The 72,089-nt window shown below is 46.0% G+C and overlaps 2 protein-coding genes across 2 annotated transcripts; both read right to left on the bottom strand.

The window, feature by feature from the left end:
- Positions 1 to 1,153: 1,153 nt before the first annotated feature.
- On the bottom strand, positions 1,154 to 13,563 carry LOC141258010 (retinol-binding protein 2-like). Its single transcript, XM_073673002.1, has 4 exons — positions 13,394 to 13,563; positions 6,436 to 6,614; positions 6,245 to 6,346; positions 1,154 to 1,327 (listed from the first exon to the last, which is right to left on the bottom strand). Exons 1-4 carry the CDS (start codon positions 13,464 to 13,466, stop codon positions 1,274 to 1,276), a joined length of 408 nt encoding a protein of 135 aa, XP_073529103.1. The 5' UTR covers positions 13,467 to 13,563; the 3' UTR covers positions 1,154 to 1,273.
- A 14,522-nt stretch (positions 13,564 to 28,085) lies between these two features.
- On the bottom strand, positions 28,086 to 68,885 carry RBP1 (retinol binding protein 1). The gene is made up of 4 exons (XM_073673001.1): positions 68,698 to 68,885; positions 58,988 to 59,166; positions 40,684 to 40,785; positions 28,086 to 28,314 (listed from the first exon to the last, which is right to left on the bottom strand). Exons 1-4 carry the CDS (start codon positions 68,768 to 68,770, stop codon positions 28,258 to 28,260), a joined length of 411 nt encoding a protein of 136 aa, XP_073529102.1. The 5' UTR covers positions 68,771 to 68,885; the 3' UTR covers positions 28,086 to 28,257.
- Positions 68,886 to 72,089: the final 3,204 nt, after the last annotated feature.

Here is a 72,089-nt window from a genome sequence, read left to right as displayed (position 1 = left end):
TGCCTACAGGCACTCTCTACACCCAGTAGGAACCACCGGAACCCCTGGAGAACTACAGATCCCAGGTCCACTTAATGCTGATTATAGTATCAGGGCTAGGAATCACAGAGGTCCCAGCGTCCAGGGAGAGTGATCTCCAAAGAGAAGGCCCTACCACCAGGTCAGCAGGTGCAGAGAGAGACAGTAACCAAGCTAGGCCCAGCTCCAGGCAGGCCAGAAGCTGAGAGAGTAAAGCGACGGATCAGGAGGCCCTATACCCGCTCACTGGGGAGAGTCCAGAAGTGCGCCCTTCACCTGGAGTACCCTGGACTGTGCCTGCAGCATCACCAGTAAAGGTACTGAAGCTTACCCCTGTGTGAGTGTCCATCCTTCCTCTGGGACCGTCCTACCGTCTCTCCCCTGCACCACCATCCAGTGCATACCCCATGCTGCCCTGAGGCCCGCTCCACCTGTGGGGAGCCATTCCATCCCAAGCTGCCCTACCATCGGCCTCAGAGGGCTGTTGCAGCGCTGGTGATCCTCACCAGACACCACAGGTGGCGTCACGAAAAACCCCATATAAAAGTATTCCCCCATTTCACTGACCGCCCTGGGTCACGGACCGGGCCAGCCACCGTGATATCCCCCGGCAACCACAGGCCCGGCTGCCGAGTACCCCACGGCCCTGGGAGCGCGTCACATGCAAAAACGCTGAAAAAACGCTTCTCCCTGGCAGAAAAAACGCATGTAAATCTGCATGCGTTTTTTTCTGCCAGAGAGAGGCAAAAACGCTCTGCATCAAATCTGCTACGTGGGCACATAGAGGGATTCTGCCTCGGAAACCGCCTGAAAAAAATATGTTGTGTGCACATACTTTGATACTGCAGGGTGGCCCGTGACCTAGGCAATGACAATGCAATTGTATTAAAAATCACTTTGTTCTTGAAAACTGAGTGTTTTGTTAAGGTATATTGCAAAGTTGTTTGTTTTTATCAGCATTTTGCCATTTTAACTATTTAAGAACTTATCACAACCTCTTTAAGGAATACTGGAAGATTTCAGATCTGAAGCCAGCAGAATTGTAAATGCCGCTCTGGAGTATAATACTGGCTGTTCTATGGTGAGGATGCACTTTTATGTCTAGGAATGATTGATTACGCATATACAATAAATGTTAGACTTTCTTACAAATGTCTTTATTTTTTTATTATTAAAATGTACATGGCATGTATCACAGACATATCTACACTACAAAAAAGAACACTGGCAGTGTGCAGACAATCCGGAGCGCTGCTTAGTTCTTCTTTTTGAAAACCTGATGGCAAACTTGATCCTCACATGTCAGTTCCTGAAATATAAAGGTACAGTACAGTGAGTAACCCTGGGGTTCACATAGATCTTCAGCACATGCTGGCAGCAATCAAGTTGATTTTTCAGTATTATCCACCCCCTCACTCCACCATCCGGCTGTATGTGGGGATACACATGGTGGGGCTGTCCCACCAGAGGATCCATCAGTGGTGCCAATCAGCATATAATTCAACACAGCCTCATAGATCCGGCAGATGAGCCCATTTGACCTGACTTTTGAATCAACCACTTGCAGTTTGTAATCAATTAATTCTCTAATATCCTATTAGTCATTATTGATAATATGTGTAAATGAGTGCATGGCGTATGTAGGGGTAGGACCCTTTATGTACTCTAGTCCAACAGTAGGCTGGGACCACTATTCACGTCCACATATCAAAGGTGCTGGTAGGGTAGATTGCCAAGCACAGTAGTCCGCAGTCTCCATCAGTCCCATAGATATGAATGGAACAGCAGTGTGCACGATTACTGCCGCACCATTCCACCAGGGGGCTCCAGAGCCTTGTTCCCAGAATCGCTGGGGGTCCCGGGTTTCCAAACATCGGCAATGAAACACCGCCTATCCTGTGGCTAGATAATACGTTGTTGCTATAATTTATTTTCTTGGAACCAAATCAGTTTCTTCCGCTCATCATGCCATCTGCGGTTAGAGGGGGCTGGGTTTTTATAAAGCTGGCAAATTTGCATCACCCGGCCTTTCCTAATGATGATAGTGAACAAGCCATAACCCATAACAGGCTGACTAAGGTCTGAAACCTTGGTCAAAATGATCTGAATACACAAATCTCCAAGGGTGCCCAAACTTTTGCATCGGCCCATTTTCCGTTTTGTAATTTTTTACAATGTAAAAGTTGACAATTTTTTTTTTTTGTCTAAAATACAAAGGAAACGAGTCATCTTTAACTTTAGGCCTTTCAGAGATCATTTCATCTTCTTTCATCTTCAACTTTATTAACTGTTCACAATAACAGTAATTTAGACCAGGGGTGCACAAACTTTTACATGTCACTGTATATCGTTCACAAAGGATTGCATATACTGGATGCAATTGTAGCAAAAAATTAGGGTCTCATTCACTCACAGGGAGCAGAGATCCTGAAAATGAGTTTGCTTCTAAGGGCTACTAGATTATAGTTATCTATTCATAAATTCATATGGTCAATAGAAAAAATAGAAAAAACAGCACTCACCATTTAATGAAAAATAGTGTCCTTTATAGATTGTCCCGCCACATGAAATAAAAGACACTATTTTTAATTAAATGGTGAGTTCTGATTTTTCTATTGACCATATGAATCTATTATATAATATTTTTATGCATAAGTATAAAAAACAACTTTGCATAGTAGTGGCACTAAAACTTTAAGCCCTTTCTGACGTGAGGCATAATACTACGTACCTGTGACCTGGGCCTTAATGACCAGGTACGTATTATTACGCCTCACCGATCGCGCCCACACAAAAGCTGTGCGGGTGTGATCGCCCCTGGATGTCAGCTGATTCTAACAGCTGACACCTGGTACTATATGCCAGGACCAGTGCCCGAACCATTAACATTAACGCCTGAAATGCTGCAATCGAAGTCGATCGCAGCATTGCGGGAGCAGGCAGAGGTAAGCGGCCTTGGATCTTACCTTGGATCGGAGACCCCGCGCTGTGTGCACGGGGTTCCGATCGTTGCCATGGTGACCCGATGTCGTCATTCGGGTCACCAGGTATAAGGAAGTTGGATAGATCATGCGCAGTGCACGATCTATCTAACTTGTGTCTGCAGGGCTGAAAGCCTGCATAGCACAATGATGCTGCTGCATCTGTATGCTATGCAAGCGATCAGCCTGAAAAAAATGAAAGTCACATAGTGGGACAAAGTGTTAAAGTGTCAGAAAGTGAAAAAAAAATTTAAAAATATTTTAAAAAATGTAAAAATAATCCCCAAAAAATAAAAATATACTGTACCCATAAATAAATATTATTATGAAAAAAAAACAATCACGACGTCCGGAACGACCTGACCTATAAAACTGTCCCACTAGTTAACCCCTTTAATGAACATGGTAAAAAAATAAAAAAAAAAAAAGCAAAAAATGATGCTTTATCATCATACCGCCAAACAAAAAATGGAATAAAACGCGATCAAAAAGACAAATGTAAATAAAAATACTACCTCTGAAAACATCTTGTCTCGCAAAAAAACAAGCCACCATACAGCTTTAACAGCCGAAAAATAAAAAAGTTATAGCTCTCAGGATAAAATGATGCAAAAAAATAATTTTTTTCTTTAAAATAGTTTTTATTGTGTTAAAGCGCCTTTTGTGAAAAAATGATAAATGTTCATTGTTTTCTTCCACATTCCAAAAATTCCTGTGAAGCATCTGAAGGGTTAATAAATTGAATACGGTTTTGAGCACCTTGAGGGGTGCAGTTTTTAGAATGGTGTCACTTTTGGGTATTTTCTGTCATAAAGACCCCTCAAAGTCACTTCAAATATGACGTGGTCCCTAAAAAAAAATGGTTTTGTAAATTTTGTTCGAAAAATGAGAAATCGCTGGTAAACTTTTAACCCTTATAGCTCCCTATCAAAAAAAAATTTGGTTCCAAAATTGTGCTGATGTAAAGTAGACATGTGGGAAATGTTATTTATTAACTATTTTGTGTGACATATCTCTCTGATTTAAGGGCATGAAAATTCAAAGTTTGAAAATTGCAACATTTTCAAACTTTTCGCCAAATTTCCGATTTTTTCACAAAGTAACGCAAGTGATATCAAAGAAATGTTACTACTTTCATGAAGTACAATATGTCACGAAAAAACTGTCTCAGAATCAGGGGGATCCGTTGAAGCTTTCCAGAGTAATTACCTCATAATGTGACAGTGGTCAGAATTGTAAAAATTGGCCCGGTCATTAACGTGCAAACCACCTTCGGGGGAAAAGGGGTTAAAGCCTCAATGCAATTATTTTGAGTAAAAACAAATTTTTGCATTTGGATTCTATTAAAAATTTTGCCCCATTTGGACTTTCCGGGTCTTTGATTTCTCTGCACATTGCTGTCTGTAGAATGAGAACTGAGAATCTGTCTCTGCTTGTTTGCAGTAGAGCTTTTAATTGTGATCTGTTTTTTTTCTGGAGCTCCTCGCAGCTGATTTATGACCACATCAAAGTTCAACTCAACTTCCTTGTGTTTTGTGGTCATAAATCAGCTGAAAGGAGCTCAGAAAAAGACAGATAAGTCCGTGCGCACACCTTGTGTTTTTGCAGCATTTTTGCCTCATTTTTTTCTGCGTAGATTTGTCACAAATCTGATGGGTTTCCTGATGCCAGCAGAGTGAATGAGAATCCTGAAGTCTCATGCACACATAGCTTATTTGTGACTTGCAGATTTGGTGCAGATTTAATTCTGCAGCAAGTCAATTCTTTCAGCGTTTTTGCTGCAGATTTAACTCATACTAATGAGTGGGGGAAAATCTGCACCAGAACGCATGTAATTGACGCTGCATTTCTCCTGCCAAGAGATGCAGAAGTTTCTGCACCAAAGACTTAACGTGTGCACGTACCCTAAGGCCATATTCAGTATTTGGCCAGTATTTTACATCAGTATTTGTAAGCCTAAATCAAGAGTGGGACAATCAGAGGAAAAGTATAACAGAGACACGTCACCACTTCTGTATTTTTCACCCACTCCTGGTTTTGGTTTACAACTACGGATATAAATTACTGACCAAATACTGAACGTGTGAACGTGACCTAAGGGCTCTTTAACTTGTCAGTGTGTCCGGTACGTGTGGTAACAGTTTCCACACGTACTGGAGACACTGACACACGTAGGCCCATTCAAATCTATGGGTCTGCTCACATGTCAGGGTGTTTCCACGGAGAGTGTGTCCGTGTGCTCCACACGCTGACATGTCCGTTTTTTACCCTCTTCGCGGTCTGCAATATGTCTCATGCTGAACACACACGGATGACATCTGTGTGTCATCAATGTGACACGTACCGGCACCTGGGAATCAGTGTACAGTTAGCACTGTTCTCAAGCGCCGGGTGCTGAACGCTGCCCTCATCATTGTTCCCTGCTGGAGCTGCGATCAGCACGAGCAAGGGACAATGAGTAGTGGTCTGCTCCCGCAGTGTCAAACTATAAAAATAAGAATAAAATAGTAAAATCCATACACTCACTTGTCTTAAGTGTCCCCCCGCTGTAATCCATGCGACCACTGATGTCGAGGAGTCGGGGAGAATGAGTCACTCCAGCCAGCAGGCCCTGCACTGAGGGGAGCTCACTGAGTGACAGGACACTGCTCTTGAGCTCAGCGCAGCTACGGAGCGGCTCATTCTACCCAGCTCCTCGGCGTCAGCGGTCACATGGATTACAGCGGGGGACACTTAGAACAGGTGAGTATATGGATTTTATTATTTTATTCGTATTTTTAGAGTTGGACACTGCGGGAGCAGACACTACTACTCCCAACATTGTCCCTTGCTCGTGCTGATCACAGCGCAAGCAAGGGAGAATGAGGAGGGCAGCATTCAGCACCCGGCGCTTGGGGACAGCGCTAACTGTACCGCTGATTCCCAAGTACCGGTACATGTGATCGTGATGCGGCAAACGTATGCCACACAGGTACACACAGACTCGGATATCTCTGGGACTGTTTTTTTCCGGTACCGGAAATATTCGGACGTATGGAACCGGTCTAAGAGTTATAAACTCCCTGTCAAAGCAAGTTTTACTGACAGATTCTCAGTTAACTCATTCTGCAGCTAGTAATGCGCAGAGAAATAAGCAGCCTGGTGAAGAATGACTGATAAAATCTAATTACATGAATTCTTTTGGCCCAAAATACATACATTTAATTAAAAAACAATGTCCCTGAAAATGTCCTTTAATTACTTACCAAGAAGATTTTGCCTCCCTCGATCCATTGCTTCCAGCCGCGGTTATTCTTCTCTCCCTTCTGGACACATACAAGTTTATCCCCATCCCAAGACACCAATGTCTGTAACAAGAAAATAACAATCATCAGTTTCACAAATGTGAACAGTGAAAAATATCATTTCTGTCCATAGACAGTCGGCATGAACGGACCTGCACCACGCGATTGTCCAGGGTTTTAGTCTTCTCCTCAAATTCTTCCCCGACTGTGAAGTCGACCTCGTAATTCCTGAATGTGCTGAGGGTCTTTGTCTGAAACTTATTTCCATTCTGAATTATTTCTTTAGTCTGGGTCAAATGAGCAGCAATCTTCCGGGTGGCAAAGTCAATATCTGCAGAATGAAGGGAACATTCAATCAATCGCCATAGTGCTACCATCCAAGTTTTAAGTATGTGTAATACTCTATACATGTTAAGATGAGCATGACTTGAGCAATAGTCTGACTTACATACACAGATCTTATTCCTATCATTGGAAAAATATTATTATTATTATTATTATTGCAAAATAATGTGGTTTCCCTAGTGATCACAATCATTCAATACCAGTGATTGGGCTGATCAGACGATGGTCCGATATAATCCTAGACTGCTTTCACCAGTTTAAAATAAGTGTGCATTTTATGAAAATACCAGCAGAGGGCGTCACAGAATGGTGATTGGTAGACAAAAGTCCCAAGTACTACAAGACACTGGCTCTCTTACCTAAATGTGTCTTAAAGAGAACTGGTCTTCTGGATCAGCCATCATAACGTAAAGGTATTTGCACAAAGGAGCTGTGCTGCTTATTTATTAGGTACGTTCACTGCAGAAATCCACAGCTTGGTTATTCTTTAATCACAATTAGAAGTTTTGGTGCAATAAGCTGTTTGTGCATCGGGGCAGGCCTGTGGGGTAGGACTGTGGGTAGGTTCTTCATCTCTGCCAGCTGCCCCTGATGTAAGTATTTTCATACTGTTTAAAATTCTGCGCCGATGTCATCCTAACTGCGGGCGGTGCTTGTGCAGCTCAATCTGGTTGTAGGCTTCATGAAAATTGTGCCTGTGTCGGCGCATGTGTGGCGCCCCTGAGGGTTCAGTCGCCACAGAGGTACTGCACCTCACCCAGAGGTGTGGTGTCTCCTTCTCTCAGGTAAGGAGGGAGTGCTGCCTGGAACCCCAACACCCGCATTCAACACTACGCTGCTCCAGGCCGGCTGGAAGGGCAAGATGCATGTGCACAGTGCTGAGCCCTGTCCCTGGCTGGAGTGGGGGGAACCCAAATGTAGGGGGAACCAGTAGTGGGTGTGGGTGGAGGAAGCATTTTAGGGGAGCACCATGGTAGTAGGTATAAAAAGGGAAGCCATATTAGGTGGCAGGAGAGATCAGTCAGATCAGTGAGTGAAGTCAGTCAGGGAGCAGAGTCTCTTTAGGAGCTCTGCTCCACAAGTAGGGCCCAGTCCTAGAGGCCCAGGAGGGGAGCAGAGGAGTAGGCTCTGTTCTATTAAAGGAATCCCAGGGAGTACGGCGAGTGCAGGACGGCACCCGTACACCTCGAATCTGTCAGAAGACAGAGGAATAGTAGGCCACAAGAAGGGGACCGGCCCCTGGACCAGCCGTGTTACTCCAGGTCTCGGCTGGAAAAAACGGAGGCTTCTGGCTTACATAGTCCAGTTGCCAAAGCCTCATTCTAATCTCCGTGAGGGTCAAGCAGGTCCAGGAATTCCAGTGAGACAGGAGGGACTTCAGAGCACCCGAGCGGGACTGAGAGTGGGGAAGCGCAGGGCAGGAGGGAGAAGACCCAGCGTGAAGACGGTCTAGAGAGGAACACAAGAAAGTGGGGTTCCTTCAGGTGCTCCTAAATTGCCTGAGGAAGAGCTGAACCCCCAGTCTGGTGAACGCAGCACAACGTGGGAGGCTGTAAGCTGGACAGTGCAACCTGATGAAATTAACAACTGTGAGTAAAGACTCGGATGACTGCACCGCACTGCCTCCGTCCATTATTTTAGCTGCGCCATCTTCCCCCTGCACTACAACGCCCAGCGCAACCAACAACCCCTACACTGCCATACCATCCCTGCTGCAGTAACATCAGCTTCAGAGGGCCGCTCCGCAGCGGTGGCTCCCTTTGGCCGCATTCCACAGGTGGCGTCACAAACTGCTCCCCTGCCTCACACCTTCCTGCTAGCTTGGGGGCAATATGACCTGAAGTGTGAGAGATTGAATCAGCAGCATTGTCACACAACTGGCCAGAACTATGTCTCCTCTAATGCAGCAAGCAGAGGCAGCAAACAGAGGACATTAGGGGTACTGAATCTGCATCGGAGGACATTAGGGGTACGGAAGCTGCATCGGAGGACATTAGGGGTACGGAAGCTGCATCGGAGGACATTAGGGGTACTGAAGCTGCATCAGAGGACATTAGGGGGACTGAAGCTGCATCGGAGGACATTAGGGGTACTGAAGCTGCATCGGTGGACATTAGGGGTACTGAAGCTGCATCGGTGGACATTAGGGGTACAAAAGCTGCATCGGTGGACCTTAGGGGTACTGAAGCTGCATTGGAAGACATTAGGGGGACTGAAGCTGCATCGGAGGACATTAGGGGTTCTGAAGCTGCATCGGAGGACATTAGGGGTTCTGAAGCTGCATCGGAGGACATTAGGGGTACTGAAGCTGCATCGGAGGACATGAGGGGTACTGAAGCTGCATCGGAGGACATGAGGGGTACTGAAGCTGCATCGGAGGACATTAGGAGTACTGAAGCTGCATCGGAGGACATGAGGGGTACTGAAGCTGCATCGGAGGACATGAGGGGTACTGAAGCTGCATCGGAGGACATGAGGGGTACTGAAGCTGCATCGGTGGACATTAGGGGTACTGAAGCTGCATCGGAGGACATGAGGGGTACTGAAGCAGCATCGGAGGACATTAGGAGTACTGAAGCTGCATTGGAGGACATTAGGGGTACTGAAGCTGCATCGGTGGATATTAGGGGTACTGAAGCTGCATCGGAGGACATTAGGAGTACTGAAGCTGCATCGGAGGACATGAGGGGTACAGAAGCTGCATCAGTGGACCTTAGGGGTAATGAAGCTGCATCGGAGGACATTAGGGGGACTGAAGCAGCATCAGAGGACATTAGGGATTCTGAAGCTGCATCGGAAGACATTAGGAGTACTGAAGCTGCATCGGAGGACATTAGGGGTACTGAAGCTGCATTTCTGGACATTAGGGGTACTGAAGCTGCATCGGAAGACATTAGGGGGACTGAAGCTGCATTGGAAGACATTAGGGGTACTGAAGCTGCATCGGAAGACATTAGGGGGACTGAAGCTGCATTGGAAGACATTAGGGGGACTGAAGCTGCATCGGAGGACATTAGGGGTTCTGAAGCTGCATCGGAGGACATTAGGGGTTCTGAAGCTGCATCGGAGGACATTAGGGGTACTGAAGCTGCATCGGAGGACATGAGGGGTACTGAAGCTGCATCGGAGGACATGAGGGGTACTGAAGCTGCATCGGTGGACATTAGGGGTACTGAAGCTGCACCGGAGGACATTAGGGGTACTGAAGCTGCATTTCTGGATATTAGGGGTACTGAAGCTGCATCGGAGGACACTAGGGGTACAAAAGCTGCATCGGTGGACCTTAGGGGTACAAAAGCTGCATCGGTGGACCTTAGGGGTACTGAAGCTGCATCGGTGGACATTAGGGGTACAAAAGCTGCATCGGTGGACATTAGGGGTACAAAAGCTGCATCGGTGGACCTTAGGGGTACTGAAGCTGCATCGGAGGACATTAGGGGGACTGAAGCTGCATCGGAGGACATTAGGGGTTCTGAAGCTGCATCGGAGGACATTAGGAGTACTGAAGCTGCATCGGAGGACATGAGGGGTACTGAAGCTGCATCGGAGGACATGAGGGGTACTGAAGCTGCATCGGTGGACATTAGGGGTACTGAAGCTGCATCGGAGGACATTAGGGGTACTGAAGCTGCATCGGAGGACATTAGGAGTACTGAAGCTGCATTGGAGGACATTAGGGGTACTGAAGCTGCATCGGTGGATATTAGGGGTACTGAAGCTGCATCGGAGGACATTAGGAGTACTGAAGCTGCATCGGAGGACATGAGGGGTACAGAAGCTGCATCAGTGGACCTTAGGGGTAATGAAGCTGCATCGGAGGACATTAGGGGGACTGAAGCAGCATCAGAGGACATTAGGGATTCTGAAGCTGCATCGGAAGACATTAGGAGTACTGAAGCTGCATCGGAGGACATTAGGGGTACTGAAGCTGCATCGGTGGACATTAGGGGTACTGAAGCTGCATCGGAAGACATTAGGGGGACTGAAGCTGCATTGGAAGACATTAGGGGTACTGAAGCTGCATCGGAAGACATTAGGGGACTGAAGCTGCATTGGAAGACATTAGGGGGACTGAAGCTGCATCGGAGGACATTAGGGGTTCTGAAGCTGCATCGGAGGACATTAGGGGTTCTGAAGCTGCATCGGAGGACATTAGGGGTACTGAAGCTGCATCGGAGGACATGAGGGGTACTGAAGCTGCATCGGAGGACATGAGGGGTACTGAAGCTGCATCGGTGGACATTAGGGGTACTGAAGCTGCACCGGAGGACATTAGGGGTACTGAAGCTGCATTTCTGGACATTAGGGGTACTGAAGCTGCATTTCTGGATATTAGGGGTACTGAAGCTGCATCGAAGGACACTAGGGGTACAAAAGCTGCATCGGTGGACCTTAGGGGTACAAAAGCTGCATCGGTGGACCTTAGGGGTACAAAAGCTGCATCGGTGGACCTTAGGGGTACAAAAGCTGCATCGGTGGACCTTAGGGGTACAAAAGCTGCATCGGAGGACATTAGGGGGACTGAAGCTGGCCAAATCTAGCAATCTGCCCAGCAGCACTTGTTGCCTGTGAAAGCACAGATTCCTTGCCCAAGTCACCAACCACCACTGACAGACTGCAGAAGTGGCTGGTGAACTTTAAAATTAAAAATCTCCCCATTATTTAGAACGGAGAGGGTTTTTAATTTGAGATAAATTACTACATTTCTTGTACAAGCACTTTGCAATCCTTTTACCCATTTCATAAGATGAACCAACTCCTCTAATTCTTATCAGCTTTCGTAGCCAACACCTAACAAACAGATCTGGTTCACGTTACACCTGGGAGCAGTAGTGTATGGAATGGGCAAGAATTGTAGACACATAAGCAAACGCCACAAATGCAGGTTACCATAAATTGCTGTAAATCCGATCAAGTGCAGATGTAGCACACGGTTATTATACATTGCCACAAATCCACAACAATTCATGGTGACCTGGGGTTTTGCCTGTGCAGCACAGTTCTGCAATTCAGATGCAACTTGTGACCCTGGGCCAAATCCTGCACCTTTATCTATACTGCTGCATGAAATATCTCAGTGAACTCTCTGACCAGGGCCGGCTCCAGGTTTTTCTGGGCCCCGGGCGAAAGAGTCTCAGTGGGCCCCTTTAACACATACCACGATTCATGATGCAGAGATATATATATATATATATATATATATATAGTACAATGCAAAGATTTCACTTCTTACATTACATGAGTGATATCTACTGTAAATTCCACAATAGCTCAGAAACCGGTGAATCGCTCCACACAGAATACTGGCCCCCATATAACGCTTCATACGGAATACTGGCCCCCACATAAGGCCCCATAAGGAATACTGGCCCCCATATAAGGCCCCATACGGAATACTGGCCCCCATATAAGGCCCCATACGGAATACTGGCCCCCATATAAGGCTCCATGCGGAATACTGACCCCCATATAAGGTTCCATGCGGAATACTGACCCCCATATAAGGCTCCATGCGGAATACTGGCCCCTATATAAGGCTCCATACGGAATACTGGCCCCCATATAAGGCTCCATGCGGAATACTGACCCCCATATAAGGTTCCATGCGGAATACTGACCCCCATATAAGGCTCCATGCGGAATACTGGCCCCCATATAAGGCTCCATACGGAATACTGGCCCCCATATAAGGCTCCATACGGAATACTGGCCCCCATACAGAATACTGGCTCCCATATAAGGCTCCATACGGAATACTGGCCCCCATATAAGGCTCCATACGGAATACTGGCCCCCATATAAGGCTCCATACAGGATACCGGTCCCCATATAATGCCCCATACACACTGTCCCCCCCTTATAATGCTCCATGCAGGCTGTTACCCCCCACATAATGCCCCATACAGACTGCCCCCCCTTTATAATGCCCCATGCAGGCTGTTCCCCACCTTATAATGCCCCATGCAGGCTGTCACCCCTCCTCTTTATAATGCCCCATGCAGGATGTCACCCCTCCTCTTTATAATGCCCCATGCAGGATGTCCCCCCCTTCTTTATAATGCCCCATGCAGGCTGTTCCCCACCTTATAATGCCCCATGCAGGCTGTCACCCCTCCTCTTTATAATGCCCCATGCAGGATGTCCCCCCCTCTCTTTATAATGCCCCATGCAGGATGTCCCCCCCTCTCTTTATAATGCCCCATGCAGGATGCCCCCCGCCCTTCTCTTTATACTGCCCCATGCCTCCATACATTAAAAAAAAAAATCAAATACTCACCTCCCTTCTCCTCACCTGCTACCTGCTACCTGCTGCCTGCTGCCTGCTGCCTGGGTCCGAACTCCAGCGTTGTCGGCGTCTTCCCGCTCAGCGCTCCCTGTGACGGCTCAGGGGAGGGCGCGGTGTAAAGATGTCACCGCGCCCTCTGACCTGAGACGTCACAGGGAGCGCAGAGCAGGAAGACAGCTGATCTGCGGAGGCACGGGGAGAGGTAAGTATCCACCTGCCGGGGCCCTGAGCAAGCGGCGGAGAAGGGCGGGCGCTGACACCGCTCTCCTCCGCCCATAGCCCAGCGGGGTGCGCGACCGCCAGTGGGCCCCTCTGCCTGCTCAGGGCCCCGGCATTTGCCCGGGTGCGCCGGGTGCTGACGCCGGCCCTGCCTCTGACACATGATACTATTCCCATGTACGCACAAACCTTATTCTTAAGGAACCCTCAATAATCCCCAAGTACTATCACATTGATAAAACTGAAGAAATTTGGAATACCTAGTGCCTTCATGTATCCATCAAAGTTGTCGTTGGTCTCCATGACCCAGGTGCCATTGAAGTCTGCAGGCATGATGATGTTACCGAGGTGGGTGCTGCACAGTCAGCGAGGACGAGGCGGACTACAAGGAGACTATTCTCACAGTGGCTTATATACTGTGGAGTAAAGGCTTCCTGGGATCCAGATAAAAGGGTTTCAAAGTCACAGATTAGTTGACAGAGGACTTTATCTCCAGTAATAATTCCATAGGTCAAGTAGATAAAGAATTTGCTAAAGAAATTTGCACAGAATTTCAACTTCACACCAGGCAATACATAAAGCCAATACAAGGAGTGAATATAGAAATTATATGGGACGGATATAAAGTGTAATAAAGCAAGAAATTGGGGACAGAAGCCATGATAAGGTGACTAGGTAACCTGATGAATTCCAAACATGAAAAAAGCGGCAGTGTTCACACCTGCATTGTGCTATCAGTTTTTTGATGATGCTACAACATTTAACAGATATCACTGACAACCATCATCTATAATTGTTCTGCCCCTGCAGGTAGCACTATCATCCTGCTAAATAAGAGGCTCCAATGCAAATGTCAGCTTAGCCCATAGCCTTACGTAGTGATAAGCTTAGTTTAGCACTGGCTGGAATATGTTATTCCTGGTCGATACATATAGCTTGCCTTTAGTTTCAATGGTCACTGTCCTTTAAACAAACCTTTCATAAATCAATGGTACATGCAAATATAAGAAACTTTGTAATATACCTTCTTAGAGTAATAGTTTATTAATAGGGGAGGAGGAAGAATGAGCAAAATGAGAGACACACAGAGGCAATGCTGCTGCTTTCTAATAAGTGTTTAATGTTCTTTGGATTCAGAGCTGGATTCACAGCTACATTTCTCGGTATTGCTATATAATGTCCTCCAAAGTGACAGGAGAGCTGAAATACGTCATACCTGGTGTGCGGTGTATGAGAGACAGCAGCGAGTCTATACCAATTATCTCAGGGACAATTGAAAATTAAGTCACCAGCCTGTTTATACCTGGCATAGATAAATTAGAATGTAAGCTTCAGATGAGCAGTGCCTGATGTGAATATATGTAAGCAACACGGACCGAAGAGAAGAATGGGCAGAAGATAATACTTTCTTGCTGAATGCTTTTGAGACAAAGGTCCTTTAAGTAGAGAATTGGAAGGAGATAGAAGCAAGAATACAGTCTGGTTCTATTACATGTGACTGTGACACCCCAGGGGTCTGGTTGCCACAGTGATAGAGATATTACGTCTGAGAGCGGGTGGGAGGTCCTTTGGTCAGGGATCCTGTGCATGCCACACCTCCTGCCCAGTCTTGGGAGGGGAAGGACTTCCCCGATATAAACCCGGGGCTGAGGCAGAGTTAGGGAAAAGAAGACAGAACAAGAGTAGAGAAGAGAAGCAGCATAGCAAGAAACATCAGGAGCTCTGTGGGGAGCAGTGTTACAACGAGTCAGGGGCTGGCAGCTGCCGAGCTCGCCCTGACTGAGAAGATTTCTAACCGGACCCGGAGTCCGAGGCTGTGGGGACTAACTCCTACCCAGCAGCAGAAACCGTCCGGCAGAGGATTTCAGGTCCTCTGGCCCAGAAGCCCGAAGGCACGGTCACACGCGTGGGACCAGCACCGCCATCGTGGAGCGGAAGCCATTAGAAGGCCCCGAGTCACCGGCCATACGGGTGAGCACCACACGGTACACTCAGGGACGTGGGCTACTTATTCCCGCCTCTAGCAAGGTAGCCAGAAGAGTACAGTTAGTTGGGAAGGCCTACAACTCCGCCTGGCCAGGGGAAATCCCATCTGCTCAAGGACTGACCAGGCCCCTATCACTAGCAAGTACTCCGGGAGGGTCTTTCTTTGTCACCAGTAAAGACCCTGAACTACACCGCACCGTCTCTGAGTGGTTCCTGCTACCCCCATCATCCACGTCGGCTGCCCTGAGGCCATACCCCTCCCGTTGGGGGTTATACCATCCACGCTGCACCATCCTTCCACCGGCCTCAGCGGTCTGCCCTGCAGCGGCAGCTCCATAGCTGCATTCAACGGGTGGCGTAGTCACCAACCATCTACTGCTAGTACATCGCCGCTCAGTTTGACTCCCTGGGCACGGACCGGGTCGCCGCCACGAGACTACAACCCTCAAGAGATCCGGCTCCGGGTAAGCTCCCGCGTGCGCATCGCAGCGCGACACAGGCCCAGGGGCGCGTCAACTTTGGCGTAGTCGGCAGGATCTCGTGCCCGCAACCACCGGGTACTGCGTGCCTGAAAAGCAAAGACTGTTCAAACTTACCAGTGGTGAAGATTCCCGCTATCCGTGGAGGTTTTCCCGCCATCCGGCGCCATCTTCGACCTTCTTCCCGCCATCCGTGGAGTTTTCCCGCCATTGGACGCCATCTTGAGGACGCCGCGCGGGAAGAAGAGGGGCGTGGACTCCGAAAGCGCGCGAGAACTGAAGCCCCGCCTCACGTCCGGACGTTGCGTAAGGTCCTGGAAGGAGCCCAGCAGACGCCGACGTCACCGGAGCGCGACGGAAGGTCCTCAACCCTGACGATCCACTGCGGAGCCGCGGCCTACGGAACAGGATCATCGCAAGGTAGGCCACGGTCCACTAGGGGGGAGGAAGATGTCGGATACGGAGGAGAGCTTCACTGCCTCAACCCCCGCCAGCGCCACCGCTGCTGCAGTTATGCCCTTCACCATGCCCTATATCCCGGGAGCAGCTTGGCTACCCCAGTACTCAGGGGAGTCACATACCCTGCATGACTTTAGAGAAAAGCTGGATAGCCTCTTCCAGGTGTACCCCCTCACAGAAGAGCAAAAAGTGAGCATCCTGGTGGCCCAACTAACTGGGGCAGCCAAAAGGGAAGTAAAATCCTGGCCACCTGGGAGGAAGACTGTCGCAGGGATACTAACCCGGCTGAAGGACACCTTTGATACCCGCACCTCAGCCGAGATTAAGCTTAGATTCTACGGGTGCAAGCAGCGAGCGCATGAGAGTATAAGGGACTATGCACTAAACCTACAAGAGGCCCTGAGGGCCATAAAGCAGACCGACCCTGATGGGGTGGGAAACGAGGACAGGCTGTTGACTGAACAATTTATAGAGGGTTTATATTGCAATGCCCACCGAACCCAGTTGCGGGCAATGGCCTTACAGGATCCCCATCTAGACTTTGCACAGTTCAAGGACAGAGCCATCCGGGTGCTCCGAGAACCGGCACCGGGTGGCGTTGTGACCCACAGGCGCCCAGCTATCACTTACCACCAGGAGGCGGCGCCCTTGTCGGCAGGGCCTGTGGGAGCTGATGCGCAGGCTTTGGACAATGACCCGGCTCCAGACCTACGCCATCAGGTCCAAGAGCTAGCTAAGAGCGTTGCTGCGCTAACCCGAACTGTGCAGTCTTTACAGGTTTCCACCCCAGGGAAGATCCAGCTGGCATCCGGACCGGAGGACATCCCGTGGCGTCGACCAAGGAGGACCCCACCGGCCAGAGGAAGACCCAGTGACCGATACAGCGAGGACGGACGACCCATCTGCCGCCGCTGCAATCAACCCAGACATATGGAAAGGTACTGTTCTTTAAACGGGCACAACCTGGGGTAGAGGGCCAACCCCCAGGAAAAAGATCACCAGGCCCATCGAACTGGCGCGACAGATATGTGGGAGGACGTCCAGTCTTGCCTGTGGTACTGGATGGCATTCCCATGAGTGCCCTACTGGACACCGGGTCACAGGTCACCACCATCCCGTACGTGCTCTTTAAGCAGTACTGGAATGACTCGGATATTACCCGCTACCCTGACGACGACTTGAGTATCATCGCCAGCAATGGCCAGCCCGTGCCACAGATCGGATTTAAAGAGGTGACCATCAAAATCGGTAGAGTCGAACTGGCAGCACAGGGACTGATCATTGTAGACATTGACAAACATGAGAGCCACCCAAAAATAACTCTAGGAACTAATGTAATTGAAAATTGTCTTGCAGAGGTGATTTTCCTTCTACAGCAGGTTGCCAAGAACGCCAGCTCCGGCGAGCAGCGAGTGCTCCAGAAAGAGATCCGGGCACTGATGCGACGGCAACAGGTGGAACTCTCCGGCGGTGAGATTGGTAGCGTAAGAATGTGTGACCCTTTCCCTATTGCCATGCCCCCAAAAAGTGAAATGATGATTTGGTGCCGGGCAGCTATTGGTCTGAGAGGTAGAGATTACCAGGCAATGGTAGAACCAGTTTACTCAGACAGTAGGCCCACCATTTTGACAGCACGGGGGGTGGTCAATGTATGCCATGGGAGGGTGCCCGTTCGCATAATCAATATCGGGGAGAGGGAAGTGTACCTGCCCCGGTATGCCACGCTAGCAAAATTATATACCATCAACCAAAACTCTATACAGTCTGTGGAACCCTTGCCTCCATCTCACCCGGAGGAAGGTAACGGCTCTAAGAAAGTAATGGAGGATTGGTGTCAGCAACTACACTTGGGAACTGACTCCACTCCCTCCCACCAGAAACAGGGAGTCTACCGGGTGGTTCAAGAGTATGAGAGAGTGTTTAGTAAACACCCGTTAGACTTCGGGCGAGTCAAGGGGGTAGAACACCGCATCCCCACGGGAGATCATCCTCCCATAAAAGAGAGGTATCGACCCGTACCCCCTGCACATTACCAACACGCCAAGGGGATGCTTAGAGACATGAAGGAGGCTGGGGTAATCCGGGATAGTTGTAGCCCCTGGGCAGCCCCGCTAGTTTTAGTCAAAAAGAAAGACAACACCATGAGGATGTGTGTAGATTACCGGAAAATCAACCGTATCACACACAAGGATGCGTACCCCTTACCAAGGATAGAGGAGTCATTGGCTGCTTTAAGGTCTGCTAACTTCTTCTCTACCTTGGATCTCACTAGCGGGTACTGGCAGGTTCCTGTAGCAGAGGCGGACCGGGAGAAGACCGCATTCACCACCCCGATGGGACTTAGCGAGTTCACCTGCATGCCGTTCGGACTCTGCAACGCCCCAGGAACCTTCCAACGATTAATGGAGTGCTGTCTGGGCCACAGAAACTTCGAGACGGTCCTGTTGTACCTGGACGATGTCATTGTATACTCCAAAACTTATGAGGACCACCTGAAACACCTGGCGGAGGTGTTCGAAGCTCTGGCGAGTTACGGCCTAAAGGTGAAACCCTCCAAGTGTCACCTCCTGAAACCAAAGGTGCAGTACCTGGGACACGTGGTGAGCGCTGACGGAGTGGCTCCCGACCCCGATAAGATCACCGCAATTAAGGGATGGCCAAGCCCCTCCAGCGTAAAAGAAGTGCGGCAGTTCCTCGGGTTGGTAGGCTACTACCGAAGGTTTATTCCCGGTTTCACCAAAAAGGCAGCACCTATGCAGGACCTCCTGATAGGCCAGTCCCGGAAGGCCAAGAACCAGAAGCCGCCCTTCAAATGGGAAGAGCTAGAAGAAGAGTCCTTCCGCCAGCTGAAGATGGCCCTCACGGGGGATGAAATCTTGGCGTACCCGGATTATAGCCAGCCCTTCATCCTCTACACCGACGCCAGTAACATCGGGCTAGGAGCCGTACTGTCCCAGATCCAGCAGGGGAAAGAACGAGTAATCGCCTACGCCAGCCGAAAACTGCGACCCACTGAAAGGAACCCTGAGAATTATAGCTCATTCAAGCTAGAGTTCCTGGCCGTGGTATGGGCAGTCACTGAGCGCTTTAAGCATTACCTTGCTTCTTCCCGGTTCACCGTGTACACGGATAACAACCCGTTGACACACCTGGACACGGCAAGACTCGGTGCCCTGGAGCAGAGGTGGATGGCCCGTCTGTCCAACTACGAGTTCATAATCAAATACCGGGCAGGGCGCTCCAATACTAACGCGGACGCCCTGTCCAGGATGCCCAACCTGCCGGACGAAGGAGAAGATCCGGAGGGACTGGAAGAGATTGAACTCCCTGCGTTCCACCGTCATGGGACTATCCAGTATTCCCATCGGGTAAGGAGTAAGCAGGCTGCTACGTTGAACCCCTTACCTCACTACAACTGGGCGGAAACGCAAGACAGCGACCCTGCCGTCCGACTGGTGAAGGAGATGCTGACTCGGCCGGAGGCTCGCCTTGAACCAGACGCTCCGGAGGAAGCCAAACAACTATGGGCAGAGAAGAGTCGACTGTTCCTTTACAAAGGGAAGTTGTGCCGCAGAATGGTTAACTCCCGGACGCATGAATTACTCTGGCAAGTAGTGGTGCCACGAAGAGACGCAGCCATGGTGATGGAGGCATACCACGACGGAGCTGGACACTTCGGGTGGAAGAAGCTGGAGTTCCTGCTGCGCGAGCGATTCCATTGGGTAGGCATGAGGGGAACCATTGAGAAGTGGTGCAGAGACTGTGGCCCGTGCAACCTGAGAAGGAAGGACCGCGCCAGCCAGAAGACTCCCCTGCAGTCCATCGTCACCCGGCAACCGCTGGAACTGGTAGCCTTGGATCATGTAAAACTGACCCCAAGCAGAAGTGGCTACGTCTACGCGTTAACCATCGTGGATCATTACTCCCGGTTTCTGGTTGTCGTCCCCGTCAAGGACTTAACGGCTCAAACAGCAGCTAGAGCCTTCCAGCAGCACTTTTGCCGTCCACACGGGTACCCGGACCAAGTGCTGACGGACCAGGGACCTGCCTTTGAAGCGGAGGTCTTCCAGGAATTCTGCAATCTGTATGGCTGCCGGAAGATAAGGACGACACCCTACCATCCGCAGACTAATGGACTTTGTGAAAAAATGAACCAGGTGGTAATGGATCTTCTAAAAACGTTGCCCCTGGAAGAACGCAGTCTGTGGCCTGAAAAGTTGCCCGATCTGGTGGACCTATACAACCACATCCCGGTAGGTTCCACCAACTGTACCCCGGCTTACCTAATGAGGGCAAGACCTGGTAAGTTACCTGTTGACCTGGAAATGGGAGTCCTGACACCCGAGGACACTTCACCAGAAACAGACTGGGACACAGAGAGGCAGCAGCAGTACCGGAGAGTACAGGAGAGCGTGGAGCGAAGTCTCTGTCAGGCTAGGGAAAGACAAGAGAAAACTTATAACCAGTATGCTCCCGCTGTTCCCCTGGTACCCGGAGAGCAGGTCTTGAAGAGGAAGAGACGGCTCCACAAGTTGGACGACCAGTGGGAGAAGGACCTGTACACCGTACTGCCCTCAAGCCACGAAAACCCGAAGGTCTGTACCATCAGTAAAGACGGAGGGGAAACCACAGCCATTGTATCCCGGGACCACCTGAAGAAGTGTCCCGAACAACTGAGGAACCCTGAAGAGGAACAAGAAGACCATCGACCCGTAGAGGAAAGGGAAGATATGGTTAGTACCGTGCTCGGGGACTTCCCTCGGTCTTGGACTCAAGTCAATGGTGCAGTCGTGGTACCCGTACTCACCTTCCTCCAACCATCATCCCAAGAACCTACGGAGCAACCGGTAGAGCTGGAAGAACAGCCGGTCCAGGAGGCAGAAGACTCTACACAAGCAGACCCGGAAAGTCAACCCTCTGCTTATAGTGGGCCTGCCATACCCCTAGTGAGCCAGAGGGCCCATAGACAGCTGCCCAGTTTACCCTTGACAGCTCCTACACCCTGTAGTTCAGGGCCAGAGAGTCAGCTCCGTAGGTCCACTAGGGCCACTAGAGGCCAGCTACCCGCACGTTGGAGGATCTAAATGTTTAAGCTATCTTATACTGTTTACTTGTTTATAGTTGCTTGTGTATAATTTTGTGTTTCTAGTTCTTTTTAGGAGTCCTTGGTGGATTTACCGGGAATCCTTGTACATAGTTGGAGCGTAACCCAGGATGGACTAAAGACTGTTAAGGACTCGGGGCAGGACAGGCCCCTACCTGGTTACGTCTCCCTGTTTTGGTGAAATGGACACCTTGCTTTTCAAAACTGCACCCGGTTGCGGACACGCCGTAACCATCTTATGTGTTTTTCTTGTTGTATTGTTATTGCTATACTTTGTTATGTTTTTCTAAAAAATATGTTTAGTCCCGGAGTACTAAATTTCACTAGGGGGGAATGTGACACCCCAGGGGTCTGGTTGCCACAGTGATAGAGATATTACGTCTGAGAGCGGGTGGGAGGTCCTTTGGTCAGGGATCCTGTGCATGCCACACCTCCTGCCCAGTCTTGGGAGGGGAAGGACTTCCCCGATATAAACCCGGGGCTGAGGCAGAGTTAGGGAAAAGAAGACAGAACAAGAGTAGAGAAGAGAAGCAGCATAGCAAGAAACATCAGGAGCTCTGTGGGGAGCAGTGTTACAACGAGTCAGGGGCTGGCAGCTGCCGAGCTCGCCCTGACTGAGAAGATTTCTAACCGGACCCGGAGTCCGAGGCTGTGGGGACTAACTCCTACCCAGCAGCAGAAACCGTCCGGCAGAGGATTTCAGGTCCTCTGGCCCAGAAGCCCGAAGGCACGGTCACACGCGTGGGACCAGCACCGCCATCGTGGAGCGGAAGCCATTAGAAGGCCCCGAGTCACCGGCCATACGGGTGAGCACCACACGGTACACTCAGGGACGTGGGCTACTTATTCCCGCCTCTAGCAAGGTAGCCAGAAGAGTACAGTTAGTTGGGAAGGCCTACAACTCCGCCTGGCCAGGGGAAATCCCATCTGCTCAAGGACTGACCAGGCCCCTATCACTAGCAAGTACTCCGGGAGGGTCTTTCTTTGTCACCAGTAAAGACCCTGAACTACACCGCACCGTCTCTGAGTGGTTCCTGCTACCCCCATCATCCACGTCGGCTGCCCTGAGGCCATACCCCTCCCGTTGGGGGTTATACCATCCACGCTGCACCATCCTTCCACCGGCCTCAGCGGTCTGCCCTGCAGCGGCAGCTCCATAGCTGCATTCAACGGGTGGCGTAGTCACCAACCATCTACTGCTAGTACATCGCCGCTCAGTTTGACTCCCTGGGCACGGACCGGGTCGCCGCCACGAGACTACAACCCTCAAGAGATCCGGCTCCGGGTAAGCTCCCGCGTGCGCATCGCAGCGCGACACAGGCCCAGGGGCGCGTCATGACGACGCATCTTCAGGGGCATCACATGGATGAAGAAAGTTAAGATAGAGCATCAGCTCTGCGTTTTTTTCCCATAGGACGTAATGTGAGTGTGACTATAAAGCCTAAAATCTTAATAAGTCAGACATTTAGATTTGCTAATCCAAGAGAAATACCCTATTATCTTTGTGTATTTGTGTCTGGTCAATAAGAACAGACCAGTATTTGTATAAGCCTGAATGCTGAATTCTATTCCTTTGGAAACAATCATATTTACTATGCGAATGACAAATTGTACTAAAAGTCATCTATATGTTTATTTACAACAGCCCCTGTGATACCAACTATGTAAATTGATTAGCTCAAAGAATGAGACCTGGTGAGCCATGCACCTTTACTTCTCACCTCTGACTAATGACCTTACACAGATGTAAATATAAACAGGGATGACTTTACTGCTGCAAGCAGAATCAAGGAGCATCAGAAAGACTTCACAAAGAGAATGAAAGACAACCTTCAAGAAAATAGATAGATTGCATGGCATCCAAAGAGACTCCGATTTGAATTCTATAGGATTCTAGCCTAAGGGTACGGCCCTGACTGGAAAGATATGGATTTGCTCCATTTGACCATTGGAGAGACATGGATACATTTTGGGGAGACCAGGGTGGGACGAAGAAGTCACCTGGCACCATGGATATGTTGTTTGGAGTTGCCAGGAGGTACCCACCGGTCATCTGGCCCCATGGAAACTCTCGGTTGGTTGGGACCCTCGGTCTTTTGGCCTTGTATCTTGATGGACTGCTAGATTCCTAAGCTTGCCGCTACCTCCTCTCTGTGGGGGTCCGCCAGAAGCGGGGGACCACTGGTTGAGGTAATCGGCCCTCGAAGTCTCCAAAGTCGCAGCTGTTCCATCCCCGGTGGGCGGAGAAGGATGGGTGAGACTGTAATGTTCTACCATCTTGGTTATGTGCTGGGACTGTTCTGTGTGTTTATTGTCCGCTTTGTGGTTCAATAAAGTATCACCACACTGTTTTACCCTCACCCTGTGTCGTCTGAGTAGCGTTACGCCCACGGAAGACCCTGTGTCTTCACAGTGAGAATGTATTCAAAATGCTAGAAGAAGAGTGACCATTGGGCCTGACGAGGATTCAGTCTACAGGCAAACGAAGATACTCCTGGTTTTTATGGTACATATAGATATTCTCCTTCCAGTAGAGGATGTTATTCCTCTAGAGCCAAATTTATGTATAAGACCTCACGGTTACCAATGAAGTAAGTCTTTTCTGCCAGAGAGAATTTCTTGGTGAAGAAACAGCGGGGACAATTTTTAATTTCTAAAGGATTTTGTGATAGAACTACACCTAAAGCAATAGGAGAGGTATCCACGTGTAGGGAAAATGGCATATGAACATCAGGGTGGTGTAGAACAGAAGCAGTAGGGACAGAAGATTTAAGTGGCTTTAAAACTTGAACTGCAAAATATGACCAGTTCCGAATATTAACGCCCTTCCAAGTGATGGAGGAGCTAGCACTTGGAAGTACATTTTAATAAACTGGCGGTAGTAGTTTGAAAAGCCAAGGAGTCGTTTGAGGGCTTTAAGACAGATGGATTGTGGATTGTGGCTAGAGATGAGCAAATTTATTCAAGTAGAGTTTAATTCTTCTCAAATTTTTCAAAAATCAGAATTCTTCAAAATGCAGATTTTGTTGTAATTTGCTTTTGAGTGGATTCAGCGAAATGGTGGTCATTGACTGCCATTTTTCTGAACCATGAAAGATCAACAAAAGGTTAGAAAATATAAAAAAAAATGTTAAACTCACCTCTCTGCTAATTTCTCCGGCCCCTCTGCTCCTCACAGTCACTTGTCCAGCCCTTGTCACATCTTCTCGTCACTGCCACTCGCACTTTAAAAGTTCTTCGCATACGAGCGTAAGACCTGGGATAATCAAATTTGAGTTTTGCCTGATCTGCTCATTTCTAGTTGTGGCCTTTCCAGCATAGCTGAATTTTTCTCTGGGTACAAGCGCAGACCTCCAGAAGAGATGATGTAACAGAGAATCGACTGTTCATGGCTCAGACATTTTTCTAGCTTGTTATAGAGATGTTTTTGTTGCAATCTCTTCAAAACAGATTGGATTTGATGACAATACGAGTCTAGTTTTCTGGAGAAGAAAAATATGTCATCCAGACTGACCAAGAAATACTTGTACAAGACACCATGAAAGATTTCATTAAAATTGTTGGGTCACAGCGGGTGCATTGCACAATCTGAAAGGCATGAAGAGATATTCATAATGTCTTCATGGGTGGTGAATACAGTCTTCCATTCGTTACAGTCTTTAATGCGGATTAGGTTATAAATTCTAGCCAGATGTAACTTTATTCCCATTAAATAGTTTTGAGACGAGGTGCAATGGATAACAGTCTTTCAGCAGGATTTTATTCAGACCTCTATAGTCTATGTGACGCGCCCCTGGGCCTGTGTCGCGCTGCGTTGCGCACGCGGGAGCTTACCCGGAGCCGGATCTCTTGAGGGTTGTAGTCTCGTGGCGGTGACCCGGTCCGTGCCCAGGGAGTCAAACTGAGCGGCGATGTATCAGCGGTAGATGTTGTACGACTACGCCACCCGTTGAATGCAGCTATGGAGCTGCCGCTGCAGGACAGTCCGCTGAGGCCGGTGGATGGAAGGTGCAGCGTAGATGGTATAACCCCCAACGGGAGGGGTATGGCCTCAGGGCAGCAGATGTGGATGATGGGGGTAGCAGGAACCACTCGGAGACGGTACGGTGTAGTTCAGGGTCTTTACTGGTGACAACGATAGACCCTCCCGGAGTACTGGCTAGTGATTGGGGCCTGGTCAGTCCTTGAGCAGATGGGATCTCCCCTGGCCAGGCGGAGTTGTAGGCCTCCCAAACTAACGATACTCTTCTGGCTACCTTGCTAGAAGCGAGTATAAGTAGCCCACGTCCCTGAGTGTACCGTGTGGTGCTCACCCGTATGGCCGGTGACTCGGGGCCTTCTAGTAGCTTCCGCTCCACGACGGCGGTGCTGGTCCCATGCGTGTGACCGTGCCTTCGGGTTTCTTGGCCAGAGGACCTGAAATCCCCTGCCTGACGGATTCTGCTGCTGGGTAGGAGTTAGTCCCCACAGCCTCGGACTCCGGGTCCGGTAAGAAATCTTCTCAGTCAGGGCGAGCTCTGCAGCTGCCAGCCCCTGACTCTTTGTAACACTGCTCCCACAGAGCTCCTGTTGTTTCTTCCTATGCTGCTTCTCTTCTCTACTTCTGGCATGGCCCAGGAGCTGGGCCCAGCCGGAGCCACAGCTCCCTGTCAGCCCTCCTGGCTGAACTCTCCCTCTGAACTCTCTAACCCTGCCTCAGCCCCAGGTTTATACAGGGGAAGTTCTTCCCCTCCCAGGACTGGGCAGGAGGTGTGGCATGCACAGGATCCCTGACCAAGAGACCTCCCACCTGCTCTCAGACATAACATTGCTTGTTACTGTGGAAACCAGACCCCTGGGGTGCCACATATGCACATTCTCAAAGACCCATCTTTCTTTACGAAGAAATCCCATGCGCCACTTCAAAATTGTTCTTATTGTAAGTGAACATCGCCACAGTTTCAGGGAGGTATAGAGGATTAACTGTCCCTCTGAATAGTTCTGTACCTAGAAGAATGGGTATGGGGCACTCAAAATCAACAATCGGTTAAAAATATATATATATATAATATACAGCATAATAATTATAAATAATTTCCCAAATTTTGAAAGGATTGTGTGTCATAGAATATTTTTTTAACCCATAACATGAAATTAAGGTTAACAATATAACTTTAATTACAAAATTTTCAGTTTTACTGTTAGTTGATGCAAAAGGAATACATTCCACATCAAAAACTACTACATCTAGTATTTTATATGACCTATATGATTTTTAAGGACAACACCAAGTCTTCTAGGCATGGAATGAAGAAGTTGGTGATATATTGTAACATTATCTTTTTCCATTCTTCAAGAATAACCTCTTGTAGAGCCTGGATTCTGGATGGAGAGTGATGACAACTTGTCTCTTCAGAATTCCCCATAGGTGTTCGATTGGGTTCAGATCCGGAGACACTTAGCCACTGAATCACTTTCACTTTATTCTTTTTCAGAAATGCGACAGTGGCCTTATGTGTGTGTTTTTTTGTGATGTTGGAATAGTGCACGTCTACAAAGGACATGAAGTGATGGTAGCATCTTCTCTTTCAATATAGTGCAGAACATCTGTGAATTCACGATACCATCAATGAAATGTAGCTCCCGACACTCATGCAGCCCCACATAAGGACACTGCCACCATGTTTCACTGTAGGCACTATGCTTTTAGAAAAATGTATTTAGCTGAATTAGTGCAGACCACTTCACTAATTCAACTGTATAAGCAAGAAAATGCTGGGAGATTTCAGCTCATTTTGTAGAAGTGTGGATGTAGTTCTTGAAGTTCTTTACTGAAATACATGATGTAACTCAAAGAGAGTAATTACTTAAAAAGCTATTTTTTAAGCAAATGAAAAAGATATATATATTTATATCATCTCATTATCACATCTCCACAGGCAAGATGATAAAAGTATGGTCAGTGGGGGGCTGACTTATGGAACCTCACACTGAACATGGGAGCAAGGGTCTTAAAGTAAATGGAGAAATAATGTGCATAAGTGATTGATGAGAAAAGCCTACCAACACATTTTTACATGTGGAAGTAGTGGTATGGTTCCATTTTTTAGAGATCCAATGTGGCGGTCAAAAGAAATCCAGTGTTGAAGACACAAGCTGCAAGTGCACAGGGGATGGAGGAAAAAGCAGTCCAAGTACATAGACACTCCCCAGTGCACTGCCAGCTTTATTTGTATATGGCTTATTTGCCAGATTCTTTATGACAGGTCACAATGTCACTACTTCTATATGTAAAAGTGTAACGGCAACTTCCCATTAATCCGATTTTAAACTGTAAAATGGTCTTTAGAAGTAGACATACTGTTGTTAAAATCATTTATTTCAGTGGTGTTACTATGGGCACGAATTTTTAAGCATTTTTTTTTATTGAATGATAAATGCATATTAATATAACCCACAGCAAGTCACATACTGAACCAAGAGAAGCAGAGTAGACACCATAGGCTGCAGTGAGTTCAAAAGTGTTTTTTTTTTCTGAAAGGGTCCGTCTGTCTAGAAAGGTACAGAAATGTGGTCAGCTATGTTTCTGTGACCATCTGAATAAACAGACACTTTCAATTCAAAAAGAAAATAAATAGGCAATTTAAACATCGTTCATATAATTGCAGTCTACAACTCCATCGAGGGCTCGTCAGAATTCAATTTTTAGGGGTGTTTGAACGGAACAGACAAACACACTACAGAAAGTTCTGTGTGAACAGGGCCTTAGGAATAAAAGGTTCTACGGCTGTTATTTCTCTTGTCATAGCTGGTGTCTAGAAGGACATGCATTGTGAGTTGTAGTAGAAGGAAAACTATACAGCTTTTGAACAGTCATGGCAGCGAGTTATTTTTCAACTTTTCTATATATGTAGATGAGGAGTCAATTTAACGACTGACACAATATAAAGTCAGGCTAAGGTTTTATTAAAGTACCTAACATCACATTGTAAAAGAAAAATCACAGAAAATCTGAGCCTAAAATAACATGGTTAAAAGGACAAATATTGCTGGGGGATGAGAAGGAGCTTTCTAAGGTTTTTCTAGGTTGCTGACTGTTTCTTTCTCAGAGTCGGCGTCACTGATGAAATTTCTTAAACACTTGTTTGCAGGCTATATCTCCAACACGCATCTCCTAGGAGAAAAATAAAAAAAAAACCATAGTTATAAGGATCAGGACAAGAGATAAAGTTAATCGAAGGAAATCAATGAACAACTGATAAGTTAAATATGGAGGTGGCTGGGGGGCGTGGCCTGGCCGGGCATGTGAGAAGACGTGAGGCAGAAGAGCTCCTATAACCCTGTCCTATAATCCTTCCTGCCCGAGGGAATCATTGCTTCTAAAAGATCTCACCAGGTGGCCTGGGGTCTCAGGAGTGCGGGGGAGCAGTCGGTGGTGCAGAACGGGATGACCCGGCGAGATAGCAAGCAGAGGCAGGTGGCTGGCTCATCACAGCACGAGGGCCAAAATGGAGCCGTGGCCGTGGCCTCTGAGGCGGGAACTGAAACTCCAAGACAGCGGGAGAAGCGCATGGAGGTGGTGAACAGGCTCTCCAAATATGCGCATGGCGGAGGAGCTGAGGAGCTTACACCCGACCGGAATGTGCACCGGAAGAGCACGGTAACTGAAGGGGATGTGGAGAGGGCAGCGGGGGGAGACACATGAGAGGAATGTGCAGGCTGCTAAAACAACAACTCCCCCCAGCAGAGAGGCTCAGGTTACCAGTGGTGCTGACTCACTGGCCAAGGATGATGAGCCTACTTTAAAAGACGTGCTGCTGGCCATCTCACATAGTAAGGCAGATCTTACTGAACACATAGGGTCTGTGAAAGTGGACATATCTCATATACGCCATGACATGCAGAAAATGAGGGAGCGCCTCACTGCAACAGAAGGCAGAGTGGGGGATTTGGAGGATACTGTGTCTCCTATGACTAAAACGCTTAAAACAGCTACTGACTATTAACTATTTACTCAATAAAGCGGATGATCTTGAAAATCGTCTGAGAAGAAATAACGTGCGTATTGTGGGTGTGCCTGAGAAGGCGGAGGGCAGGGAGGTGGTGGAGTTTTTTGAGAAATGGCTGCTGCAATCCTTTGGAAAGGATAAATTCTCTAGAATGTTCGCTATTGAGAGGGCACAGGGTCCCCACCAGACCTCCGCCGCCTGGGGCAATGCCGCGTACAGTTCTAATCAAAATGCTGCATTTTCGTGACAGAGATAAAAATCCTACAATTGGCGCAGTCTGCTAATGACTTATGTATAGAGGGGGCGAGAGTGTCCTTTTATCCTGATTTTTCTGTGGAGGTTCAAAGGAGACGCACCCAATTTCAAGATATCAAGCGCAGACTGAGAGCACTGCAAGTACCCTATGCAATGCTATATCCTGCACGGCTGCGGGTCACAGCACTGGGTGAAACTCATTTCTTTGATTCACCAAAGGAGGCTGCAAAGTGGATGGACTTAAAAGAGAGACAAATCCAGGCGGGCTGACACCAATTTTGAGAAGATTGTTGACAGATTATAATATAATAATTCAAGAAATTTGAATTCTAGTGGATAATACTCCGCTGTTGGCTAATGAATCTGTTTATAAATGTTATGATTATTATTTTACAGTTATTATATACTGTTCATAACCTGGCTCTCATATATACCTCGGGCAGGCCAATATACTTATATGGTTGTTGAGGTGCTGGTTTCACCCACAATGTATAGACAGGGTTAAGACACTCTGCCGTTTGAATGTTCTGGGAACGTTGTGTGGGGGGGAATGAGGGAGTCTGTGATGCAACTCATGCTGCGGCGCCTCGTGTGCTTAAGGCCTACTAGGCTGCATGAGGCTAAACACCAGACTTCATGTTACGGCTGTTGGTATTCATTTGATCAAGGGGGGGGGGGGGGATGTTAAATGAGGTAGTGAGGGGGGGGTAAAAGAACAGAATTTACTTTGATTGGTGCAGACTGTGTATTATTACAATACCATAATCTTGATGATCAGACACATGTGTGGGTACAGAGGGGGGCATGTGACAGTTCATCTTCAATCGTTAAAACATGGTTAAGCAGATTAATGTAGTATCCTGGAATATTAGAGGTATGGGAGATCACAGCAAAAGATTTGCGGCACTTAAATATCTTAAGGAATATCGGGAGTCGATAATCTGTCTGCAAGAGACGCATTGCAATACGGAGGCCGTTGCAGCACTGAGCAAGCTTTGGATGGGGCCGGCCTATCACTCTATACATAGTACATACTCTAGAGGAGTTAGTATATTGATTCATCCGAATTTACCCTTTGAATGTGAAAGAAGTATTTGTGACAGAGAGGGTAGGTATGTATGTCTAGTGGGCAGAGTGGCTGGACTTAGAATTTGCCTAATTGCTCTATATGTTCCTCCACCTTTCTCTATACAGACTCTGCGACAACTATTCCCGTGGATAATGGAATTTGCTACTATACCCCTGTTAGTTATCGGTGATTTTAATATGTATCTACACGCTGAGCTTGATAAGTATAGGGGTAATGTGGGGGGAGGGGCTGCTCAAGAGACATCGTTGGCAAGGGTCCTACAGGAAATCAATCTGGTGGATGTGTGGCGGGTTCGTTTCCCTAATGTTAAACAGTATTCGTGTTATTCAGCATCCTATTCCTCTCTGTCCAGAATTGACCTGGCTCTGGGAAATAGTCATCTGGTCCCTCTAGTCACTAAAGTAGAATACTGCACAAGATTGTTATCTGATCATTCTCCATTATTGGTTGTTCTGGGGATAGATCCTGGCATCATAAACAGAAGGGCACTGTGGAGGTTTAATCCCTACTGGCTGGACGTATTCGGGGAACAGTTAGATTTAGCAGGTAAATTGGCTCATTTCTTTAGAGACAATATAGGCTCTGCTCCTTTAGATATGGTATGGGAAGCCATGAAGGAGTTCTTAAGGGGGATCCTGATTAAGGAAATTTCCGTGATCAAATCCAAAAATAGGGCTCGTACTCAGGAGTTGCGGAGGGAAGTAGACATATTGGAACTGAGGTATGTTGAGTCTCCAATCATAGAGAATAGGGAACACTGGATACGGGCACAGGATACACTAAATGACCATATATTGAAACAAGCAGAACATAAACGATTCTTTCTTAAACAACAGTTTTATGTGGAGGGAGAGAGTGCAGGGCACTTGCTGGCCACTATAGCTAAGGCCCAAACTGGGGCTCCTATGATTGCAGCTATCAGGGATACTAAGGGTGTGGTAATTACTGATTCAAAGGATATAATGGAAGAATTTTTTCAGTTCTATAGACAATTATATGCTTCCAAACTGACTAAGGCGCAAAGGGACATAGATCTATACCTTCATGATATGCAAATACCATGCCTAACAGATAGCCAGAGAGAGCAACTAGATGCACCAATTACACTGGAGGAGATGCAGGAAGCTTTAAAAGATTTTCAAAATAACAAAGCCCCTGGTGCTGACGGGATCCCCGTGGAAATTTATAAGGAGGCTGGGGGGGTTTTACTTCCCAGGTTACTGGAAGTGTTTAAGGAAGCGAGGGAGGGGGGGGCCTTGCCGACTTCAATGAGGGAGGCTAACATAGTTCTTTTGCCAAGACCTGGAAAGGATGCACTAAACCCCGAATCATATAGGCCAATATCCTTACTCTCGGTAGATGTTAAAATTTTAGCTAAGGTCTTGGCTACCAGATTGGTGGCGGTTATTACACATCTGGTTGCAGAAGACCAAACTGGGTTTATACCGGCCAAGTCGACGGCAATTAACTTGCGTCGGCTTTTTCTTAATCTACAAATGCAGTCACAAAATACGGGTGGTAGGGCAGTACTATCACTTGATGCCGCTAAGGCTTTTGATAGTGTCGAATGGGAGTATTTATGGGCTGTTTTGCGAAAAATGGGGTTCGGTACTGGATTTCGGGCCTGGGTACGGCTTCTATATAACAATCCGCTAGCTCGGATTAGAATTAATGGTAGTCTTTCTGGTAGCATCGAAATGGGCAGGGGCACGCGTCAAGGCTGCCCGTTGTCTCCCCTACTGTTCGCCCTGGCTGTTGAGCCATTGGCTGTTAAGCTTCGTTCCAGCAGTGAAATTCAGGGTTTCCGCTACAAAACACTGGAGGAGCGGGTGGCCCTATATGCTGACGACCTTCTGTTGTTTTTGGGTGACACGGAGCAATCTCTGACGACAGCTATGAATTTAATAAGGGAGTTTGGAGATCATTCCGGCTTACGGATTAATTGGGACAAATCAGTTCTTATGCCGGTTGATGGTTTGTCTCAGAATACTAGGGTAGGGAGTACTTGCTTGAAGGTGGTGCGAGAATTTAAATATCTCGGAGTTAGATGCGGTCACTCTATCGGAGACTATATTTCTTTAAATTTACTTGAACTGCTTACTAAATTTCAACAAAAGGCCAATACTTGGAGCAAACTTCCCCTATCAATGGTAGGTCGAACTAACTTAATTAAAATGGTGTTAATGCCCCAATTATTATATATCCTTCATAATTCACCGGTTTGGATCCCCATGAGAATATTTTATAAATTTCAGGCACTGTTTCGGGAATTGATCTGGAAAAAAGGGGTGGCCAGAATCAGCTTGGATACACTTCAAAGGCCCAAAGATCAGGGGGGACTAGCCGCACCTAATCCATGGATATATTTTCTAGCTTCTCAAATGCAACAGCTCTGGTTAATCCAGGGGAACCTAGATAAACTGATACGTCTATTATCACACAATCTGCCAATTACCTCCTTTCTAGAAACAGGAATCTCGGGGTGGGATGCTAGGAGACACCTCCCGACCCTAACACTTATGGGGAAAACGTGGCAGAAAATCAAATTGTTGTTGGGAATAAAAGGCTTTACCCAGTTTACTCCGCTGTGGCATAATGCGGGCCTTCCAGAGATCCATAACCTGAAAGGATTTGGAATATGGGAAAAATTGGGAATAACTAATGTGGCGCAAATATTAGAGGGGGAAATATTTAAATCGTTCCAACAGATAAAAGAAGAATATTGTATTCCACAAACTAGTTTATATTTTTATCTCCAATTGAGGCATGCATGGTTTATACAGCCGCGACATATGCAAAGTAAAATCCAACATCATCTACTGTTTAACACATTATTATGCCATAGAGGTGGGAAGGGATCGATTTCCAGAATTTACGGGATACTTATGCAGCAATTTCAGTGGGACAGACCCTTAAATGTTAAGGAGAGGTGGGAACGCGACATTGATACTATATCCTCAGAGGAGTGGGAAGATGTGGTGGGGAGCGTTCCGATTCTATCTACATGTGAGGCACATAGACTTTCACAGTTGTATTTATTACATAGGGTATATAGAACCCCCAAATTTCTACAGCGCATTGGGGCAAGGAATGACAGTGCGTGTCCAAAATGTGGAGAGGAAGGAGCAGATCTTATGCATATGATGTGGACGTGTAGAAGGGTCGCTGTATTCTGGAATGAGTGTGTGCAATACATTAATGATGTGTTTGAGTGTAATTTACCCCTATATTCTAAAGTGTGTGTATTAGGCCTTGTAGAAATAATAGGATGTGAAGAGGATGAAATAATAGCTGTTAAGAGGACTCTATACCAGGTCAGAAAGCTTATAGCTGCACATTGGTTGGATCCCTCCCCTCTCAGGCTCCAGGAATTTTTGGATAGAATGCGCCTTTTATTGAGATTAGAAGAGGGAGTGTACAAAAAGCGGAAGGCTATACGTAAATTCGATAAAATCTGGGGTAAATGGAATATGTTTCATGGTTATCATATTATGTCTATTTTAAATATCACTTGAATTTAAAATGTTGTGGTCTCTCATGTTCTGTATAACTAATTACTGATTATCAGATACTAAGCTCTGTACCCATGGATCAAACTAGTAATGCTTTAACAGTCGGATAAGCTTTATGATGGTATACGGTTTGTAACAAAATTTGTTTTTTGCCATATGGTTCTTGGGGCTGTTATGGGTGGGGGGAAGGGGAACGGGTGGGTCTTGAGAGGCACTGCTAGTTTAGTGATGCTTCACTGTTGTTTATGTATAATGTTATAAAAAGTCTTTTAATAAAAAAATATCTGATTTAAAAAAAAATATGGAGGTGGCTACTCTTACTATGCACCTGTTCACACTTGTTCTGTTTGGAAGTGGCGTTGAGTCTTTTGATATTTGTATACATTGGCTCTCTGGCCGAGCACTCCACCCATCAGTCTATGGCGATTTTAATCACAGCAGGGTCCTACATAGCCTATATTTATATGGGTATCAGCCCAAGAGAGGAAACACATTAGATAGGCTCCCAGCAAAGAAGATCACCTTGTCGTGGCTACTAGGCATACATGAATTGGCCAATTTATGCGCCAAGTATTTTCGTTATTTCCTATTTTCTAGAGGAGTAATGCAATTCCAATTTCATATATTTCATGTTTACATGCTATAGAGTTACAGAGTGCAACTTTGTTAGTTGTATATGGAAATGGCTATTCTTAGTATGCACCTGTTCTGCTTGGAAGTGACGTTCAGTCTTTCGATTTTTGAACAACCGATATTGGCCTGAGAGCTAGACACCTTTGTAGAATAGTTAACAGGTTGGGGATTTTTGAGGTTGATGAGAAGTAAAATGTGGTACAATAATGAAATATTTATAGTATTTTCCATCAATGTCTAATTCAATGTTCACCAACCAGTGGTTGGAGTGCCACAGCATCCCTACTTGGCTGTGGGATGCCAGCAGCGTAATGGCCTCTTATTGTGGACCTTACAAGTGTCTACAGTTGCAAAGGGAAAATAATCAATTGCATTCAGTGACATACAGGTAACGTTTTCTCTCATTGGAGTGGTTTTCTTTCCTTTTTTTTCTTGGTTTGGCCCAGACCACCACGACAACTTCTTCCACCTATATCTTATATCTGCAGAGATTGGTGCCCCGATATGTTTAGATCCTCATCCTCTTTACTATCCCTGTAACTGGCACACATTGTGCCCATGAATAGGATTCTGCCACACACACACACACACACACACACACACTATGCCCTGAACAGAGAGCTACTCACTGTGCTGCCTGTAATAAAAATAAATAATACCATATTACCTGCCACTGTAACCCCCTCTTCTCCCCCCATTAAAGTAAAAAAAGGCCTCTGTGCTTGTGCCCCTGGAATAAATAGTAATTTCCACTGTGCTCCCTTACAATTTTCACCTTTCCTAATTCCCATGCTGCTACACAGACCTGGCCTTCTCTGGCCAACCCCGGCTACTGCGGAATGACGCATGTGCCTGTGATTGCATAACGGAGGCATTGACTGATGGGGCCGGTGTCCTGTCCCTGTGCTTTCTGCTTGTGGCTCCCAACAATCCATAATGTTAGATGGTATTGTGCACTAGTGGCACCAGTTATGAACTTGGTACCAAAGCAAACAGCATTAACCCTAGAAAGCATACCTGGGGCCTCGCAGGCCCGCCCTGTTAATTGTTTTCTATTTTCTGCGAGATTACTTTAGTTAGAATTTTGAAACTCTAGGTATTCCTCAGGTATATACAGTAGTTTTGTCATTTTTGTTTGAGTTATTCCATGTTATTTACACACGGGCCTAAAAGGCCCCAGGTATGTGAAAATGTAGATTTTTATGGTCATGAGTTCTAGGGTTAAACACTAGCTTCAACACATGGTCAAATCTTTAATCAGTTAATTCAGCTATTCAAATTGTTTTTGCGTGCGCGTGTGCATGTGTGCGAGAGAGAGAGAGATACACGGGGCTTCATTTTTATGACAGATTCTCAGGTAAATGTCGGGCACTGTCTCTTGTTAGTGCTGCTTTCCTCACACATGGTCCATCACTTCCATCCATAAAATGGCCGCTGGTGGAGGAGCATGGGACCTGTTCTTCAGCCGCCTCAAATTGTAAAAAACATCTCCCAGGTAAAAGCTTATTTTCTATTGGAGGAGCTAATGGACTGTTCTGGTCACACGACCCTCCACCAGCGGATTCATAAACTTCATGTCCGGTGTGTTGGCATCAGCCAACTTCTGAAAGGGGCTTACTGTTTTTCTTAGCTTTGGTGACTACTCCCTCCACATCTTAAATGAATGCTAGTGGGAGTAATGTTATAGTTTTTCCATCCTGCCTAAATTATGCCGCATTTCTTCTACATTATAGAGCGACTTTAAAGGAGCCCTCCCGTTCTTTCACTAACTCTGTGTATACCTTAATGTAGTATAGTGTGAGTGTATTAATATATTCGCCTACCGCGGTCTTCTCCTCTTTTCAGTGACGTCACCGCTCCTCAGACTCTCCCAATCACACTGTACTCTGCATGACCGAGAAGTCGCTTTTACAATGTAAGTCTATGGAACGTCATAATGAGGTACCATTAACTTACATTGTAAAAGAAACTTCTGGCTCACGCAGAGCATACAGTGATCCGGAGAGTCTCAAGACTAGTGACGTCAATGACAAGAGGAGCTGAACGGCGCTGGATCCTGGAGAAGACAGCGGTGGGTGAGCATTCAAACATTACATTGCATACACATATATACAGGTTTAGGGGACAAAACACTTTATGGAAGGGATTCTTTAACATAGTGGGTTTGTGGCGCCCCTGAGGGTTCGACCGCCACAGGGATGCTGCACTTCTTTAATGGAGTGTGGTGTTCCTCCTCTGAGGTAAGAACAGTGCGATGGTCAGGACCCTTCCTTCACATCCAACACCACACTTCTCCCACCAGAGGGGGCTAGAATGCACTAGGTGCTGCCCTCCTGGTTACCGGGAGACTGGGGAACCAAGAGATAGGGGAACCATTTAGTGGGTGAGGGTGGAGGAGGACTCACATTTTAGTGACACTTTAAATTTCATATTTAATACACAGCCATCTTGGTTCATGGTCGAGTCTTTTACTGTCGGTCCTTTCTGTCAGCCAGCCCGTCCTTCAGTCTGACCCATGATGGTTCTTTGACCGTTCTACTGTGACCTCCTACCCTGAACGCGGATCCTGTGTGGGCCTGCATCGGATGGAGACACAGCCCTCGTACCTTGGCCTTGGGTCAAGGGGCAGGTTGCAGATAATGGATGTCTCAACCCGGTCAGGGACCATGACCAAGAAGGCCCGGAGCTCAGGAGTGTAGCTCCACCGCAAATGGGTCCCAGGAAGGATGCAGACGGAGCGGTATATGCCACCTGTCCTCGCCAATCTGATATATTCAGAGGGATTCCGGCTGCAAGAGGGGTACCGGCCCCCCGACACCCGACCTTGCTACTCGATGTCCTGGTGAGGAAAGTCCGGTAGGCCCTGAGGATCCCACCGGGTAACGGAAGGAGTGGAGCTGCCACCCGTACCCTTTTTCTGAGAGGAGTTCAGAGGGAGACCCGGCCTATCTACACACACACACACACACACACACACATACAGACAGGAAAGAGGACCCAGTCTGTAGTCTAGGAACACTCTGGTGCGGGGTCCTGATTGAACACTGGACTTACTCGGAGGTTGTCGGACGCCCCCTTCTCTGGTGACCGCAGAACTCCGCGAGGAGGAGGGAGAAGCCTTGCAGCTGTACTCTACAACGTGAGTAAAAACCCTGGAAGTTAACCCCTATGGCCTCCGGACTCTTTATTCTTCATTACACCACATTACGCGGCACCAGACCTCCCGGACTACTACCCCCTCCATGCTGTCCCTCTGCCCTGAGGCCCTGCTCCGCCTGTGGGGAGTAGTAACTACGGCCGCCATAACACCATGCCTCAGCGGACTGCAGCGGCGCTGGTGGCCTTCACCAGGTGCCACAGGTGGCGTAGTCGAGATCAGCCACTCAACCCGGACAAGCCCATACCAACCCTTTTTTTAGTGTGACGGCCCTGGGCACGGAGCGGGTCCGGGCCACGGCTGCACCCCCCATCAACAACTTAGGACCCGTCTCCGAGTCCCCATCTCCCAGGGTAGGGCTTCCAGCGTGAGTCACACAGGTTTCATTGGACACTGCCTGCTTAATGCTGTAATGTCTCCTATGTGCAGTTCTTGCTTCCTTTTCTGAAGCAACAGCAATCTTGACTTTGCTCTGTCAGTATGTAACCTTCTCATGGTCTAAGGGCGCTCTTCATTTTCCTCAACATGAAGCAAGACGACTACCAAAATTTATTTTTAAATTCACTTTGTTTTTATTTGAAAGATTCTTTCAACTAAAAGAAAAATTGATAGACCAAAGCCTAGGCTGACAAAGGAATGACTCATTCTACCACTTCTCCTTCTGAATACTCAGGCAAACACACACTTATTTTTGCTGCAGAGATCTATGTGGTTTTGTTAAAGAATTCAAAAGACGAGGGAAACATGAAAGAAGATATCTTGGAATAGAAGCTGCATGTACGGAACAGCAGAGAGATGGAAGAATAGCGTCTTTGTGTTGGAAGCAAGTTGGGTGAACATTGCTCATGCCCAATCAAAAGCTTTCATCTGGAGGGTTTAACTTCTGTCAAATGTGAAAAAGAAGCCTTAATCATTCTCAAATGGGTCATCTACTTCCATATGTGATATAAATAGAGGCAAAATAAAAGTAATCATACTCAAAATGAAGACTAATTGGAACTGTATGCTGGGATCAGAGAAGAAATGTACCAGTTAAAGTGTAATATATATATATACACACACACACACACACACATATACACAATACCCCCTTCAATGTGCTGTAGATCAGTGGAGGTTGCTCAATAAAGACTATTCAGGAGAGAGCAGCTCAGCAAGCAGGAGTGCTTAGCTCCTGCAAAAGAGCACAGAACGGTGGAGGGATCCATAAAGGGTCCCCAGGGCGGTGGAGGGATCCATAAAGGGTCCCCAGGGCGGTGGAGGGATCCATAAAGGGTCCCCAGGGCGGTGGAGGGATCCATAAAGGGTCCCCAGGGCGGTGGAGGGATCCATGAAGGGTCCCCAGGGCGGTGGAGGGATCCATGAAGGGTCCCCAGGGCGGTGGAGGGATCCATGAAGGGTCCCCAGGGCGGTGGAGGGATCCATGAAGGGTCCCCAGGGCGGTGGAGGGATCCATGAAGGGTCCCCAGGGCGGTGGAGGGATCCATGAAGGGTCCCCAGGGCGGTGGAGGGATCCATGAAGGGTCCCCAGGGCGGTGGAGGGATCCATAAAGGGTCCCCAGAGCGGTGGACGGACCCATAGAAAGTTTATGGGTCTATATACCATTCAGGGCGCACTGACGGAGAAGCTGAGCACTTCTGCCTGCTGAGCTGCTTTCTCCAGTGAAGTCTTTTGAACAATCAGTGGGGTCTCAGGACCTGGACCCCACCAATCTACAGCACACCAAAGAGGCTAACATTGTATATGATAGTACAGCACCATGGACTCAATGGAATAATAATATTATTATTGTTATTATTATGTACACTTTTAGAGAGAAAATACAGATTAAAAAAGAAAATTCAGGTAAATCTCCAGTATTGTGGATCTGCGATAATTCCTAAGGCGTGCCACACCAGTGAGATTAAAAAGAACATCATATTAAAAATGTCTAAACGTTTTGTGTATACAGCACCCATGCAAACCTAGGCTGCTTGTGTAGTCTGGTCCTGTAGTCACATTGTCTATTCTGAACTCCTACTATTTGACTGTATCAAATGTGTGTTTGTAAAAAGTATAGTACAAGGGAAAATGTCTACAAGATCAGACTACTCTGGGTTTGTTTGTAGTCTGTAACCGTAGAAACACATAGGTCAGTTTAGGAGCTGTAGACTTAAGCTGGTGAAGATCTGTACTCATAACTATGTAAGAGTTGCTTCATATTGTATCTTAAAGAGGTTGTTCAAGACTTTAATATTGATGGCCTACACTTAGGATAGGTCATCAATGTCTGGGACACCCGGCACCCCGTCCATCAGCTGTTCCCTGTGTTGTCCAGAACTGCTCAGTTATGGAGCTATACAGTTCCGTTGATGTAATAGTGGCCGTGGCCGCGTACTGCACATCCATCACCTATTGAATTAAATAGAGAGCAGATGTGCAGTACCTGACTGTGGCCACTATTCTGTCGGCGGAGCTGTGCTGTACAGATCTATAACTGAGCAGTTGCAGGTACTGCCGACACTGGGAACAGCTGATGGGCGGGGATGCAGAGTGTCACACCCCCACCGACCAGACATTGATGACCTATTCTAAGGATAGGCAATCAATATTATAGTCCAGACAATCCCTTTCAATCAATTAAATTTACAGCAAAATTGGATATACCTTTTCTAAAAAGAGGAGACTAAAGCAGATCAGTCCTTTTAGTCCCTGTGGCTCACAATGCATGGAGCCCGGGTGTCACAGAGCACAGATAAAGGCTTTATGTGCAGACTTGTTACTGGCGGGCTCCTGGTCATCAGTGCATGAAATAGAGACCAGGGGGCTTGGTAAGCAGCCTACAGTATATGGTTATACTGGTAATGTAATATTACATCAGTAATACACAGGATGAAGGGGCCGTACCAGGTGTAATTCATCTCCTTCCACCCACTGTGTCCAGCCACGTCCTTCCTTTTCTCCTTTCTGTACACACACCAGCTTGTCTCCTTCCCAATTGATTGTTGTCTAAAGAAAATGGATATAAGAAATTACAAGTCATATAGATTTGTAGAAGTATACAACATAAATCACAATAACACGACCATTCTGTAGAAACAAGGCCTGTTTACGCTGCCAGTACCACCAGGAGGCTCCACTGATGTCATCCAATGCTTCACGGTTTAATAGTCTATGACTCATATACTTGGATTGGAAGCATATGTGCCGCTGCATAATTCATACATGATGTCTGCAGACTCAAAGCACAGAAAGCAGTCATGTCTTATAGACATTGGCCTGATCTCACCAGGCTGAAGTTCTTACCATGTGTAAATTACAATACAGGTGTCTTCTTGTAGCGGAGGGGCCATAGGACCTGTGAGAAGGTTACTGGTAAAATGCTGGAGGGGAGATGTGTGTCACTCAGGATGTTAGCCTCAGTGATATGAACCTGGAAAGTGCTCGAGCATACTAAGTGCTGAGAGGGGTTAATTGGCCATATTAAGGGCTGCGTTTTTGTGAACAGCTAAAGAGTGAGTGGGAGGCTGTTCACCATATCTTCACCCCAAGGTGGGGTCCAGAAGGTAAATGTGGAACCTTTTGATTCATTGTTCGGTGTGTCTGGAGATGAGAGCTCCAGAGCTGTGCTCATGTTAAAGAGAACTGAACCTTGTTTTTGTTCCCCTGAGCGAAGCGGATCCCCGCAGCAACACAGACTGTACTGTATGCTAGGGGCCTTGTTTGTTTACCTAATTTTAGACTGGTTTATGCAGTATGGTTTTAATAAACCAGTTAAAAACTTAAACGGAAAATGTTCCTGTGACTACCTCTTTAAGCAGCTGAGTGAGTCGATTTACCACAGACTTCATCATTCCCAAGCATGAAAACAACCTCTGCACCATCTGTTTTACACCCATTAAGGGAAAGATCTTTACATCTATGGCTCAAAAAGACCGCAGTATAAACTGATCATGCTGTTATATATAATACAATGTACAAGCAAAGTACAGGGTGGAGCAACACAAATCTCCTTGTGCTCAGCCAGAAGCAGCTGAGCCAGTGGAACATGTTAAAGGTTTTTTGTTAAATTGGCTGTCTGGCATTTAATACTGATGATCTATTCTTCAGATAGGTCATCAATATTTGATTAATGGGGGGCAGCCGACATCAGTCACCCCCACCAATCAGCTGTTATTAGCTCCTATACTCTGGAATAGGAGCCGATCTCCAGTGCCTGGCAGCAGCCACTACACATTCAATGGAGCAGTGATGTCCAGCTCTGTTTAGTGTTTACATCTGCTAATAACATTTGATCTTTGGGGTGTCAGGTATCAGACCCCCATCAATCTAATATCCTAAAAGGTAAGGAAATCAATATGCAATGCCTAGACAACCCCTTACAATGATCACTACAATAGCCTAATATTTGTAAATTTATTTGACAATTGATCATATCAATGTTTTACACACAGGTTTAATGCACTTATACATGTGTTAATGGTTATCACATGTGTGTGTGAATATATTATATAATTTAAAATGGGTTGTGTGTGTAAAATATACAGTACAGACCAAAAGTTTGGACACACCTTCTCATTTAAAGATTTTTCTGTATTTTCATGACTATGAAAATTGTACATTCACACTGAAGGCATCAAAACTATGAATTAACACATGTGGAATTATATACTTAACAAAAAAGTGTGAAACAACTAAAAATATGTCTTATATTCTAGGTTCTTCAAAGTAGCCACCTTTTGCTTTGATGACTGCTTTGCACACTCTTGGCATTCTCTTGATGAGCTTCAAGAGGTAGTCACCGGAAATGGTTTTCACTTCACAGGTGTGCCATGTCAGGTTTAATAAGTGGGATTTCTTGCCTTATAAATGGGGTTGGGACCATCAGTTGTGTTGTGCAGAAGTCAGGTGGGTACACAGCTGATAGTTCTACTGAATAGACTGTTAGAATTTGTATTATGGCAAGAAAAAAGCAGCTAAGTAAAGAAAAATGAATGGCCATCATTACTTTAAGAAATGAAGGTCAGTCAGTGCGAACAATTGGAAAAACTTTGAAAAGTGTCCCCAAGTACAGTTGCAAAAACCATCAAGCTCTACAAAGAAACTGGCTCACATGAGAACCGCCCCAGGAAAGGAAGACCAAGAGTCACCTCTGCTTCTGAGGATAAGTTTATCCGAGTCACCAGCCTCAGAAATCGCAGGTTAACAGTAGCTCAGATTAGAGACCAGGTCAATGCCACACAGAGTTCTAGCAGCAGACACATCTCTTCAACAACTGTTAAGAGGAGACTTTGTGCAGCAGGCCTTCATGGTAAAATAGCTGCTAGGAAACCACTGCTAAGGACAGGCAACAAGCAGAAGAGACTTGTTTGGGATAAAGAACACAAGGAATGGACATTAGACCAGTGGAAATCTGTGCTTTGGTCTGATGAGTCCAAATTTGAGATCTTTGGTTCCAACCACCTTGTCTTTGTGCGACGCAGAAAAGGTGAACGGATGGACTCTACATGCCTGGTTCCCACCGTGAAGCATGGAGGAGGTGGTGTGATGCTGTGGGGGTGCTTTGCTGGTGACACTGTTGGGGATTTATTCAAAATTGAAGGCATACTGAACCAGCATGGCTACCACAGCATCTTGCAGCAACGTGCTATTCCATCCGATTTGCTTTTAGTTGGACCATAATTTATTTTTCAACAGGACAATGACCCCAAACACACCTCCAGGCTGTGTAAGTGTAGAACGAGCAAGAAAGCTTGTAAAAGAACTTCAACATGACGTTTCAAGAATGGAGCGAGACTGCCATCTACTGGCCAGAGACATTCAAGCGGAACCAAAATATACAAGGGATGTTGCAGGGAGGGCAGATTCAGACGCTGGACCCGATCAGGTGACTTCCAGGAAGGAGTTGAGAGAGATAAGAGGCCAGCGCGCCAAACCTGAGGGGTCTTTGGCGCCAAGCAGCAGAGAGGAGCAGACATGCTCCCTGCATCCTGAGAAACCCCGCGTGACAGGCCAAATCCAGAGGCCTGAGAGGTGCTCCAGCCGGGCACCGGTAAAAGAGCTCCGGATCCCTCACAGTTGTGACCCTAGTGCTGTGCCTGCTGAGGATACTAGGAACCTGATCGCGGTGCTGAGTGAGTTCGCGGAACCCGACGTCGGCCACCGACAGACGAGGCCTGGACCCCCCTATACAAGGCTCGAGAGACTGCCTCCAACGGCCAAGCAGAGAGGAGCTGCATACGTGAGCAGGGCCGTCACTTCCACTGCTCACCCACGGTACCGGGGACAATTGGGTTTAAGTACTCAGGTTGGGAGGGGAACGGTTGGGGCTAAAGTAGCACAACGTGATTTAATTGAATTCATCCGAAAAGAGACTCACGGCCTAGCGGGAATAACCGGTGACCCCCGCTAGGGCCAAATTCACGGTTAAAGAACTTGTGTGGTGTCTCTCATGCTTGAGGGCATCACCTTACTTTAAGAGACTGCGCCTTATTTTAAGAGACTGCGCCTTACTTTGAGAAATTTCGTATTTTGCTGATATTTCAAACCACTGTTCATTACCCTTGTTGCTAATCCCTTGTTGTTTCAGAATACCTGTTGTATAAAACTGTTTACAATCATCTCTGACTGTTCTCGCCTTGTGTCTCTGTGCGTTGCATTCCGGCACCTGTATTACATTTGGCGTAGTCGGCAGGATGCAACATTTAGACGCAGAGATGGCGGATCAGTCTGTGGCTGGGTCCAGCCGGAGCCCTATACCCCTGGGGGCTATGCTCAGCCATCTTCCCAAGTTTACAGGGGATGGCATGTCACTTTGGGACTGGGCAGAAAGACTGAGAAGTATGCTACGTATGTATCCCCTTGACCCTCTAGCCCAGGCGGAGCTGGCCCTCCTAACCCTTGATGGAGAGGACCGACAGACTGTGATGTACCGCCCACCTGGGGACCGTGACACTGTGGATAAAGTGATAAAAATTCTAGAGGACATGCACGGTGACACTACAGATTTGGGACACTTGCCCTTATGGTTGTTTCAGCGGGTCCAAGGGGAAAATGAGACAGTAAATCAGTATGTTAATGCATTACAGGAAGTGACGGCCCATATCACTAAGAAAACTCGAGATGGGAACCGAGGACTGGGACCATTGGATGAGGTGTTGCGTGACCAACTGATTGCTGGCTTGAAAGACCCTTCCCTGAGGCAGATCCTGAAGGAGCGGCTGCGATTGAGCCCTGATATGGGCTTCCTGGAGGTAGGGGCTGAAGCTAGAGTCCTGGAGAGAGAAGTTCCTGTTCTCAAAGCCACAGTTAGAAGTCATGAGGCAATTGCTCCTGGATTCACCAACCAAGAGCCTGATTGGGTACGGGAAATACGTCAGGAAATTCGAGACATTCGGGGTGAGCTGAATTCTATTAGGAAGACTCCTACTGCCCCCTTGCCGACGGACCGTACTGCTCAACGCGGACGGAGACCAGAACGAGAAAGACGTTCCTATCCGGCCCCAGCACGACATGTACCCGACCTATCGGCAGAACGAGGACCGGAGTGCTGGACCTGCGGAGGTAGGGGGCATATCTCCAAAGACTGTCCCAACCGAGAAAGGAGGAGGAGGGGACAGCCGTTAAACTAAAATGCCCCACGGTTGTGGAGCATACCGTGGGGTCTCGAGCTTCAGAGAGTAGAAGAGGGAGCTCTGAAGACATTGTCTCCGAGAGGCCCATTATCTGGGCTGAATTCAATGGGCAGCGGATCCGCTGTTTTATGGACACCGGGTCTCAAGTGAGCACTATGCCTGAGACGTACTTCCAAAGTCACTTTCCTGAAGTCGCTCGTTCCTGCCGGGAACCCACTGTCAAACTGGTGGCGGCTAATCAACTACCTATCCCAGTAGCGGGAGTAGTATGGATGTCCGTGCGGGCATGTGGAAAGGACCTCGGTCGAAAAGGGATCGTACTGACCACCGGGCCCGGAGGCGATGGGCCCATTGTAACCCTGGGCATGAATGTGCTGAAAGAAGTCGGACAGTTCCTGGCTGAGGGCTGTAGCAAAAACAACTGGACCCGCGCCATTCGAGACCCAGCTAACAAGAGAGTGTTTCAGCACCTCGTGCGGGTCAGTCAGATTCAAAAGTTGCCCACTACCTCCCAGTACCTTGGTAAGGTATCGATACCGCCCGAAGCTACAATGACACTGCCGGTGGGACAGACTGTACTCACTTTGCCGGTGCTGGCACATGTGTCCTTAGAGGGCGTGGACATTGAAGTTGAACCAATGGAGGGAGAAGAAGCACCCTCTGGACTCCTGATTGCTTGAACTCTGGCCACCGTGCGGCATGGCCGAGTACCCGTGCGCTGCATCAATTTAAGTGGCACCAGTTTACAGTTGTTGCCCTGACAAGAGGTGGCGCGAGTGTGCGTAATGCCGGAGGCCCTTACTAGAGCTGACGCTATAGGGCTGGCACCTGTGGAAGGAAAACCATGGACTCTAGAGGTGTCCCTCAATAGCCAGGAACATGGAAGAGAACCGTTGGCTGGACGCCACCTCCTGGAAGAAATGGAAGCTAACCTGACTGAGTTTTCTGCTGGACAAGCAAGGTAGATCAAACAACTTCTACAGCGATATCAGGGAGTGTTTGCACAGCATGAAGATGATTTCGGGTGCACTCGGGACATTCAGCACGAAATACCCACCGGAAATACTGCTCCCATCCGAGAGAGATATCGGCAGATCCCGCCTCAAATGTACCAGGAGGTGAAAGAGCTGTTGGCCCACATGTTGCGGAACGGTGTGATCCGTGAAAGCCAGAGCCCCTGGGCGGCTCCGATCGTGCTGGTCCGAAAGAAGGACGGTACCCTGAGATTCTGCGTAGACTATCGAAAGCTGAATGCCTGTACAGTACGGGACTCCTATCCACTCCCCCGAATCGAAGAGTCTCTATCTGCACTAGGGAGCGCCAAATTCTTCTCCTCCCTCGACCTGGCCAGTGGCTATTGGCAGGTCCCAGTAGCTGAGAAGGATCGTCCGAAGACAGCTTTTGTTCTTCCTATGGGCCTGTTTGAGTTCAATCGAATGCCGTTCGGACTATCAAATGCGCCAGGAACCTTCCAACGGCTGATGGAGAGATGCTTGGGGGACCTCAACTTTGAAGCCACTTTAATATATCTAGACGATATAATTATCTATTCCACAACGTTTGAGGATCATCTCCGCCGACTGGAACAAGTGTTAGAACGGCTACAAAGGCACGGCCTGAAAATTAAGCCTCGTAAGTGTCGTCTCTTCAAACGAGAAATTGAATATCTGGGGCACACTGTGTCCAGTGCAGGGGTGCACCCCACTGCGGAGAAAGTAGCTGCCGTGCAGAAGTGGCCCACGCCCGCCAACCTAAGAGAACTGAGGGCATTCCTGGGGCTTGCTGGATACTACCGCAGATTCATTAAAGACTTCGCTAAGATTGCGATCCCGCTCAATGAATTGCTGAGAGGAACAGCCGGGGGGAGTCAAGCGGCAGCCCATTCAGTGGGGCCCACGACAAGAAGAGGCATTCCGAGCATTGAAAATGGCGCGAACAGATGCCCCGATTCTGGCCTACGCTGACTTTTCGCAGCCTTTCATGTTGTACACTGATGGAAGCTTGCATGGACTGGGAGCAGTGCTGGCTCAAGTACAAGGAGGGAAAGAGTGAGTGATCGCGTATGCCAGCAGGTCACTCCGAGATACGGAGAAGAATCCGGACAACTACAGTTCGTTTAAGCTGGAGCTACTGGCACTGGTGTGGGCCATGACCGAGAAATTTGCTGAGTACCTGTCAGGGTCAGAAGTGCAAGTGCGGACAGATAACAACCCTTTGGCCCACTTGGAGAACGCCAAACTGGGCACATTAGAACAGCGGTGGGTCGCAAGGATGTCCAAATTCCAGTATAAAATCGCCTATCGGTCCAAGGCCCTGAACACACATGCAGATGCCCTGTCCCGGGTCACTCAGGCGGGGCCGAAGAAGGACAGAGATGAGGAGCTCAAAGGCCGCTGCTGTGGTCGACGCCCAAGAGACAAGAGAGGAGCTGAGGCCCGCTCAGATTCTGGGCCGTTCAAGAGACGAATGGATACATCTGCAGCAATCCGACCCGGAGCTAGCAAAGTTGAGAGAATGGGTCGCCCTTAATCAGAGACCTGACCAGGAAACCAGAGCCGCTTCACTTCCAACTACCCTACAAATCCTAGGCCAGTGGGAGAGGCTCCTCCTGAAGGACTGCTTGCTATGCCGAAGAATCCAGCTGCCTCGAGAGTTTGATGTTACCTGGCAAGTGGTAGTTCCAGGAGCGCTAGTAACACAGCTAGCCCAAGAAGCTCATAGAAGAGGTGCTCACTTCGGAGTAGAAAAGACCTTCAGGTGGTTGCAACGGCTGGTGTATTGGCCTCAAATGCGACAAGAAGTCGAGGGGGTCTGCCGAACATGTCGCCAGTGTGAGTTGAACAAGCCCCCGGAGCAAAGAGCTCCCATTCAGACCATCCGAACTTCTGCCCCCTTGGAAGTCTTGATGATTGACTACTTGATGGTAGGAACTTCATACAACGGTTATGGACACTGTTTAGTCATGACTGATCACTTCACTAAGTTTGCAGTAGTGACGCCCACTAAAGATCAGACGGCAAAAGCCGCAGCCAAGGCCATCTGTCAAGATTTCATCCGGATTTATGGGTGCCCGAAGCGAATACATTCTGACTAGGGGGCCTGCTTCCAAGGACGAGTGATAGATGAGCTATACCGCATCTATGGGATCGACCGTTCCCAGAAAACGCCCTACCACAAGCAAGGGAACGGTGCATGCGAGCGCTTTAACCGAACCCTGTTGCAAATGTTGCGAACACTGGAAGCGGACAAAAAGATGAAGTGGCCCGAATTCGTGTCCGAGCTGGTGTGGGTGTATAATAATCGAGTTCATGCAACCACCGGCTACACCCCCTACATGTTGCTGTTTGGAAGAAGTGGCCGAGAAATCACCGAACTGGAGCTAGACTCAGAAGACCCCGGTCCGGGCAGTAGCCCAAGTACCTGGATTCGAGAACACCAGCGTCGACTCCATACCGTGAGAAGACTGGTTGCTCAGAAGTTTCAGGAAGTAGAGCATGCAGTTCGGCCCCCGACCACAGGTGGATCGCTTCAGCCAGGAGACAGAGTGCTGGTGAGGGCTAAACGATTTGGGAGTAAGCTGGACCATCGTTGGGAGGCAATACCATATCGGGTGGTGAAGAAGGTTCACCCAGACAACCCCGTCTACGAGGTTAGGCCCGAAGGGGATGACGCCGCGCCATCCAGGGTGTTGCACCGTAATATGTTGCGACCTTGCTCCTCTGAAGCAGAAGTCTGTAATGGGGCTGGGCCCTCAGACGTGTTAGCTGAAGTGCCACATACAGGAACATTGGGGGATGAAGAAGGGTGGGCCACAATGCAGTTGGACCCGTCAGAACCGTTGGTGCCACTCCCGAGTGGAAGTCAGAATGAGTCAGGAAATGATTTGCAATCCCCAGTAGTTGATTCCTCGGATCTCCTGGAGTCTCCTCCGCAAGAAGAGCCCCGCAGAACTGAGCGGGCTAATGCCGGAATTCCTCCTAACCGGTATGCTCAGGAAGAGTTTATCTGGCCTCGAATCCAACAGAAAACGCAGGAGTGTGCCCAACTCCTGTCTGAGCTTTCACTGCCTGGAAGGAGACATCAATTCTGCGAGGAGTCCACTCGCCCGAGGACTGGCGAGCAAAAAGGAGGGAGGAATGTAGAACGAGCAAGAAAGCTTGTAAAAGAACTTCAACATGACGTTTCAAGGATGGAGCGAGACTGCCATCTACTGGCCAGAGACATTCAAGCGGAACCAAAATATACAAGGGAAGTTGCAGGGAGGGCAGATTCAGACGCTGGACCCGATCAGGTGACTTCCAGGAAGGAATAGAGAGAGATAAGAGGCCAGCACGCCAAACCTGAGGGGTCTTTGGCGCCAAGCAGCAGACGTGCTCCCTGCGTCCTGAGAAACCCCGCGTGACAGGCCAAATCCAGAGGCCTGAGAGGTGCTTCAGCCGGGCACCGGTAAAAGAGCTCCGGATCCCTCACAGTTGTGACCCTAGTGCTGTGCCTGCTGAGGATACTAGGAACCTGATCGCGGTGCTGAGTGAGTTCGCGAAACCCGACGTCGGCCACCGACAGACGAGGCCTGGACCCCCCTATCCAAGGCTCGAGAGACTGCCTCCAACGGCCAAGCAGAGGGGAGCTGCATACGTGAGCAGGGCCGTCACTTCCACTGCTCACCCACGGTAACGGGGACAATTGGGTTTAAGTACTCAGGTTGGGAGGGGAACGGTTGGGGCTAAAGTAGCACAACGTGATTTAATTGAATTCATCCGGAAAGAGACTCACGGCCTAGCGGGAATAACCGGTGACCCCCGCTAGGGCCAAATTCACGGTTAAAGAACTTGTGTGGTGTCTCTCATGCTTGAGGGCATCACCTTACTTTAAGAGACTGCGCCTTATTTTAAGAGACTGCGCCTTACTTTGAGAAATTTCGTATTTTGCTGATATTTCAAACCACTGTTCATTACCCTTGTTGCTAATCCCTTGTTTCAGAATACCTGTTGTATAAAACGGTTTACAGTCATCTCTGACTGTTCTCGCCTTGTGTCTCTGTGTGTTGCATTCCGGCACCTGCATTACATAAGGGCTATTTGACCAAGAAGGAGAGTGATGGGGTGCTACGCCAGATGATCTGGCCTCCACAGTCACCAGACCTGAACCCAATCGAGATGGTTTGGGGTGAGCTGGACCGCAGAGTGAAGGCAAAAGGGCCAACAAGTGCTAAGCATCTCTGGGAACTCCTTCAAGATTGTTGGAAGACCATTTCGGGTGACTACCTCTTGAAGCTCATCAAGAGAATGCCAAGAGTGTGCAAAGCAGTCATCAAAGCAAAAGGTGGCTACTTTGAAGAACCTAGAATATAAGACATATTTTTAGTTGTTTCACACTTTTTTGTTAAGTATATAATTCCACATGTGTTAATTCATAGTTTTGATGCCTTCAGTGTGAATGTACAATTTTCATAGTCATGAAAATACAGAAAAATCTTTAAATGAGAAGGTGTGTCCAAACTTTTGGTCTGTACTGTATGTATTACACACACACACTTCCTATAAATCATATACAACACATTTGTTGCAATAAAAATAAAGTGGACAACCCCTTTGATCCATAAAAGTGGATTACACATTTAAAGTTTTAATACGTTCAGCAATAGATGTAAAGAAGTAAAAAAATAAAAACTGTAAAATTTTACTCAAAAACGTCTTCTTAAAAGGGTTATTCCCAAAATTGCAATGTCATCTTATAACAACACGTCCTACAGCTAAATTGGTTCAGAGGCAAAAACAGTTGAACTCATCTAGTTTTGTGGGGCTGAAAATGGATATGATGCTTCTTAAATGTACTCATTGGCTCTAATTTTCAAGATCCAGAGGAAGTGGTCATTACTCATGACACCTGTCATGCAGGCTTATAGAAAAACTAGCTATTGAACCCGTTCTACGCCTGGATGGCGAGCATTTTTATTGGTATATGGTCTCCAATGCTGGTATGTTCTGCCCCCCTCCTGGTATTTGTGCTGCCCCCATCCTGTCCCCACCATCCTATCCTGGTATGCATGGCACCCCTCATCCCTATCCTAGTATGCGTGGCACCCCTCACCCCCATCCTGGTATGCGTGGCACTCCTCACCCCCATCCTGGTATGCGTGGTACCCCATCCCTCATCCCTATCCTGGTATGTATGGTATCCTTCATCCTGGTATGCATGGCATCCCTCATGCCCAATCCCGGTATGCATGGCAACCCTCATGCCCAATCCCGGTATGCATGGCTCCCTCACCCCCATCCTGGCATACATGGTACCCCTCATCCTGGTATGCATGGCACCCCTCATCCCTATCCTGGTATGTATGGTATCCCTCATCCTGGTATGCATTGCACCCCTCATCCCTATCCTGGTATGTATGGCACCCCTCATCCCTATCCTGGTATGTATGGCACCCCTCATCCTGGTATGCATGGCACCCCTCATCCCTATCCTGGCATACATGGCACCCCTCATCCCTCTCCTGGTATGTATGGTATCCCTCATCCTGGTATGCGTGGCACCCCTCACCCCCATTCTGGTATGCGTGGCACCCCTCACCCCCCATCCTGGTATGAGTGGTACCCCATCCTGGTATGTATGGCACCCCTCATGCCCAATACCGTTATGTATGGTATCCCTCATCCTGGTATGCATGGCACCCCTCTCATCCCTATCCTGGTATGCATGGCACCCCTCATCCCTATCCTGGTACGCATGGCACCATCCAATCCCGATACGCGTGGCACCCCCTCATCCCTTTCACACTGTACACACATACAAAAAAAATAAACAGTTATACTCACCTTTCTTCTCTGTGCTCCAGCGCTGCTGGTCCTGTTCTGCCGGAGGCCAGGGGAGGAGTGCGGCGCCATTTTGCTGAAGACACACTGCAAATGTGTCTTCAGTAAAATGGCGCCGGATAGCACTATGCGCATGCGCTGATCCGACGCCTCACTCCTGACCCGGTCTCTGGCGAAGAGAGGCGCCGCGGCAATGCTCCTCCCGGTCAGGTAAGTATGCAAGTATGACGCCGGAGATCACGGTATGCGTTCAGTGCCTACGCATACCGTGATCTCTGGCACCATGCACTCCTCTTACCTGTAACGGCTCCATGCGTGCTTCTGTCTGGAGCCAGACTGCGCATCGCGCATGCGCAGTCTATCGAAGCTTCAGACAGAGACACGCATCTCCGGTTAGATTATAGATTGCATTTATTATTTCCTCATCATTATTGCATTACTAGTCTGTTACATCATCTAATTAGTCTATTGAGTCTTCAGTTTTCTATCATTTTAGGGTGATCAATCAAAAATCACCAACTCAGCTCCGATGACGTAATCCTAACAGTTGCATCACTTACTTTTATAAATGCTCTCTGTGAAGGTATACAGTTTTAGGATTTCTTTGCTTCTGCTACGTGTTATCTCTTCTGAAATCCGCATTGTATCTCCATGTTATTTGCAATGCTCTGCAGCTAATCACTGGTATATATATATCATTCATATATATATATAATCTCATTCATCTATGTTGTTTAATCCATACTTTAAGGTCATCACACTTACTTTAACAGTTTATGATCCATGTTGAGTTGCCAGCGTTTTTTTCTGCAGTTTTATTGTCTCCTGTTGTCTTAAGCTAGTTGATTGATTGCTAACGAGTTAAATCTGTGTAGATACAGTACAGACCAAAAGTTTGGACACACCTTCTCATTTAAAGATTTTTCTGTATTTTCATGACTATGAAAATTGTACATTCACACTGAAGGCATCAAAACTATGAATTAACACATGTGGAATTATATACTTAACAAAAAAGTGTGAAACAACTGAAAATATGTCTTATATTCTAGGTTCTTCAAAGTAGCCACCTTTTGCTTTGATGACTGCTTTGCACACTCTTGGCATTCTCTTGATGAGCTTCAATAGATGTGCAACACATCTGACTAGTTTTTTTTTTTATTGTAATCAGGCCGAACATTTAGTTTAAGAAAAGGTTGTCCTAGTAATGGACAACCCCTTCAAAGATTCATTTCTTACATTCGGATCTACAGTTTCTACCACCAAACTGCGTAGCAGCAAGCGACGAGCACGGTGAGAGATTTCACCAAGATATTGTGGCTATGGAGAAAAGATATCCAGGAAAATGGAATCATCAATGATTACTGTTGGACAATTGTAAGAGATGATCCGATGCAGGAGTACAAGAGACAAGCAAAAAAAAAAAAGTTCTCACTGAGTGAGGACCAAATTTTGTAGTGTCATTTCTGTAACTGTTGATAAATTGGAATAGTGTATAGACATGTTTTAGTTATTTGAATTGTTGGCAAGTTTCCTCTAAATAAATATCAAAAAATTGTCATAAAATATTCTGCATCTTTAGACTTGCAAAAATAATAACGTTTCAAAGTACTGAAACTTTTATGCATTATTTATATGTAACAGTAAAAGGAAAACTCTTTGAAACAAGCCAGCTAAAAAATTTCATTGTCAGATTTGAATTCAGGAGATCAAAATCATTAAGAAATGGCTCATTCCATAACTGAACCTGACAATTTTTGAAAATCTGTCCAGTGGAGAACAGTGTAATGGACTGTACACATTCATTTGCACCAATATAACCCATTTTTAAATCTGCACCCTTTACACACATTTCCCCATTAAAAAAACACATTCAGGCTCTGACCACCAGCTGCCTTTGGAACTTTTCTGCTGTAGTTCCAGTGCTCCTAGTCTCTCTCAGCTGGCTTCCTGCTATTATAGCTCTGGTTTGGGACACGACTGGAATGGAGCTTATAGTGTGAGGGATGATGTCATCGGAAGGGGAGGAGCTTCCTTGATTACAATGCAGAGAGCTCATAAAGTAGCAATTTGTGTGTGTGCTGTTAACTAACAGGAGTGATGTACTGCAGGATGGGGCTCTATATAGAGAGGGCTGAAAAGATACATGTACTGCAGAGGAAGCTGTATACAGGGTGCTGAGAGGAGAGATTTACTGCAGCATGGGGTGGTATATAGGGGGCTGAGAGGAGAGATGTACTGCAGGAGGTTGCTGAAAAGGAGCAATGTCCTACAGGACAGGGCTCTGCATACAAGGGCTGAGAGGATATACTTTAGGATGGGACTGTAGCCAGATTCTGAGAATAGTGTTTGTTTCTTATTGCTTAAAAGGCCAGGGATGTTAAACTGCAAATTCTATGCTATATAAGCATGACAGAGGATTGTTTTCTGCAATATGCTTCAACAGAACAGCATTTGAAGTTTAACATCACTGATCTGTTGACAGCAGTCAACAAATATGGCTCTACATTGCTGTTGTGGAGGAGGGCAGGAGAGTTGAGCACTGCTAGAACCAGCTAGTTAAATAAAACCACACCGGCAGCTGTACGGATGTAGATTGAAGAACTTGTGTTCAGTCTTTAAGGGTACTGCACAGGAGCAGAGAGAGCGCACAGGAGCAGAGAGAGAGCGCACAGGAGCAGAGAGAGAGCGCACAGGAGCTTATTCTGTATATTAGCAATAAGTATGCCCTTACTGTGCTTTGTGATACTTAATTACCATTCTGAGAGTAACCCTTTAATTAAGGGCTGAGGCAGGCGCTCTCCGTTCACATCACTGTTTGTTCACTTCCATTCCCCATTGCAAACAGCTCCTCCTACATTGGAGGACTCTTTATGTCCAAGTATTTCATGGCCATCCTTACATATGAATAAATGCTATGTAATATCACATTTATGTTTTCCGCTTACTCCAAAGCTTATATTGATATTATATATATTGATTTCTGGGGGTTCAGGATCTGCTTGTGAAGGGGTTGTCCAGATGCGATACATACATCACACTCCTATCATTTTCTCTCCCGGGGACTGGACTGTAATGCAAAAAAACTTCAGATTTCTGCATGTGATCTTTTATTTCATCCATATTTATTCCCATTTATTGAATTGTGCTTTTACACCATAAATAGCCATATACAATACAGAATAGACACTTTTAGGCATATGTAACCAGGAAATCGTTGGGGTCTCTGGACAGATCTACTTTCTGCTAAGATCTTACACAGCTCGATTAAGTATTATCTCAGCATTGTAATTAACCTTGTCCTTTCCCCTCTGGTATACGTGGAGTAACCTTTGGACCATTAACTTAAGTACTATAATATCCTGAAGTAAATCCCCAGTAACTTTAATGTGAGTAGTCACAATGCTGCCACAAATACATCTAAATTAAGGGAGGGGAGTCTCAAATTAAAACCGTAGTAACAAAGAGGAGCTAAATTTGTCATCTGTGTAATTTGAACCAAACCGAAGAACATAAATAGCAGAGTAAATTACAATGTGTAGGTAATCCTTTTTTTTTTTCCAATAAACTGCTTAGACTACATTTTTGGCCCTGATCGCATAATGGAGAAATCTACGAGCAAGTTTCCTGAACATAAACTCCAGAAGTGTGCCAATGTATAGGATCCCATGCACACGAGATGCATATTGTATGTGATACTATATTAGTCGATTACTCTTATAACTACAGAAGGCATCCTGCAAAATAAAGTATGTCAGTTCATAGCCCTGAATGTGTGTCAATAATATGCACTTTAACTATTTTAGATATATACATCTATCCACACACACACAATCCTCACTCCTGATGAAGCATAGGTGAAACGCATGTTGGGTGTTTGGTTGGTGAGCACTAGCATGTTACGGTTACCATGTGCCCTGATTTCTATATGTATTATTGCACCTTTCATTATTTATTATATGAAACTTTAATAGTGTTGGCACCTTTATTCTTGTTTCTATATCTTTTATATTTTTTGGATATCCATATGCCTGTTTAACTTGTTATTTTATTTTGCTGTACCTATATCACTCATTTTGGAACTATCCATTATTTTTACTTATTGTGCATTGTCCTTATTCCTAGGGTGAACATTTTTTCCCCTTTTTGGCTCACCCACCATCTATGTCTGTTTATTATGCTGCATATTTATTTCCCTTTAAATAATGACATCGTATGAATAAAGATTTACACCTTTTGTATTTAACCTAGTCCATGCACTCTCTATCTATATATTAGTAAGTGGGGACCTATGGATACATTTTGAATATGTACAAGGAACTTTGATTCCCCATAGTAGCTGTAGGATCCAAATTGATAAGAGGTTTGTCCACTATTTGGACAACCCCTCCTTAAATTCTGTAGTCAGCCAAATAAAATAAACCTATATTGTCACGGGTGTATCAGGTTTGACAGACAGTCGTTCTAGACCCGGCTGTAGAAGGTCGCTGCGCTTGGCTTTGCAGACACCTTCTTGATCCTTTCATCTCTGTAGTGATCTCCACCTTCTGCTGCTAACTGACACACCCTTGCTTGGTATATAAAAACCTTCAGTGTCTCCAGAGAGTCACTGGTGATATAACTATTTTCCTCTGCTCAGGCCTGCAGTACTAGCAGTCGGCTAGTTTCTTCTTGGAGTTTCTGGGTGGATTATTGTCGTCTTCTCTCTGTGGTGTCTTCTCAAGCTAAGTGTATCCCCTTGTCTGTTTTCCTTGCTTGTCTTTAGTTGCAGTGGGGGCTGACTAGTTCTCACCCCTTCCCCTCCCTACCTAGGGCCTAGTTCTAGGAACAGTTAAGGATTAGGTATCCTGCTCGGTGATCGGTACGGAACCTATTTACGGACGGTAGGGGAGTCAATGTGTTGTAAGATCTGCCTAGGGGTCTCCACTCTCCCTTTCCCTAGCTGTTGGGCTTCCCCCCCCCCCTTTTCCCATCATTGTACACTTGGTATTCCCCACCCACACCTAGCGTGACATACTCACCTCCAGCAAGAACGCTGTTCCAGCAATGTAAGCTCTGTGTTTCCTAGCGCCCGCACGACATTGAGCACTGCAGCACATTAACATCCGCTGATTGGCTGCAGTGCTCATGTGACAATGTCAGGCGAGTGCTGGGAGACTTAGGGTTCATCTCAATTAAAGAGCATTGGTGGCGGAGGGCAGTACGAGATATTTTTTTTCAATTTTACTCAGGGGCTACAGGGTCATGGAAAACCAGCGAGAGGGAATCGAGCACTAAGCCTTTCTGTCCCACAAGGCAAAACAAGACCCATTTGAAAAGTTATGGGGGCTCAGTTTGAATTTTGCCATTTTTCATCTAAATCTGTGGGCAAGCATATTAGCAAATCATCCCTGTGTGCAAATCTACATTAGATATAGTTATATAAACAAAGTTGTGTTAACGAAAATAAATGTGAAATTTTGTAAGATACAGAATATATACTGTAAAGATCACATTTATTTTTAAAACTTGAAAAGATAACATTGCATCTGCCAAAGATTGTCAGCATGACTTTTCTACAAGAGAAAAAACGTGACCCGAGGTGAACAAACTAGAAAGGAAATGGGTGTTTATAACAGCGGAGTGGGAGGCAGAGCCCGATACACTTTGTAGAGGACATCCAGATGTTCTGAGCTCCTACAGCAGTAATGTCAGACTTTGTATATTCTCTTATCACTGGGAATGACTAAAAGGACAGATAATGACCCTACAACATTTTTCTGCAGCATTCAGTTTTTCACAGTAGTCAATTATTATAATTACACAACCTCAAAATGACCTTCCATAACATCCCATAGTTTACAGAACATCTACATCCATTAAAGAAAAAAATAATAATTTAAGCTTGAGGACCGTGGGTAAGTATTGCTCAGGTTTTCACCGTCCTCTTGAATGCGCACACGTTTAGTATTTGCAGAAGACTTTTCAAACAATTTTGAGTAAAATACGTGCATTTTTGGAAGCATTTTTTATCCGGTTTTGTTCTCCTTTCATTAAAACGGGTGAAAAAAAACGCTGAAAGAATTGACTTGCTGCAGATCTGAAAAAAAAAATGGTTTGAAGGTTCGAGTGCTCAGAAATCTCATTCACTTTGCTAGTGTGGCAAAAATGCAAGGAAAAAACGTAACATGTGAACAAGTCCTTATGGTCATCTTTTTCAGGTTTTTCTTAATAAAAACACATTATGGGGAAAAAGCATTGGCTTCTACTGTTTCCATTAGAAATATTTTAAAATATCAAATGGGTTTTTCAATTAAGTCTTAGACCCAAGAAATAAAAAAAAAATAATGCTAAAATCTTAAAATACATAAAAAAATATTTCACCATCTAAAGTCCATGTTCTCTATATGTAAATTCTGTTACTTTAGTTGTCTCAATTATCACTTTTATCTGCCATGCATATGTGTCAGACATATGGATCAAGCAATGTATTTGGCATCCTCAAGATAGAAGGTATGGAAGGATATGGCGGCATTAATTCCACCATGTCCTATATACATTTGTATTCAAACGAGCGAGCAGAGCCCATACCGTCTCAGGCTGTTACAGTGTGTAGGATAGAAGGACATATGAAAGGACAGCTCTTGTGCAATGGTGCAAAGTTCATGAAATCGCCTTCCAGCAGAGGTGGTAGGGACTAGTACACTAAGGGAATACAGAACTAATCTCAATAAGGCGCCCATTGTTCTAGAAATGGGCTAATCTGGCCTTAATTCTTACCATGCATTTGCGATCATCTACTCCAGTCAAATCCTCTTCAAACTCCTTTCCCACATCAAACTCCATGTTGTAGTTTCTAAAAGTGCTCAGCGTTTTAATGACCATGTGCTCCCCGTTCTGAATTATATCTTTGTCTGGTTTCAGCAGAGTGGCGATTTTCCTGATGGCGACATTGACATCTGCATAGGGAAGAAGAGAGGAGAGGTTTTATTGTGGAGAATCCTTCAAACCTAAAGTGATTGCTCTCAGGATCGTCTTTCATTTAATCGGTGGCGCATATCCAGGCTCAGATGAACTATGCAGTTGAATTATCCAAAACATACGTTAGACTAGGAAGAAAAAAGAAGACTCCAGACCAATAATACTAAATTTTACATGCTTAGCATTATTTTGGCCTCTACAGCAGGCCTGGGCAAAGTGGGACCTAAGGACCATATTGAGCCTTTGACTGTTCTGTCCAGCTCATGGACTGGGGCATCCAAAGGGCTGGAAGCAGTGGGGTCCTGCACCATGCAGCCTCCCCCTGCCCGGCATCTCAATTTCTCGGGTTGAAAATAAACAGTTAATACAATAATGGAACAGAGAGCTGTCAGATCCCTTTTCCACCATTGAGCCTGTGCGTCTAAGGGCACAACAAGCATAATGATGGCACTGCACCCGCTGTGCAGAGCTCAGTACACTACCATAGGAGGGAGCAATGGAGAAAATGGTTAGTTTTTTTTTTTAATTGTCAATACTTGCAGGAAACTATGGGACCATCATACTGCAGGGGCTAGTGTGCCGCGTGGGGACATGGTATTGTGTTGGGAGCGGTTACTCAAAGTACAAAAATAAAATCAACCTTCGACACTGTGTAGAATGAATAATTATGGTGATTTTATTGTGTCAGCCTGTGAGACAGATTCATGTGCCAACGTTTCGGCCTACATCAGGCCTTTGTCTAGGCACTCTGTACAAGATTACAAAAGATATATGACATAAGTAAAATAATAATATTGATTAGAATTCAGTTTGGGCGGTTGGTTCAGCCCTCCACAGCTGTCACGGTTTCTCATGTGGTCCCTTTAGAAAACTAATTGCTCTACCCTGCTTTACCAGGTTATAGAGTAGGGGCATCATATCAATATTTTGACTGACCTTTCTCCTCCCATAACCCCTGACATGACCATCCAACCTTGCTTGGTTAAATTAATGGTGTCCATGTTGAACAGAAATTTAGATGTTGTTACAGTATCTGCGTGACAGCGTGGCAAATCAGGGATGTTCGTGGGCGGAGACAATTTTTTGGGCGCGAACAAGCCGGAACCTCAAACACAAACCCAAATTTGAAATGCTGAACACATTCGCTCAACACTACTGATAAGTATGGTTCCCAGTGTACAGACCCTCACCAATCAACAAGTTATTTTATCCTGTGAGTAAGTGATGACTTGTGCTCACCAGAAAACACTTAAGGTCTAGAGGCTTAGGCCACGTTCACAAGTTCAGTATTTTACCTCAGTATCTGTAAGTCAAAACCAGGAGTGGGTGATAAATACAGAAGTGGTGACGTGTTTCTATTATACTTTTCCTCTGATTGTTCCACTCCTGGTTTTGGCTTACAAATCCTGATGTAAAATACTGAACGTATCCTTAGGCCTCTTTCACACGTCAGCATCTCCGGTATGAGTGGTGACAGTTTCCACGTGTACCGGAGACACTGACACAAGCAGACCCTTTCAAATGAATAGGTCTGTGCACATCTCAGTGTGTTTTCACGGATCGTGTGTCCGTTTTTTTGCGGATACACAGTCTGCAAAACGTACCACACGGATGACATCAGTGTGTCATCCGTGTGACATGTACCAGCGCCTGGGAATCAGCACTACAGTTAGAACTATTCCCAAGCGCCAGGTGCTGAACACTGCCCTCATCATGGTTCCCTGTCGGCGCTGTGATCAGCAACAGCAGACACAATGATGAGGGTAGTAGTGTTTGCTCCTTGTGTCTCTACCTGTAAAAATAAGAATCAAATAATAAAATCCATGTACTCAGCTCTCCTAGGTGTCCCCCGCTGTAATCCATGCGCCCGCTGCTGCAGAGGAGCCGGGGAGAATGAGCGGCTCCGGAGCGTTCAGCGCCGGCGCTTGGGAATAGCGCTACCTGTAGCGCTGATTCCCAGGCGCCGTCTGTGTGATCCTGATGCGGCACACGGGCAGCATACGGTTGCCACACACGGGATACGGATATCTCCGGTACTGGTTTTTCCTGTACCGGAGATATGCGGACGTGTGAAACTGGCCTTAGAAAGTAAGGGTTGTAATTAGGGCAAACACTGACTTAAAGACTGCGCCCGGAGAGTGGTGGTGAATAATTGCTCCTCTGAATAGTCTGAGTATTTGCGCTGTACCCCAAGTACTGGGTCCGCTCTCATTCAATTTATTAAGGGTTCATTCCCAGAATCAAAAGTTATCCACCATGAATAGGACAGGGGATAATTTACTACTTTCTTGGGGTCCGTTAGCAATCCTGAGAAAGTGTTGAAAGGAGTGGAAGTGCAGATGCTCAACCTTTGCTCCATTCATTGTCTGTGGGATGTGCCTGCCAGATATAGCGGAGTGCTGCACTCTTCATTCTCCGCCACTCCCATAGACAATGATTGGAGTGGAGGTAGAGTATATGCGCCTGCACTCCTCTCAAAGCGGGACTCAGCAGAGCCAATTCACAGTTTGTATTTGTTCGTATGGATTAATGTTGTAACCTGTGTTATTAATGCCATTTCCAGTTTTGGACTGTGTTAAATATAAACCACAGAGTTGTGTGCATGGAGATTATCCAATTCCAATGACCGGCCCTATACCATAGCAATCGTACATGCTGCCACATGTCATTGTATTACACAGATATTCTCCCCTAGCTGGGGTGGTTTAGTAGTGGTTGCTCTTTGTAAAAGAAAACATGGCTGCTCTTATTTTTTTTTATTTATTTATTTTTTCCTCTCAAAACCAGTGTCAGGGCTGTACTCTGTACAACCATGTGCTGTATGCAGATTCAGGCCCATTCACCTCCATGGAAATGTGCTGCAATACTAGATAGGACACATTAATAAGTCGCACTGATTGTACAAGCAGCTGACATTTTTCTAATCCTAAAACAGTAATTTTTAAAGGAGTGGTAATTTCCAAAATCTTCTGACATCCCATAATAAGCTCATAGCCAAGATGCCACTGATTGCTGAAGGGGTTGTATCAGGAAAAAGAAAAAAAAAATAAGAAACCTCAGTGCTACTTACAAATATGGGGCACGTGTGACATGGCTCTGTGCGGTTATTGTAACTTATCCAAACACACAAGATTAATCCCGGTATTACCAGGATGATTACTTTAGTCCCTAGAAACACTGTTGTGTTATTCATGGTATTTAGTGCCTTACAAAACTGTATTTTCCTACAGGATTTACCATTATAAAACTCCAGTAATGTACGCACTACATCACGAACTGTACACTGGGATATCTGTCCATGAAGGGCTAGAGTTATAAAGCAGCGAGTGCTGTGAGGACCAGAGATCCAGAGATGTGCTTCTCCATGGACCAGTCGGAAGCTCTCTCTCCCAACGCCTCCATACACAGGAGCCCTCGTCAGCCAACGTCACTCTAAGACCGGGTCACACGACCATAGATTGCCTCATCCGAAAAAAATCGGGATGATAATGCTAGTGATACTCTGAACAGAGTTTGATCTGAGTGTCAGCATAGTGTGATACGATTATTGGATGAGAGAATCGGAGAACACCGAGAAGATGGAAAACAAAATTCCTCCATCTTCTCCATTGTGTCAGTACATGAAGTCGAACTGCACTCAGATGGCTTCCATAGACTCATTGACTTGCATGGCCGAGTGCGCTTCGAATATGCTGTGATTTTTTTTCCCTCGGACCTGTACGATTTGAGGGAAAAAAAAAACGGACATGTGCACAATCCCATACATAACATTGGTTCAACTAAGATCTGACAAAAGAGTGGACCAATAATACGATGGTGTGAGCGAGCCCTAATGTGTATGAAAAACTCATTCTTTAGCCTTATATGTTGGAGAACTTGGAATCTAGGCAAATACAATCCTGACTGGTACGAGGGAGAAGAAAGGAACATATTATTTGACATCTGAAGGGTTAACAAAAAGCAAATGTAATAACCTAATGAACATGAGGTAATGGATAACTGCTAAGGTCATGCCCTGGACTCCAATGGCGACCTTCACCTTTATTAACATGCACATGACCCTAAAAGATTCTTGACTGCTTATTAGAGTATTCATTATCTGCACTGAAATGACACCATTCCTGAAGAATTTATTCTTTGTGGTGTGGCAGGGGCTTCATCTGAGTGAAAGAGGTCACTGCTTGGGCAGACAGATACCGTGAAGGGGTGCGCTTTATCTGTGCAATGTTTAGGTAGGGGGTGTGTATCAGAGTTAGGCCACATTCACACGTTCACTATTTACAGTTATGTAAGACTGGACAATATGTCATTGCTGCAGCATGTGAATAGGATTCTAGAAAATCCTATTCGCCTCACTGGAAATATGGCTGCATGCCACAATGCGAGCATAGTTTTATAAGTGACGGATGTGGGGTTCATCTAGGATCAGACATGCTGGATTTACGCATACCTGATCCTTTGTTTCCTGACATAATGAGATTATACCCTTCTCCCTATTGAAATGAACATGCATACTCAGCTGATCCCAGTGGGCTTAGTAATGGGAAAGCTGGGCGCAATAGTTGGCAGCCAAAAGTGCACATGGTCAGCAAACATCTATTATGTATGATCAGCAATAAACTGTGGATGCACAAACTTTTTGTAGTGCAACAGTCAGTTCAAAAGGCGTAAGTAACAGACACTACGGGGTGATCAAAATAAGCACATAAGTGAAAGAAAGTTGAACACAAGTCTCGTCTGGGAAGGTCACGTGATGACAAAACGCACATAGCCGCTATCTTACTAAACCGGTCACATTCAACTTGGCATCTGATCCGCAGACAGCGCTAAGCAGACCAGTGATTGACAGCCATCTCTGTATGCACACTTATACAAGAAAGGCTGTCAGTCACTGTAAAGGACCACCCACCGGACTCGTAAACCCTAAATGAGTGAGGATTGTAATGAAAAAAGTAGAAATCAGAGAGATTTGTGGGAAAAGCTTCAGTGCAACTTGTTTTTTATACTGGAGACAGTCGTCAGATAAATTTGTACTTTGCTCATTAAAATCCCTGCTATTTGTATGCTGAGAGATCACTGGGCAGTCTTATTCATTGATTGTATGTGCACACGGGGCCCGATTAAATCAAAGCTTTTACACCAGTATTGTTTCGTAAAAAGTTTTGAAAAGTTGCAAAATTTTGGTGCAAATTTAGGTTGCACTAAAATTTTGCGACTTTTGACTTTTTCACCCCATTTTTGCCAGATCCAACACAGAGGGTGGAGCTGGGTGGGACGGGGGTGTTGCGACCAGCGCACAACCTCATGACAGGTGGTGGCGTTCGCTAACCCACATTCTTACTCCACCAGGGACTGTGATGAGGTGAACACCACCCATCCAGCGCTCCGGATTCATGAAGTGAGCTTCCTAGTGAATAAGGCGTGTCTTACTCCAGCACATCTCCTCATCGAGACCAGCGTGAACAACACCAATCTTAAGGAATCAGGGCCTTAGGCTGCAGTCACACATCCATTATTCTCAACTATCTGCTGTTGGTTATTTACATGGACAGCACATGGACCCAGAGGTTTATTGATCCATGTGTGAACACAAAACTGTATTTTCCTACTCTCTTTACCATCATTACAAAACCTCGGTAATGTGTGCAGATCGTCAAGAATTTTACAGAGATGTCTGTTCATGAAGCCATAAAAGGTATACGGCAGCGTGAGCTTTAAGAACCACAGATGTTTTTTGAGTATCAAAGTAAATTATTTAGTCCTGTGTGTTGTGGAAAACTAGGACTTCAGGCAAATATGGCTTGGTGTGAACAAGGAGAAGGTAATGTACTAATTATGTAACGACTGAAGGGTTAACAAAAAGGAAATGCACCCTAATGACCAAGAGGAAATAGCCCAGGGCATGACCTTATTGGTTATCTCCAGGGTGACATTCACCTTTTTCAACCTACATATTAAAAATTCTTGAGTATTCATTGTCAGCTCTGAAATTGTAAGACAAGAAACAATAGAAGGCCTCTGTTGTCTCATGTGTCTCTAGGAAGCCAGGATGATTACCGCTATGGCTACTACAAGGGTATGTTCCCACGTGGCGTTTCTGCAGAGATTTTCAAGCAATTTTTATGCAGCGTATTTGGTGCATTTTACAGTACTATCATAATCATTCCGATTTCTGAACTCACACAAATGTGCTACTTTGAGCCCTGCTATGTTTTTGCCAAGATTTCAGCATTTTTGCAGCGCTTTTCACCCATTCAAATAAATGCGGTGAAAAGATGCACGTAAAAATGCTGCAAAACCTGAGACAAAAACGCAATCCTTAGGCTATGTGCGCACTAAGTTTTTCAAGGAGTTTTTGGATTAGAAACTGAATGGAAAGTCTCCAAATCCTCCCTCGAATCTCCTCAGAAAATCAAAGTTTCTGATCTGAATACTCAGCTTAAAAAGGTCTCACATCAGGGATAAGCGGAGACCACCTTTGGTGTATGATGAGAAAAAAAATTGAAGCAACAGTGATTATGTATCTGAACACCTAGTGGATAAAAGAAAATGCAAGTTGCTTCTTTGAAGGGGGATCTGGAAGGAAATCTCTCCAAACTATGCACTGTCCAATAATCAAAAGGCTGCAAAGAACACTTAAAAAAAATCATCAAAAACTCTTCAAAAAATGCTTTAGGCAAAGAAAAACTCCTCCAAAAAACCTCAAAGAAGGAGCATTTCAGCTTGAAAAACTTGTGATTTTTCAATGCCACAAAAAACTCAGCCTACTCATAACTAAACGGTCATTTTTTGTTGGGTATACAAATGAAAACGGATATGTGAAGGTAGTCTGAGGGCTCATGCAGATGTCTGTGGATGCTGGTCCGATTATGGACCGCAATTCATAGATTGGCCGCTGGTCTCCCAACCCGAGCTCAACAACCTCATAGAAATATTTGATGGTGTCATGCTCTGGTTGGGAGAGCCACGGACAGTCCGTGTATTGCGGTCCATGATCTACATACGTCTGGATGAGCCCTTGTACAGAGATAGCTGCCAATCACTAATCCGGACTGCCCATTGAACTCCGAAGCCCAAAAAGAGTGGGAGTTTCAATGAATACAAAAACCTATATCATTTGTATTTTAAAGTGATTCAGTATATTAGTCTGTTCAGCAATGACATAACTCGAAGCTCGTGGGCCCTAATGCTAAAGTTCAATGGGGCCCCCCAATTATTGTAAGACTTTAATAGGATTGGACTTTTCATATAGTCCAAAGGGACCATTTGGGCCCCTTAGGCTCCAGGGCCCAGGTGTGATTGCAACCCCTGCACCTATTGTAGTTACGCCCCTGCTATTCAGCTCCTCCTGCGGTATAACATGCTGCCCATAGACGGCACAGCATTCAGGGCAGAATACAGATATTAGAAATACATTTGGAACAAAATGAGAATTTGTAAAACCTGATGTGATTTTGTGTACATTTTACTTACAAATTAAGAGCAATAAAGCGTATTTGGTGTTGTATTAAGTATTAGGTGGAATTTTCTGCATGTCCATTACATTTACCAGCTGGGATCAATGAGTTGTAGTAATATTTTGACAAGAATATATCCTGGCATTTATTTAGCAGCACTTTCTAATACTGAGATACATGTGTGCGCGCGCATCGTGGTCTGAATGCGCTTGATTGATACAGCGTCTATGTGAACAAAGACCATTTACACGCGCCCATGAAATAAGCGCTGAAGATACAAGAAAGTGTCGCTATCATTATTTTGTGTTGGTTTCTGGCCCAGAAACACTACAATGACGGGTATGATCCAGTATTGGTACTATCAGCGGCAGAGCTGGACGGAGACGTCTCTAAGTGCCTTTGTTTGAGTCCCTTTGATATAATTGATAACATGGACTACACGCAGAATAGCATGCGGTACAGACATGTGGAGTATATTCGGTTTGGTTTTATACATCAGAAGATGGAAGTATAGATCACTCAACGCATTGGCGGGTTAGTCTCTACATGGTGCGGATGTAGCAGAGCTCAGTCATTTAGCACAACTCAGTCTACAGTTAGGCGGTCAGTGGTTTTACATAGGACTGCAGGTAAACCTACTTCATCGTTTCAGCTGGCCATAATTAAGAAGCATTTTAGCACAAAGCCCTGACCTGCCGCTTTCACTAAAACAAAGTTAGACATTTTTTAAATGATCTTAGTTGGTTTAATCAGAATTACAAAAGTTAATTGATATCGTGGCCATTATAGGGGAGCTAAATTGTGATTATTCTAACACTAGCCGAGCTCCAGATGTATTATGCATGCAAGTCCAAGTCCAAACTTGGATCTAAAGAGTCGAACTGACTGCTCCAGAGGGATCAATGTCAGCCCAGGTCCAAAGACCCCCCAGCACGGACAAATGTATTATTACATGTGCTGTCCATGGGCACAGAACGCAAACATACCAATGTAATGGACAAGTTTACTTTTCTCAGCCGTTTTGCAAACAAAGAGTGGTACGTAATGGCACGTAACACATACGCCCGTCTGCAATTTACCAACACGACTGGCCCAACTCTAAACTTAATCTAACCCTCATTTAGAAGTCCATTTGTTTTTTTGCATTCGAGAAAAAAAAAATGCACCGTTTTTCAACAGAGCGCTGAATTTTCATCAATTTTTAGTTTGTTTTTCTAGGATGTAGAAAATGAAAAAACTTTCAAGATTCCGACCCTGCAAACGGAAAACAGATGACACTCGTGTTCTATCCAATTTTTTCATGGACACATTGAGATGCACCCGCAAACTGAATCAAAAAAACAGACAAGTCTACGTTTTCTTTTAGTGGTTGTAAAAAAACAAAAACAAAAAAAAAAAACAACACAACCTACGGATGTGAACAGCCTGATAAACTATAATAGGTATGTGTTCTATATATGAATGACCCCTAACTTATGTCATGTCATTAGGATGAAGAAATAATACCGTCCTAAAGAGCTAAGTAAAGAATTTGTTCCCTTTCTGCGCAGTCTCCTTTATAAACACGCGCTACAGGCTCCATCATCACTTCTTTGTTACGACGTCCTTTAATAATTGCACATGGCCAGCATCGTACTCGCTGTATTATGAAGGCAGTAGATTATATGAAGTGTGTAAGTAACAAATACAAACTAAAAATTCTCAAAGAAGCCCCGAGCCGCAATATTCTACGAATTACACAAAGATCTCTATAGAGGCCAAAATGTGTAGAAAGGGAGTGAAGATCAGCGAGCTTATCCCAGTGCTGTAATGTGAGATCTGTGGGGGAACCAAAAGTTGGAATTTTAGATTAAGGAAGAACATTCCTGTGTCTGTAATGAAGCCAGAGCGCTGCATGAATCACGAGAAATGGAGATGTACAGAGGTTTCACTAGTTAATGGGGTTGTACATTGATCCATAGAAAGTCAAACAAAACCGATTATGTCTATTCTAACTGCACAGAGCAAACAATTGTGCCAAAAACAAGACACCTGATGTCAAACCTGACTCACCAAGCGCCTTCAGATATTCCTCAAAATTCTCATTGCTTTGCATTTTCCAGTAGCCATTGAAGTCAACGGGCATGATTGCTGGGGAGTAGTGGGGTGCTTGCTGCGGAGGCTGGAGGTGTAGTGTGTTCTGGCTCTGGTGACTGAGAGATGTGGTTACTCAAATCCTGCTGTTCACTGAGCCCCTCCTAATTCTATCACAATGCAAGAAGTTACCTCCCACCCGCTGGCCATCTCTGCACAGCTTGATGCGCTCACTAGTAGCCTATTACATCCTGTGCTTGCCCACTCCTTGGTCTGATGGGTGAACTGAACATCTAAGAACATATGTAGATTGCAAAAGATTTGACTTATTATATTAGATCCTTTTGTAATTTATTGCAGCTTCCGTGCTGTATTATCAGCGTTCTCCTGCTTGTACGTGTTTAGTATAGGAATGATATAATATAGGGGTTCATGCCACTTTAGGATAGGTCATATTTTTTTTTTTACTATTTAATTCACTGTTTTACAGCATAATAACAATAAGTTACAATAAGGCCCTGTTCACACGTTCAGTATTTGGCCAGTTTTTTTTTACATCAGTATCAGGAGTAGAACAATCAGAGGAAAAGTATAATAAATGGTCTCCCTAGAAGTCTGGACACTTAGGCAAAAATACATATTTTCAAGAAATTACATTTATTAACATTTTATTAAACTGGAATATTAAATAACTTATTGAATATGATTTCCATCAAAGCTTGATACTCTTTGCAAAATTCTATTATAGTCAATTAAATTAAATTAAAATGATAGTTAATGAGAATTCCTATGTGTCCAAAATTTAGGGACACCCTGTAGAAACAAGTCTCCACTTCTGAATTTATCACCCACTACTGATTTTGGCTTACAAATACAGATGTAAAATACTGACCAAATACTGAGCGTGTGAACGTGGCCTTATTTACCACAATCATCAAGTATGACAATCCTTGCCATGGCGCACTTTAGCCTTAAGATTCTCACACATTAGACTTAACCCATCCAAGCCTATCGATATCCATAGAACAGGACGACAGCCTCCCAACTCTCCACTGACAGTTGATGTTGGGGGTGATAAAGGTCAGGTGTTGGAATTTTAATTCTAGATCCTTTTGTTATACAAGAGATACTAGAGTCACTTGACTTCTGATTTCAATCCTCTTCACTATGAAAACACTTGAACGTTCATGTTCATCTTGGAGTTGAGAGCGATAGCTGATGGCCAAGTCTACATTCAGCTATCAGCTATTGAATGTATATGGCCAATTTTGACAGTGTTCACACATTGCAGTCGAAGTGCGTTTGTCACTGCCACATGTGAACTCTGCCTTAACCCCTTCACCCCCAAGCCTGTTTTCACCTTCCTGACCAGGCCAAATTTTACAATTCTGACCAGTGTCACTTTATGAGGTAATAACTCTGGAACGCTTCAACGTATCCAAGTGATTGAGATTTTTTTTTCGTAACGCATTGTACTTTATGGTAGTGGTAAATTTAGTTCGATATTTTTTGTGTTTATTTGTGAAAATATCAGAATTTTGGCGAAAATTTAGCAATTTTCAAACTTTGCCTTAACCCCTTCACCCCCAAGCCTATAAACAATAAAAACAATACAATGTAACACACAGTTCACCAATTACAGGAGCAGTGAGGGCCCTGCTCACAAGCTTATTGTCTATAAGGAAATAGGGGGACACAATAGGTAGAAAGTGCTTGTTATGTACGGTCAGGCCATCATCATAATAAATAAGTCAGAGTGCAAGTAGTGAACCATTCAGGAGCTTGGGAAAGCTGGGTGTGCATGTGTACCAGTGTGTGGCCTAGTGCAGACGTCTTGGTGGCACGGTAAAAAGACAAGTGGTGGCTCCGTAATGTGTGGTGTGGATGTGGGGGCCGTCTGTGGGGTATACGTAGCTCATTGTTAGTCTATTGTGATAGGTGGGTGGGAAACGGAGTTTCCCTTTATGGCTATGTCCGAGGCACATGTCTCATGAGCAGGTGGTGTTCATGATATATTCGGACTCATATACTTTACACTTACAGGAGCTTTTAAGAGATCCCATTCTAAATCTATAGGCATTAATATGATGTAAATGTAATAGCTTCCACTCTTATGTGAATGCATTCTACAAGATTTTGGGGGGTGTCTGTGGGAATTTTTGGAATTTATCCAAAAGAGCATTTGTGAGGTCAGACACTGATGTTGGACAAGAGGGCCTATATGTCAATCTCTGTTCTAGTTCATCCCTACGGTGTTCGATGGAGATGAGGTCAGAGTTCTGTCTAGATCAATTAAACTCTTCCTCACCAAACTCACACAGCCATGCCTTTATGGACTTTGCTTTGTGCACTACAGCACAGTCACGGGGAACAGAAAAGAGCCTTTCCCAAACTATTTTCACAAAGTTGGAAACATACAATTTTCTAAAATGTCTTGTTATGCTGAAGCATTAAGTTTTCCCTTCTCAGGAACTTGGGGGCCTAAATGTACCTCTGAAGAACCCCATAGTATTATAGCTCCTTCACTAATCTTTACAGTTTTTAAAATATAGTCAGGCAGGTAATGTTCTCCTGGCATTCACCAAACCCAGATTCGTCCATCAAACTGACATCAGATAGAGAAGTGTGATTCCTCACTCCACAAAACACATTTCCACTGCTCTATAGTCTACTGGTAGCTGCTTTATGTCACTCCATCTGACACTTGTCATTGTGCTAGGTAATGTAAGGCTTGCGTGCAGGTGCTCGGCCATGCGATGAAGCTTCTGTTTTTTTGTGCTGATGGTAATCTCAGAGAAGTTTGGGATCTCTGAAATTATTGGGTGATCAGGGCATTGGTGACTTTTATACACTACGCTCCTAAGAACTCCGCGACACTGCTTTGTAACATGGTCTCGACTTCGTGGCTGAGTAACTGTGGTTTCTAAACATTTGCACTTTTCAATAATATCACTCACTGTTGATCATGGAATATTTAGAAGGGAGAAATTTCATGAACTGGCTTGTTGCAATGATGGCTCCAATTATTGTCCCACTCTGGTGAAAAGGTGGAGAAGTCATCCAAACACCCTGTCTGAAGGCGGTTTTATATTTAGTAGCCGCTTGATAGCCTACGATAAGGTTAACACTTTGTGCCAGGTGGGGAGAAGTTACTGGGGCATTTGTACAGGAAGCTAGTTCCTGTTAGAGAGATTGAGTTGAGCTATTGAAGTAGCAGGGAACATCATAGCAGGCCACAAGTGGAAAGTGTGCTGGGATTGAGAATTGAAGGGTTAAAGAGAAAGATGGTGTTACAGAAGCCTGTTACCATCTGTAGAAAGGAAGTCACAGCGACACGCATTGACTCCTGTGACTAATATACAACGAAGATT

Source organism: Phyllobates terribilis, unplaced genomic scaffold (assembly GCF_046119375.1).
Source record: "Phyllobates terribilis strain yellow unplaced genomic scaffold, ASM4611937v1 Scaffold_3__8_contigs__length_932513732, whole genome shotgun sequence".
Lineage (NCBI taxonomy): Eukaryota > Metazoa > Chordata > Amphibia > Anura > Dendrobatidae > Phyllobates > Phyllobates terribilis.
Note: the sequence above shows the minus strand (reverse complement) of the source record. Positions and strands in the feature narration are given on the sequence as shown.

Excerpts from the sequence above, each read along its gene's own strand:
- RBP1 (XM_073673001.1), bottom strand. The coding sequence starts at position 68,770 with ATGCCCGTTGACTTCAATGGCTACTGGAAAATGCAAAGCAATGAGAAT. Across the intron at positions 59,167-68,697 it reads GGAATATCTGAAGGCGCTTG|ATGTCAATGTCGCCATCAGG; the intron begins GTGAGTCAGGTT and ends TTCCCTATGCAG. Across the intron at positions 28,315-40,683 it reads AAGGAGATGAATTACACCTG|GAGATGCGTGTTGGAGATAT; the intron begins GTACGGCCCCTT and ends TTTTTCTCCTAG.
- LOC141258010 (XM_073673002.1), bottom strand. The coding sequence starts at position 13,466 with ATGCCTGCAGACTTCAATGGCACCTGGGTCATGGAGACCAACGACAAC. Across the intron at positions 6,615-13,393 it reads TGGATACATGAAGGCACTAG|ATATTGACTTTGCCACCCGG; the intron begins GTATTCCAAATT and ends TTCATTCTGCAG. Across the intron at positions 6,347-6,435 it reads TGGACAATCGCGTGGTGCAG|ACATTGGTGTCTTGGGATGG; the intron begins GTCCGTTCATGC and ends TTCTTGTTACAG.